This window comes from Sinocyclocheilus grahami, unplaced genomic scaffold, assembly GCF_001515645.1.
Source record: "Sinocyclocheilus grahami isolate Dianchi unplaced genomic scaffold, SAMN03320097.WGS_v1.1 scaffold478.1, whole genome shotgun sequence".
Lineage (NCBI taxonomy): Eukaryota > Metazoa > Chordata > Actinopteri > Cypriniformes > Cyprinidae > Sinocyclocheilus > Sinocyclocheilus grahami.
In genome coordinates, this window is record NW_015505657.1 from 655,595 (window position 1) to 721,329 (window position 65,735).

Here is a 65,735-nt window from a genome sequence, read left to right on the forward strand (position 1 = left end):
ATGTGTACAATGAAATATACTGCTGTATTTGTAATGTTGTGGGCCTATATTTCTGCTGGAGGTCCTGGACATCTTGTTTAGATACATGGCATCTTTGATTCTATCAAATGCCAACAGATAAAACATCACAAAGTGACTGACTCCGTTAGAAAACTTATAATGGGCCATGTTTGGATCTTCCAGGACAATAATCTAAAAACAAACCTTAAAAACAACACAAAAATGGTTCACTGAGCACAAAACCAAGCTTCTGCTATGGCCAGTCCAGTCCTCTGACCTGAACCCTATAGAAAGTGAGCGTGGTGAACTGAAGAGCAGAAGCACCAGCATGGAGCTGGGAATCTGAAGGGTCTGGAGAGATTCTGGAAGAAGGAATTGTCTCTGATCTCTTGTCAGGTGCTCTCTAACCTCATCAGGCATTATAGGAGAAAACTCAGAGCAGTTATTATGCCAAATGAAGGTTTCAAAAAGCATTGAATAAAAGGGTGCCGTTAATTGTGTCCAATGTGTATTAGAGTAAAACATTTATGTCATAATGATACATTTTAAATTCTTATTCTCCAATGAAAGGTTAGATATTTGTGAATTTTTTAAATAAAAGATCAAAATGATTAACAATGCAGATTTATTTTGACAGCCTTCTTTGATCATATTTACCAAGGGTGCCAATAATTCTGACCATATATATATGTACTTGAATAGAAAACAGGATGACTTTGAATAGCATCATTGTAAAATTGTGAGGAAGAACTGAGCAAGTCTTGCACATGTATTTCCTGGTCTGATAGTGACTTCCTGCTTAAACAGGAAGTAATGGATACCAAAAAAAAGGTAGAAATGTATGTATGTGAAAGGATAATGTATGTGTGTGACAGTAGAAATGCATGTATGTGAAAGGAGAATGTATGTGTGAGAGTACTAATGTATGTATGTGAAAGGAGAATGTATGTGTGTGAGAGAGAGTAGAAATGTATGTATGTGAAAGGAGAATGTAAGTGTGTGAAAGCAAAAATATATGTATGTGAAAGGAGAATGTATGTGTGTGAGAGAGTAGAAATGTTTGCATGTGTAAGGAGAATGTAATTGTGTGAATATATATATATATATATATATATACACATATACATACATATATATGTATATACATATATATATGTATATGTATATACATATACATATATATACATATATATATAATGTATGTATATGTATATATATATATATATATATATAGAAAGGATAATGTATGTGTGTGACAGTAGAAATGCATGTATGTGAAAGGAGAATGTATGTGTGAGAGTACTAATGTATGTATGTGAAAGGAGAATGTATGTGTGTGAGAGAGAGTAGAAATGTATGTATGTGAAAGGATAATGTATGTGTGAGTTCATCAAAGTTGTCCTAAGCCAAGAACACATTTTGGTTGTTGGTTTTAGGACAACTTTGATGAAAGGTTTTGATCCACTTCAAATGTTGACTAGTGTATAATATATAATATAATATAATATAATTAGAGCTGTGAATCTTTGGGTATACAGCGAATCGTTTCAATTCACGATTTATAGGTTTTCGATTCGATTCAAAAACGATTTTTGCAAATTCAGAACGATTCAATTCGATTCGATTCACAAATAAATTTGATTTGTTTCGATTAACAATTTGATTCTGCATTCTTTAAGTGCATTCACAGGATTATTTAAATGCTTCCCCACTGAGCAAGTCTTGCACATGTATTTCCTGGTCTGATAGTGACTTCCTGCTTAAACAGGAAGTAATGGATACCAAAAAAAAGGTAGAAATGTATGTATGTGAAAGGATAATGTATGTGTGTGACAGTAGAAATGCATGTATGTGAAAGGAGAATGTATGTGTGAGAGTACTAATGTATGTATGTGAAAGGAGAATGTATGTGTGTGAGAGAGAGTAGAAATGTATGTATGTGAAAGGATAATGTATCATAGGTTACCAAAAAAACAAACACTTTTGTGCATTGTTGGATGCTAGTTTAATGATGCTATAGCATGACATGGCATATGTAGAAATGTATGTAAGCCAAGAGCTTTAAAAGTATTATGTATAGGCTAACATTTTGTTACACCAGGGGCGTGTCCATCATTTCAGAAGTTACAGAAATGTCAAATACAATAATTTTATGTATATATGTATTATTATTATTACAAGGGATTCTTTTCTTATCTCTTACTTTGAATTTGCTATAAGAAATCAAATACACTGCTGGACAATAATCAATCATTTGTAATCTATATTTTTTTCCTAATGGCAATTTTATGATTGTTTTATATACTACAAACAATCAATTTTCTGCACAGAATAAGGTAGAAAATATATGTCATAGTTTCTGTACTGTAATAAATGATATGTCAATTAACACGGCATCATTCATAAATTTTATTAATTTATTGTGTTTATTGTCTTAACCTTTCATCAGTTCATTCTGCTTTTTATTCAGATTAGCTGCAGATATAGCCTGGCACGTCTCAAGTTCTATAAGCGCGAGATCACTTCTCTTTCAGTGCGAAAAACTTCTTTATCTCATTTTCTTAAAATATAATGATATAGTATTTAACTTTTCCTCTCCATCGGCGAATGATGATTCTGAAAGAAAACGTGCCGATGTCTGTTTGCTATAGCAACGAATGCTACTTTCATGCATCTGATTAACAGATAAACCTTGCGCTCTTATTTCAAGTTTGTTGTTAATGCTGTGGTTATTTTAACAGTTTCCTTCGTACATTCGGTTGAAGGACATTGTTAAAACACGTGTCATTCAGTGGAACTGTGCGTATGCTTTAGACACTTAAATTTTTGCTCCATCCATGCAATAAATGTGCAGCCTTCGACTACTCAGGTAATGACGTCGGCATGACCGAGAGCCATTGAAAAACTAAAACTACTTCACTTTAGCATTACAGGCCACGAGTATTAAGGAGAGATCACACATCAGCTGCTCAAAAAATGTGTCAGTGAGACGAACGGAGTGCGAGCGCAATCCTGTGACAGTCACAGGCGGTAAATAGTGTAGCGCGTGAAGGAGAGATGCGAGGGCACGAACACTGTTCAAGGTCTCCATTAATTTGTGCTTGTAGTAATTTAATGTGTATATATTTTGAAAGCATTGAATCGCTATAGAAATCGCGATTCATTCGATTCTTAGCGTTTTATATCGATTACTGTCCGAAATCGACGATTCACGATTCAAAAATCCATGTTTCAAGATCGATGCATATGCATCATCAGGGTTTGTAATCGATGCATCGAGAAAACTAGAAATCATTGCACCCTTAAATATAACATATAATAGCATACAAGTTTGGAATGACATGAAAAATTGTTAATTTTGGGGTAAACTATTGCTTTCATCACAGATCTCCTTGACTTCAGCAGACATTACCTGTAGATAAAGATAAAAGTGAGAGTAGTATGTAGGATCTGTCTCACAACAGACCCACCTACATGATGGAGACACACACATCAAACCAGCACATTCCATGGAAGGTTGTTGAGGTTCGTTTCTCCAGCCATCTGTAGTCGTAAAACTCATGCTATGCATGACTAGATGTCAAAAGGACAGCGCTCTCGGGGGAAAACATCTCAAAAGCTATTTGAAATGGCCCGGTTAAGCGATTGACTGGGCTGAACTAATGCTCGTCCAAGGAGAACGTACAGAAAGAGCGTGCAAGAGAGAAAGCGAGAGTGTGCGGTGGCTGGAGTGCATGGGGAAATTTCCATAATAGAATTAAATCCACAGGGAGAGGAATGAGTTCATCATATAAAGGCATGTACAGACTTCCCATTTTGTCTGGTACCTGTGCGGGCGATGAGCCTTTTCCTGAAGGAGGGCTGTAATCTGTCCTTGACCCACTTGGAAACAGACGAGATCTTGAAGCTCTTGATCTTTGGGATGCTACAAGACTCTTTCATGCATTAAATCTCCATCCATTCTTCCTCACTGTAGCTTCTGAAAATGTAAATGATTTCTATTAGATGTGAATAATTAAAAGGACTAAAGCATGAATTAATGACTGGGATGCTTCAGAACTCTGTTCTGGTGGACCAGTCAAGACGTCTCGAGAGAGTTCTGTAGTACATTGTAATACATAAAAAGGTTCTGTAAAATTATAATACTTTAAAATTAGGGCTGTCAATTTAACATGTTAATTTAGTGTGTTTAATTAGTGAGTTCTGTTCTATGAACACATTTTATGAAGAAATACATCTTTCTCAGCTGGTGAAACTGTATCTGTCTTCTGTTCAATTTTAGTTTTAGTTACTACTTTATTTCAAGTAACAAATCCTTTTTATGATTTGAGTTTTAGTTAACTATAATAACCCTGGAGGGGGCAATGTTATGAAAAGGTGGTACTTGGATGTTCTGATTTTGTTTTAAGGTGATACTTGGCCTGAAAAGTTTAAAAACTGTAGGATTAGACTCTAAGATAGTATGCTGGCTTCTTTTGATGCAGTACTTCCAAAGTTAGAAGAGCATATCTCGCCTGCCATAGATGGTGGAATAGAAAACAAACCGCTTTTATGTCTTAGTGATTCACACTGACAAAGAGCATAGGTGAAAAGCACTGTGGGTAAAGGATATCCCTCAGGGTTTTGTGAACAACTAAGTCCACGCATCCATAATGCATGAAGACTAAACTGCGTGGTGGATGGGAAACAGTCTTGCATGGGAAATATGTTGCTGAATGCAGCGATAAGCATTTTTGAGAACCCAATTAAAAGTTATTTCTGTTAAATTCACAGCAGACATGAATGTGTGCATTGTCTTCTGGAGGTTTTCTGATCTGTTTTATATGTGCATAAATTAACCACGCTATTGAGTCAATAGGACTAGCTATTTAATTGTTTAGTAAATATCTTTTGTTTTTGTTTTTCTTTTATAAGTCGCTTTGGATAAAAGTGTCTGCTAAATGCATAAATGTAAATGATTAATCTTGCGGTTTTAACTACAGTATACATTTTGCTATTCATTTTACTACACTTATGTTTTAATTATTACTTTGAATAATGTAAAGTAATAATTTTAATTAATTGTAAAATTATATACATTTTTAATTTATTAATAAAATATTTAATTATTGTTCAAAAGTTTGGGTTCAGTTACATTTTTAATGTTTTTTAAAGATTCTCTTTTATGCTCACCAAGGCTGCATTTATTTGATCAAAAATACAGGAAATATAGTAATATTTTTACAATTTAAAATAACCGTTTTCTATTTGAATATATTTTAAAATGTGATGTTTAATGCTTTATCTTAGGTAAAGCGTTTCACAACTCATTGTCATATTTCTAGTCCCGTGTCCGTTTCAGAAATCTTAAAAGAGATTACTATACAGCCTAAATATTGCATTAATATATATATATATATATATATATATATATATATATATATATATATATATATATATAGTTTATTTATTTTGTAGTAGATACTATAGTTTAGTCTAAGGTCTTTTGAGTGTTCAATGGCATACGTACCTAAAGATTCATGAATGCTATTAGCACAAACTAATATAGCCATTATTCATTTTGATAGGCATCAACCATGAAGTCTTTATTTTACCAGTCACCTTGACATTTTCCACATCCCGGGTCTTGATACTCAGTCATAGTGGTTTTAAAGTATATAGGAAGTTGTAATTGTGATTAATGATGATTAGTGATTCATTTTGTAATTGTCTTGTCTCTTAATTGTCCATCTCTTTTGTCAGGATTCATTGGGCAGGCACAGAGACGGCTACCCAATGGTGTGGATACATTGATGGGGCAATTCAGGCCGGTCAGCGGACGGCTATGGAGGTCCTGGCTCAGATGTTCCCTTCTTCTCTGTCCAGGGAGGAACTGGAAGCAGTGCGAGCTTCCCTGAAACACAGTGACCCAAGAAAGGGTTCAAAGTGCAAGTCGTCCAAGTGTTATTATCTCTTCGGTGTGGTAATGACAGCAGCTGCTCTGGTGACGGCCTACCTGTTGGCCAAACCAGAATTGGGATTTCAATGGATTTAGCCAGTGTACCTTAAAATACACAACTAAAATAACAGTAATTTACAGATTCAGGTCAACTTGACCTATTTTACTTACGTAACATGTATTTACTTACAACGCATTTCTCAATGAAACAGCATTTTCAAAGAAAAAACAGAGTGGGATTTGATTGGATAATGGAAAGTTGCATACCAGAATAGAGCCAGATGGTTGGTGGGAAGGTGTTAAGAAATAAGAGGGCTTGGAGATGTCAGCCAAAAAGGAAAGAAGCATTTCAGATGCACAGCAAGTTTGTGCAGAAAGTTTACCCAGACATTTTTTTAACTCGTGCATGCAAAGTAAATGTGAATTAATAAAGTAAAATCCGTCCGTCGTTGAGTTTAAGTATCAGTATTCTAAAATCAAGCATCATTACAGTATAATCACTTCTTGTGTCTTTTACTTAATAATGAAGCTGACTTGGGAAATTTCCATATTTGATTTTCTAATTTGCTTTTGGTGCCTCATATAATTGTAACTAAATGTTATGTGACGTGAATATGAAACATCAAAGCAGAGAAGTGAAGCAAACACACAATGAGCTACGTGAAGTTTTTTTGTCAAGCACAAGTGCCACTCTTCCTTTCAACTCCATGTGAATCTCTGTTGTTTTTAGGAAAATGTAACATGTTGGACGCTGAAGTTTGTCAAAGCCTCTTTGAACATGTCAAATTAGTTTAATGGCTCTCGTTATGCCACATCGTTTTAGTTAATAACAATAATATGGTCAGTAAAAATGTGTTAAAACTATAATAAGCCAAACTGCAACCAGACAGTTTAAAAAAAATTATAAACATTAAATGCTAACATATACAATATTCCAGAAACAACATCATTATACAATATCATCATTAACAAGTAACAAATATTCACTGTATACTTGCCTACTATATTACTTACATTATTACATTAGGTGGTACTGCATGTTATTTACAGACTGCTTATTGTTAATTGTTGTGTTTATGTTCACCTGTGTTTGTTAACTTTGTCGCAAATTATAAGCTGCAGCTAATATAACATTTATGCAGTCGCATTTTGTGACAATATGTTTAGAAAAGCACTACGTTAGCCAGTGAATATATTTCTAATCTGTTATTGATGCTAAATCATAGAGCACAATATTGATTTATATGTAATTGCACAATAAAGCACTTAATCCATATTGTGTTTTTGATTTTTACTTCTTTTTCTAAAAAAAACAACAACAACAACAGTGATAATAGCTTGCAGTGTAATTTTTTTCTTATACTTTCATCAGCGGTATGTTTAAAATAAAATCATGAATCATGCCTCATCTTCATTATCTTTAACAAAATCGAAAAACTGTTGACAAAGATTCTCGTAAGTAATCTTGTTGACTTACTGAACAATAATTAAGATCTATTAACAATGCCCATTTTACTTCTGTAATGTGACGTTTTTCTGAGTGAAACAAAACATTTGTTTAACCGCCCTGAATTGAGACCGTTTAATTCACAGTGCTTCATAGGAGAGGGCGGAGCTTTTATTACGATTCGCTGATTGGTGGAGATTTTTGGAGAATCATGGGTAATGCAGTTTTTCAGCAAGAATTCCACTGTTAAAGACAATTTAAAAAAAAGGTTGAGTGGGCTGACGGCTTCAACAAAAACATCGATTAACAACCTCGTAGCTTTCAATAGGTCTGTCTTTAACAATTTAGAAGATATCTTTAAAAAAAAAATAAAAAAAATGAATGGGATTTTCAATTCCAGAACCTGACTGTTGTGCTCTATAGAGCCAGATGGTTAAAATAAAAGAAGTGTTTAATATGAGCAGCAACTTAAACGGTTGACTTTAAGCACAAATCATTTAAAATCAACTTAAACCGGAACATCAGTCATATTATCTTATTATATTGTGAAATTTCCATATTTGATCTTCTAAGCTGCTTTCGGTGCCCCGCCATATAATTACGATGTTCTTATGTGAAGGGAATACGAAACATCAAAGCACAGAACTGAAGCAAACACACCGTGAGCTATAAAAGTTATTGTCATGCACAGTAAGTGCTCTCACTGTCAACCCCATGGGAATGTCAATTGGTTTCAGTGCTTTAGTAGAAGCACGCTAGACACGCAACAAGTTTGTCAAGGCCTCTTTTAACGTGTGTAATTGCTCTTGTTGCACGCAGACAGAAAAAGAAAGGAAAGCGAGGGGTTTAAATATAGACAAAGCCAGATCTGGAAGAAACTTCGAGCAAATCTTGCCACTGCGATTTTGAAATAAACTCATCCGTACAGCACAGCAGATCAAACACTCACGGACACACGTGTGGCCGCCCACACATGCACGGCAGACACGTCTCGAGGAGTGTGAGAGATGGATGAGCCATTCATACCGCACAAACGTCCCTGTGAAAGTGATTTAATCGCTAGTGCTTGATTACACGGATGATAGAAAAAGCTCAAGCTCAGATGCTCTCCAAGGAGCGATTTAACTCCTCCGGCGGCCCCTAACCGAGCATTATTTGTCTTCGTTATAGCCGCCTCGCGGGGGATCAACTCTTCATTTTCCCTGCTTGCACGCCCACCACGTCAAGATCAATCCCTAGCCTGACCGACATGTTTTTGTAAGCGTCCAATTTATGGGCTCCAGTGGTGGCGAGATGACACAGCCGGCACTTCCTCCACTCGCTCTGGCCAGAAGCCACGGGAAAGATGAGTCTCTTAATTGTGAATCTGATTTTCCATTCCATTTGCTAGATTACCTCCACGTCCGGCCACAAGTATTCATTTAGAGCCACTCCGCCGTGTGGATTGGCTATTATTTTGGACGTCCCTTAAGCAGCTGCGTGCGTCTCAAAGGATCCACCGCCTAAATATTGCATAATGTAACAACTTGTCCAGGGCTTTGGCAGATCGCCTGCATCGGTTTGCAGTTTGAAGATGTCTGATTCAAAGCAATGCACCAACTTCAGATTAGGTGTGCCCTTGCCAAGACGGAAGGCGGCCCCTGAGGAGAATCGCAGGGTCCTTTGGGCTCTTCTTTTGGGATATGACGTGTTGCACCACACGGCGGTTTGTAATATTCATGACAGACTTATGAATGTCTGGGGGGGGTAAACTCGAGTGTGCACGCAAGAGCCATCACAGACACTTTCTGACGTGCGAGAAAAAACGAGTCAATCACCTACAGTGATGTATGATGTTTTTGTTGCTTTCGTTGCATTTTAGATTTTAATGCAATGTAATGAAAAATGTATTAAAAATATTTATATTCAACCTGTAAATTGATGTTCCATCAATAAAGATTTGGTAGTTTGAATGTAAATATTTTAAATTATTGCATAAAGGCCTATTGTCACATTCCATACCATCCAATATTTTTAGAAAGTTCAAAGCACTCAGGACTCTTCAAATAACTTCATATTTCATTGTGATGCAAAAGACCCATAGAAAAGACAGCTCACAAAGCTGGTTTTCAAAAGAGAGCCTATATGCATATTCTTTTCTTGACTAGCCTTGCTAACCCTCTTCCACTGACAAGGAGCCGATGGCCGATCTGGAAACGCTCCATGCATTTTCACAGCTGAAAGAAGCAGCAGCGCCTAAAAAGTCTTGCAGCAGGAATCCATAAAGTGAGGACACAAAGTTGTCAAAGAACCCAACTTAGCAAGACTGATCCAAAAGAACAGTTGACTGGACAAAACTAGATAGACTGTGTATATACAGTATAAACGCCTGATGCAGCATGTTCAGTTGAAGGACGTCTGATTTCTAAACACTACTGTTTAGAATTTTGGGGTGGGAAAGATTAAATGTTTTAGAAATACATTTCTTATGCTCACCCAAGATTGCATTTGATTAAAAACACTGTAAATACAGTAATATGAAATATTATTACAATTTAAAACTAGATGAGTAAAGTTCGCAAACAAACTTTGAAGTTGGCTTGAAAAAGCCTTGACTGAAATTTTGAAGCAGTTTTAAAAACTTGAAGTTCAAAAGTGTAGATAGATTTGAAGAGTTTGGTTCCAAAACGCTATAAATCCATTTAGATTAATTTGAGTAAAAATGCATTTTCTTTACCAAGAAAGTGGCAAGATGAAAACCACTATTTTCTGTTTCAAACGTTCACATAGCATCATTAGGTTATAATAACATTAAAAAAATCTAATTCAAATTTTGATTTTGAAAGATTTATTATAAAATTGTATGTTTTTTCCCCCAAAATGCAATAAATCCATGACACTTTTTTTTTTTTTCAAAATGCAATAAATCCATTGAATCAATAGAAAAGTTTTTTTTTTTTCATATTGAAACTGTTGAAAATACACAACAAAGTAAGATGATCCACATATGACAGCCTCTGAACTTGGTCAATACTAATCTTATATGCAGGCACTTCACTAAAAATACATTCAATCAGTCATAGCTCCAAAAATGAATTAAACGGGTCATCTTGTTAATGCTATAAATTAATTACAACAATAAAAGAAAATTTCATCATGAACAAGAACATGAACAACAATATCACATTAGACCCAAAAAAATTTCAAAATTACATTTCCCTTACATTCAACTTCCAAAAGTGCATTCATCTTTGCAATGAATGCCATGCATTCATCTTTTACATTCATTTAGTTGACTAGTGCTATACGCTGTATTAACAAAAACATTAATGGCATAAATAAAAACATTTAGACTGACAAGCTACGCAATATTGCGTTCATAATCGAATGCGACTCATCTGCGATTATGAACGCAATATTGCAGTGATCTATGTCTCTGTGTATTAAATGCCGCTCCATCTGAAAGCACGTGATGGAGATTTACTATTAATCACAGAACCGGCTTTAATGACGAGATGCGCATGACAATCACATGCGATTTATTGTGCAGCCCTAAGTTTGTTTGTTGATATCAAAGTACAAAGTAGATGAGGAAAACTAGGATGCCGGGTCTATTCAAAGCGCCGCCATTACTGTCTACAGTGTGTGGAATGGTGTGCTGTGATTGGTTGAGCGGATATATCGCATTCTGCAGAGAAGGGAGACTGGCGTTTGTCGCGATTTGGAAAGGAAAGGAGAAAACATGACAGAATAACTCAGCGGATATCGCATTTTGCGTAAAATTCAAAATGGACTTTTCAATACCGACCAGATACAATACTGATCCCAAATCGCGTACTTATGCACTATTCTATGGCGTTTTGTAGTATAAATAGTGCAAGTAGTGCTTTCACACTGAAACTTCCAAAAAGAAAAAGTGCACTTTAAATACCCGGATGATGCACTTCAATACCCGAAAAAATTAAGTGTGGAATGTTGAACACTTCATGCTCTCAACTGTCGCAGCCAGTGGTGTATAAAGTAACTGAAAGCCATACTCAAGGAAAAGTACAGATATCTTACCAGAAAATTACTTTGGTAGAAGTTGAAGTCACCGTTTAGAACATTACTTGAGTGAAAGTCTTAAAGTTTGTTATATTTATTGTACTTAAGTACGAAAAGTATTTAAATCTTAAACATACTTAAGTATTGAAAGTAAAAGTACAAGTAAATGCAAAATGGAAAAGAAGCAAATAAATATATATATATATATAAAAATTTTCATACACAGCTTGAGTAGCAAGATTGTGTTCAGTTTTAACTCTTTCTTCGATTTTGTATTTTTGGATAAGAATCTTCATCTTCAGCACTTCATCCGGTACTTAGTGTCTTTCATTCCAACATAAGAAAACATTTCTGGAATCTGCATCTGAAATAGCATTTAGATGTATTTACACAGTTTATGTATCTCAGAGGGGACACGTATGCATTTGAACTGCAGATAGAGATGCATAAATAGGCCTAATGTTTTGTTTTTAACATAAAACGTTGAATACTGGTATTTGAAATAATTTAAAACATGAAAAAAATAGTCGGAATGTGAAATTAAATCCGCCAATAGGTGACAGCAAGTGACTGTTAATGAGTGAGTCATTGAGATTCAACCGATTCATTCAAACGACTGATTCATTCAGAAACAAAGCATTTGACTGTGTTAATGAGTGAATCATTTATTCAACCGATTTGTTCAAAAAGGTGATTCATTCAATAAGTAAACACCGTCCATTGCTCAGAGATGCAAAACAGTGCTGTGATCTTTGTTTGGAACTATTTTCATTAGCAAAATTGAGCAAAAACAAGCAATATTGTGTCTAAAATGTAAGCTACTTATTGCTTTACTGAACTTGTATAAAATGATGATTAAATGTGTTCATGCTGATATCTGCAGAAAAACTGTACTCTTTGTGTGATATAGATTAAGTTAACTATATTAAATTATATAAATATAAAAAGCATACAGAAGCATTTTTGCCGTCTACAATTTAGAATGCCTGGCATTTTGAGTTTTAATAGACTAATAAATCAACGTGCGTGCACTCTGTGTGTGATTTGGTGATATAGCCTACTTGATAATGTCAGATCGCACATCATTACAACAACACTTACCATATTATCGCAGACGATGCTGTATATCGCACACCTCAGACTCGACTTTAGTGGAAAATGAATCATCTCATCTGCATATCGCACACCCCAGACTCGACTTGAGTGGAAAATGAAATCATCCGCGGTTGTGTGCGCACTTGTTTGCAGGAGCAAAGGTGCTTTTAGGAGTCTAACTTGCAGACGCCAGACCACTGATTTGTCAAACCTGCTTTCCTGCAGTCCGTGTTCTTCTGACTTCTGACTATTTTGAAGTAAGTAACGAATATGCTTCGGAGAAATGTATCGGAGTAAAAGTATACATTTTAATTAGGAAATGTAGTGGAGTAAAAGTAAAAGTTGGCTGAAATATAAAAACTCAAGAAAAGTAAAGATACTCCCAAAAAATACTTAAGTACTGTAACGAAGTATTATTACTTCGTTACATTACACCACTGCTCGCAGCTTTAATTACATTGCAAAGGGGGAGGGGCTATCAGACATAGTGTATAAGTGCATAGTGTATAAGTGCATAGTGCATAGGGTTGTCATTTGGGATGCAGTTCATGTTTTTAGCATGATTAACATGTTGCTAGCATTTTGCTAGCATGATTATCATGTCAACATGTATACAACATGCTTTAGCATGATTAGCATGTAGTTAGCATGATTATCATGTTGTTAGCATTTTCTAGCATGTTTTTAGCATGATTAGCATGTGTATAGCATGACTAGCATGTTATTAACATGTTGCAATACTGTTTCTATCATAATTAGCATGTTGCTAGCATGTTTTCAACTTTATTAGCATGTTGATAGCATATTTTTTAAAGTGGTTAGCATGTTGTTAGAAATTTTGCTCCCTAGATGCTCACTAGAGCATCGCAAAGGGGGAGGGGCTATCAGACATAGTGCATAAGTACATAGTGTATAAGTGCATAGTGCATAGGGTTGTCATTTGGGATGCAGTTCATGTTTTTAGCATGATTAACATGTTGCTAGCATTTTGCTAGCATGATTATCATGTCAACATGTATACAACATGCTTTAGCATGATTAACATGTAGTTAGCATGATTATCATGTTGTTAGCATTTTCTAGCATGTTTTTAGCGTGATTAGCATGTGTATAGCATGACTAGCATGTTATGTTGCAATACTGTTTCTATCATAATTAGCATGTTGCTAGCATGTTTTCAACTTTATTAGCATGTTGATAGCATATTTTTTAAAGTGGTTAGCATGTTGTTAGAAATTTTGCTCCCTAGATGCTCACTAGAATGAGTGATGCATTGTGGGATTTTTCAGGGCACGAACGTTCCAGTGCACTGGAAGGATTTCGCGATTGAGACAACCCTTAAAATGGCTGACTGATTTAACATGTTATCTAGGATAGTCATTAAGCTTTGCTAGTGATAGACAGATTAAACACTCTAAAAGTCTTACTGTGCAAAAGTTTTGACCCCCTCAATGCAAGTCTATGCGATTTTTGGTGATTTTGATAGTCTGGATTTCGAAAAACATAAGCTGGATCAGTTAGAAAAAAAGCATAGCAACTAAATTCAGAACAGTCTCAAGGTTTGGTGGTTGTAGCTTTAAAGATGCTGGCTAAATTGTGGCTCAGAAGAAGAAGTAGCAGCAGCTTAGATCAGTAAGTTGGCTTTTCTATTTTAATACATTTTAAAATGCAATTTTTTTCCAATGTTCATCTAAAATAAAAAAAGTGATGAATGTGAAGTTATTGCTATGAATTTTGAGTTATAACTTGCTTCTGCACCTTAAGATACTGAAGCACGTAAAATTGGATGTTATGTTTTCAAAATTTGTAGGGGTGGTAAAGGGGCACCTGAGAAAATGTTTATTGCTCAAGGCTGCTCTTTCATTCATCTCAGTTGTGTGTCAATAATATTAAACCTAAAAATGAAACCTTAATTTTACACAAGTTTGTTTATTCATACACAATTAAAATTACATTCAGCTGAAGAGAGGCAAAAGGTTAAAAAAAAAATCCAAATTTGAAACCAAATTAAAAAATACCAATAGGTCTAAGGCCAAATGTATTAACAGTGCAATTTATTGTGCCAGTGCAAACCCACTTTGGTGGCATAAAACAACCTTCAGGATTTACTAAAGACAAATAGTGAACAATTAGCATTGAAAAGGTGTGGGCAGTTATTTTTGAAGCTGACCTTATTTCATTTGCATTTGCAGGAGTTTCCCTTTTAAACCAAAATTTATAGGAGGAGTATTTAAATCAAGCAACGTGATTTAGTAAGGTTTGTGGTAGATTACTAGTATCTGCACTATTATTCAATGCCCCAAAACCATTTTGCTCTTGACATGGTCATTATGGAAATGTGCAGGACTGTGTTCTTTAATTTATGCATCGTCAGTAGATCACTGCAGACCTTTCCACTCCCAACTGCTTCTATGGAATTGCGCTGTCACACTAATTTACCGTTTAGTAAATTTGGCCCTTAGTCTCTTTTTGATTGCATTAAAAACCTAATAAACTAGTTCTGTGTAATATACTGTTGAGTCAATCTGTTTTAGTTAAGCTCTTTTAAATAAAACCTTAATAAATCTATTAACACTAAGTACAAAGAACTTCACATTGTTACTTTGTGAGCATTGTAACTGGAGGGAATACCCATAAGCCCTTGCTCTTGAATAATTATTAAATTAATAATTAAATGTATCAATTAAATGCTCAATAAAAACACAGGGATTGGGATATGTAAATTGTTTAGAATGATTAAAGGCTTTGAGCTCGATTTAATATTGTGAAGTTTAGTTAGTAAATATCTGTAAACAGTATGTTCCACTGAAGGAAGCAAGTCATAGCAGGATGAAATATATCACAGAACCTTTATTTTTGGGGGTTTAAACATTTAATCTCCTTCTGATATTACAGAGATCTCATCTTTTTCCCATGTTAAAGGAATAGCTCATCCAAAATTGAAACTTTGCTTAAAATGTACTCACCACCAGGCCATCCAATATATAGATGATAGATCTTCTGATAGATCATCTTCATGTCTTGTCAAGTGAAAAGCTGAATGTTTTTATAAACAAATCCATCAAGGCATTTTTAACTTCAAATGGTTTCTTCAGGCTGTCTCCTCTATCCATAATGTTGTTTTCGCCAGTGAAAAAAGTTGTCTCATCTGAATCAGGAGAGAAATATGCACAGATCAAGAATCGTTTACAAGCAAGAACAGTCCAAAACAAATATAAACACACATTGTGATATTTTTATCAGCTGTTTGGACTCATTCTGATGGCACCCATTCACTGCAGAGGATCCATTGGTGAACAAGTGATGCAACGCTAAATTTCCCCAAATCTATTTCCATAAAGAAACAAATTCATCTACATATTGGATGACCTGAGGGTGAGTAAATTTACATCAAATTTTAATTTTTGGCTGAACTATTCCTTTAACCACCGCAACCTTATCTGCTGGCTTGTGATAAAACAGACTACTGGTTTTCATAATAATTAATAGGTTCTTGGTCTTTTTTAACTATATCTTGTACTGTGTGGGTGAACTGAGCAGTCTAGATCATCTCAGCTATTAATTAGCTATGATATATCTTCTGGAAAGGCGATTTCTGGCTGGATGTTGCATAAGTTTTTCCAACCTTTTGTTCCCTGGAGAGAGTGCAACCATGTGCTGCTAAAGATCAAGAATGGGGCAGTTTTCTTCCCCACTAGATATATTCCCTTGAGGCCTAATCTTTCCCAGCAATACTGTCAATTGACACCCACATCAATCTGAGATCATCTGTCAATCATCTGTGATGCAATCACACTTTTTAAATGATACTCTGAAATCTCATCTATCCATAACAAGGAGCATTTTTAAACCGTGACATGATCATGTCTGTCTATTCCTATTTTTATCGCACAGTGAATTTTGTTCTTTTGTAAGCATTAACTAAAATGTACTTGAAACCACAAATTAATGTAAATACCGTGGCTCCGTGTAAAATATGCCTATGCATTATATAAATAAATATCAAACCAAGTAGCTTTTATTTAAAAAAAGCTAAAATATTACACAAAAATATTACCTATACAAATAGCTTCCTATTGTATGGACAAAAATTACAATGGCTGTAAAAGGTAACTGAAACCTTCCCTTTGTGTGTGACAAAATTAATACATAATACTTTTTTTTTTTCTGATCACGTCAAAAACAACAACCACTGAATATTCTCATGCTGCGGTTATTTTGTTTCCATCCATATGCAGTAGCCGATATTCTGCAAGTCCAGTAAAATCTAAGCAACTTACATTTTACAGACTTGTTGCTAGTTGTCAGTTTTGCGTCACCAGCGAAAGATGCAGATGCAGTCAAAGCAGCCGAGCAACACAGAAGTGGCGTTCCTGAAAAAAATCAGTGCTTTTAATGAATCGGTTGAGTGAATGATTCAATGACTTGCATGTAAGGACAGAAACCTACTTCTTTGATTCATAACTGAATGAGCATTTTGAACAAATCGGTTCAATGAATGCTAAAATGACTTACTCATAAAAACAGCTACATGTCATCACCTACAGTGGCGCATCAGTGTAACCTGGAAAACAAGTCAAACACAAGTCCGGAACAAAACACAAACAAGTGGAGTGATACAAACAGTGCAATGTCCCAGTGCTACTGGACTGGACTGGAACCAACTGTTGTATAATTACTAATATTCAAGCAAAAAAATGTATTCAAAAAAGGTATTTGCAACTTCTGACAATTGTATTGCAATTTTCATAATTGTGAGTTTATAACTCAGAATTGTGAGTTAACATCTAACAATTCTGACTTTTTTTCAGAATTGTGAGTTTGTAATTGTGACTCTTTTTTGAGTCCTCCAGTTCGGAGTTTAAATCTTGGAATTCTGAGAAAATGGCAAGAAAAAAATGGCAAGATTCTGTGATATAAACTCAGAATTGCAAGAAATGTTTTTGGAATTGTGAGATAAAGGTTGCAATTACTGTGGCAGAAACAATCTTCCATAGTCTAGCATGTTTAGCCTACATAGAAAAGCAGTGGAATACAAAATGTAAAAGTAGTTTTACTCAGTCTTTATAAATCAGTCTCAACAAAAATTCTACAGCAGCACACATGCAATAGAAAGTGACGTCTGCATTTTGGTATGATTTGCATTTTAAAAACAGTATGACTGTGCTCTCCAAGAAAATACTCAAGAAATACAGTAGATAGATATAGAGCATATAAACCGAAACCAAATCAATGCACAAATTGAGTGTATTACTCCAAGTTTTAGTTTGACATTTAACACGCCTTTTACTTCAACTCACACAGACTATTTCACAAAACAGATTTTTTTGGTCTTTTGTGCCTGTGCACTCTTGGGGCATCATGATTGGGGTTAATAGAGCACACAACAGCCAATATCTGGACGCTGTCGGGTCCCCTGAACACAGCACTCTTCCAGTAGGAGGTCGTTGACTGGGCGAAATGTCAAGACTCCTTTCCGAACAAGAAGGGATGGGGGCGATGCATAATTCATGGGGGGAGTTCGGTCGAACACAGTGCTGTGTCTGTTTAGCTGTCGCTTCGGCAGGCAAGAGAGAGAAGGGGGAGATACAACACTGTAGTGAAACACCGGAGCTAATTTGCCATCTGGACCTCATATCAGACAGCTTGACGTGTTCCTGGAGGACTCGACGCGGGGCGAACTCTTCATGTTAACCCCCTCTTGAGAAATAGCAGATTTAGTGCTAATTATGACATGCCGGGATGAGGTTTGAGCATCCAGAGCTTTGTTGGTTTGGAGAGGGCAGGGTTGGCACAAATCGGAGAGGCTCTTCTTCAGGGTTATGAGGCCAATATTGATCTGACAGCATCTCAAAGAGGAGATATATGGAAAGACATTTCCTTGAGCGTGCGGATGCAGCCAAGTAGCTTGAACTTTCTTTTACTAACTTGTTTACAATGACAGATTTTCATCGCTGAAGGTTGCAGTACCGCCGGTCGCTGGTAGACGATGCTGCTGGGAGTGTGGAATTGGCTGTAGATTTTGAAAACTAATCACAAATGAAAAAAAATGCCTACATCGTCACCCATGCTGGCAAAAACAGCTGAAAGTGAATGACTTACGGTGATTTTGTCGCTGCAAATCATGGTTAGTATGAACAGCCCCTTTAGTCCAACAAAGTTTTGAGACTCAGACTCAGCCAAATAAGCTCTAAAACAGAAACACATTTACTTTCTGATTAAACACGAAAATTCAGCTTTGCAATCACAGGAACAAATTACATTTTAAAACATATTCAAATAGAAAACTGTTCTATTACATTGTAATAATATTTCAGAATATTTACTTTTTCATTAAATAAATGCAGCATTGGAAAACATAAACAACTACTTACCTTACTTATGTGGTTATAAATATAACTTCAGAAATAATCTTAATTATTCCAAACTTTTTTCAAATGAAAGCTTAATTTTACTGAATTACAGTTGTTTATTTTAATTTTCATGTACAAATGAGCTACATCAAATGTTCAACAAGTGAAAAATAAACTCAGTTTTTGCTTTTGCAGGAAAATCCATATTGTTAAATAAAGTAATAATAAATGCATAAAAAATGAATAAGTTGATCAATACCAATTTCCATTTGACAAATGTATATTTCTCACCATTGATTTGGACAACGTTCTCATTATAAAACAGAACTTGGTGGCGTTCAATTCATACAGTTTGGTTACAAAATGTAATTATTAAATTAAAATGCGGGAGCATATAAATAAATTACACTTTCAAGTTGAAATATTTGAAGATTGAGGGGCTGGTCGAACCTGAACAAATCTCAAAATGTTGCCTTTAAACTAGGAGTTAAAACACATTCTCTATATTCAGATCTTGACATTTCCTTACACAATCTCCTATAAAATGAGACTACATATGTACACTCAAACATTTCAAACAGTGTTGGCATAGTCAATGAGATCACAGGTCGTGTTTAAATTACTCAGTATAACAGTATGAAGTTTATTACTGTTATGAAGGGCAGGTAAACTTGAGAATCTCTTCAAATAAAACTGTACAGAGATGTTTGCAGAAACGCAAAACATAACAAATCCAGTATTAGGCAGCAAAGATAAAGGTTTTAACTCATAGTCATGAGTATAACTTTAAGTCATTTTATTTAGTTATTCCGATACACAAATTTTCCAAGGATGTACATTAAATAACAGAGGAAAGGGCAAGTCCTGTTTTAAATTCGAGGGTATATTAACAAAGTTTGTAGTTTATGTATAGGTCCACACAAATGTCAAATGACGCTGGGCGATTCGTCAAAGGCTGGATAACTTTCATTGGTATGTTCCACCAAAGGATTCCCAAATAAACCTGATACATGTATCCAGGCGCATTAAAGAACAAAGTGAGGCATCCAAATGTGTTTTAGTAAAATATGCATCTGTTCCCACTGTCTCTCAGATGTCCGTTTGCAGTGTCTGACTGAAGAATATCCAGCAAAATCCATTAAAGAAGCACTGAAAGCATGAGTGGTATCATGAGAACAAAGCTTGATGCGACTGATGAAATGCAGGTAGGCACAAATCCTCTGCCGGTGGATTATTTTGAGGAACAAAACAGTCCCTTCAGTGTATGGTGGGTATGTCTCCAATCCAAGCTCCAGGTAACGGTCTGGGACATGTGTATTCATTCTGCGGGGAACAAACAAGACGTAAAGTGATTACTACTGTACAAAAACATGAGGTTCAGCTTAGTACTGATACAGGGGTCAATGACACTAGGCTCTTTTTTTGGTGGGGATATTTCATCATTTCTGGATAAAAAAATAATTTTAATATTTTCTGCGAGCAGAAAGTCAACATTGTCAGGGTTTTCTGAGAATAAAGAACAAAAACAGAATACAATTTTTGAAAAAGCCCATACAGAATGTAATATTTGTCATATGCTGCCCTATATAAATAATGATATTGCCATATACGTTACCTATAAGGCGATATATATTTTTCACATATGCACATAAAGGTTTCTAACAGTTTATAAAATCTCCATAGTAAAATTTGTATATGTACATATGTTAATAATATCTAGATGATTATTATTTTATATGGTATTATATGAAGCATATAACCATACAAGCCAACTATATATATATATATATATAGTCAACATAATCTTTATTTAATTATTATTATTTTTTATATATTTTATATAACAAAATTGGTTCACTACTTAATATTTGACATGGTGTGACAAGCATAGCACACTCACATGTATTCAAATGCAAGAAAAAAAAACTTTTTCCCTGATGGTTACACAACAATTTTTTTCACTTTTCTATGTAGTTAATAAATGTAAACGTAAGTTTCTCAGTACAACATGAATCCAATGAGTACAAAGAGCACATTTCTAAAATCTCAGCTCTAAACTAGATTTTTCCCCCATTTTCTGTATCTTATTTGTCATTGACCCACAGAGCAAAATGTTAATTAAAGATAAATCTGATTATATTAAAGTGTCAGAATAATAATACAGACACACCAATTCAGCCGCATGCAATTTTAGCGTAAAATGAAATGTTCATGCATGGCCAAAAAAAAAAAAAAAGGTTTTTGAAGCAGCACTGGATGATTTGTCAGCTATCAGTTAAGGAAGTCAGAAATCGAAATATGGCAGCACATTGTGTGCCATCTTTGTTAAGATGTTAATTAGAGTTGAGACGACTGAATTTACTCAGCTCAAGTGACCTTGCTGTCATGAGCACTTTGTCTTAAATGGATTAAACAAACTGCTGCGAATACTAATTAGCAATATGTATTGAGCACAATCATCATTATCTCAATTATTCCCAAGTTCAACTAAGGTTCTTTCAGAAGCCATGGGAATAACGGCTATACTGTCCAATGAGTCAACTTGAAGACATCTTTTCATACAAAGATTTAAGTAATTACTTGCTAAAATGAGGGCAAAAAGGGATGCTGCGTTTTCTGAGAATAAAAATCTTCATGGATGATAACTTTCTCGCTATATATATATATATATATATATATATATATATATATATAAACACATAGTGAATGGCATGTTTGTCATCTTTCTAAGGGAAAGTTGATGCAGCTTATTCCAGTGGACACTTTTATTGCATGGCAAAGTGCAGCTTGAACATTCTGCTAAATATCTCATTTTGTGAGCCACGGGAAAACAGTCATACACACAAAAAAAATTATCCCTTAAATGTTTTCTGAACAGAGAAATGGGACATACGTTTCATAGTTTCTGCAAACAATGCGCAAGTAGCAGATTTTTCCGGAGGAAGCTCTCGGAGAGAGAGAAATTTGCAAAAGTAAGGGAATCTGTGTTTTAGTTATAAAGACATGTTTTGTGTTTAACACCTCAGAAAACTAAAAATGGCAGCTTTTTACCACCATTGCGAGACTACGTTTGAGCTGCCTGAGGATGAGCTTTGATTTTCTTGTAGTCAAACTGGCTGACACAAGCTGTACCCCAGACTTACAATTGAAATTAACTTCTAGTGAGGCTGCAAGTGTTTTCAGCGAGTTCTTTCACTGAGATACAACAGCCTATGCAGGCCTCTATATACAGCCATTGAAAATGTCTTGGGTGTGTATGTGGAAAATTATTGAGCCGCACAGGTAATATTCATGGATTGATATGTCATCAAAACTCCAAAATTCATCTGACCTTAAATGCAAATGATGTTTCAACTGTGCATTCTGCTCCATTAAAAACGGCATCCAGTATGTACGCCCCAATGCAAAATTAAAGTATACTGCGTGCATATTAATTGGGTCATGCAGATGTTGCTGGGTAACCTTCCGAGAGTGTCCAGTAACTCATTAAATATTCATGAGGATACATATTTATTAGTTAGTGAGTGGATTTGCAAACACCTGGAAATGTCAAATCTACCACTGACAGATTGCAAAATGCATTATTGTGGACTGCAGGCCAATGATAAGAACAACAAATGCTCTTATGCAAAAAATTTGACTAAAGGGCCCTGTAATGTATGGAATGAAGAATCCTTACAAAATAGCAAGCCCTTCAAGACACTCAAGACAAAAGCTGGGAGCAGATGCACACACTAGAATGCTAAAAACAAACTTAGCATAATAGATTACGTTTATTTACTTGCACTGTGCTGCTGAAATTCAAAATTCCAATTGGCAACCTTTGAGCTTGATCTTTAACTTCAGAAGGATTGTAATGCAACATAGATGACATATTTGTTATTGGCTGTGTTCGGATAAGATTATATAAGCAATATCTGACTACAGACTGTTGAATTACATGTTATATTTTCTAATGCATGCACAAATTGCATGTATTCTGACAGCGCTGCACGAACTCGCGGCGCCAGGGTTCAAAGTTCAAAGCGTGAGGAAAATCTGCGCTGAACTTGTTAGCCTACTCGTCAGTTGCTCAGTAACATTTTTGTGAATATTTTTAAAGCCATGTGACATTGTGATACGTGCGACAAACATCTTCCCAAATTCGTAATGAGAATCATTTATAAATCTGCATGCTGTTGTCAACAAACAGAAGCACTGAGATCTTCCTGCGGGTTTCTGCCAAAATAAAGGCCAAGAAAAAGCAACAACTCCATCGACATTCATAAATGACAGTATTGTAATTTTACTGTCGTTATGTAAAATAAAATAAAAAAGACAATAATAATGATAATAATAATTACCCTACAACAGCTCTATTAATAAATTTATTATAACATTCACACATAGTGTTCAAATTGGGATTTGTAATATATTCTAATGTTTTAAAAGAAGTCTCTTCTGCTCAGCAAGGCTGCCTTTATTTGTACAGTAAAAAATACATGCCTGATTCAAGTCTCAAAAATGGCCAAAAAATATTATTTTCCTTACTTATTAATTTTAAGCTAAATTGTGCTTTGTTGGTATAATGTCTGCTAGAATGTTAAAAAATGTTCAGTGTTAAGTAAATATTTTTAAATTGTGAAATTGTGCAGCCCTAATAAGCATTTTAAACTGTAATATGCTACCTTTTGCATGTTTAATTCAGCAAGGACTGTCCATTTATTATCTTGAAAAAAAAATTGCACCTTATTCCAATTTTGTGTTAAAACTTTTTAACGTTAGTCCAATTAAAAAAAAATGGCACCCATCACTGGAAATGAAGAAAAAGTGAAGCACAATGCATTGTGGGATAAAGTATGGCAACTCATTTTTTAAATCGGCATAATCCATAATAATAATCAACAAGTTTTATTAGCAATTATTAAGGTCTTTGCACTACGAATATTTCTATGACAAAAACACAACTTTTACAGTTGCAAATGAATGAAGTGACTGAATGTTGCTGTCGCCATTAAACTGCAAATCCATCTTAACTTACACTTCCTATCCATTATATTTATTTTTATATTACTTTTTATTATTTTGGTACACAACACAGCATAAATGACACAGACTTCAATAAGGAATATTTAATTGTTCAGTTTATCAAAGACACAATCAACAGATGAATCAGAAAATAGTTGTTGCTTACAGCTCTAATGCATATTATACATGCTTCACACTGGAGAAATAATAATAGCAGTATGGGAGCATGCGATTGGAAACATATGTACTGTTATGACAGCAGTGACACAATGACAGGGTAAACAGCACAGTCCTGTCATTACTGACAACAGACCAGCCACCAATCAAAAAAATGACGCGGCAAAGATGCGATAAATCAGACAAGGTGGTTAAAGAAGATGAGCATGGCTGGAAATTCCAACAAATAGACACACAGAAACCCCCGGTGGTAATGCTGACTTTACTAATTAGTGTGCTAATACGTTTTGCCTGGCTGAACCCTCGGCACCTCCAATTATCACAACACACGCGGTTTAAAGCCAAGTTAAATAATGGATGATCACTTAGACTTCTACTTTGTAGGCCAAGGTGATTACCAAGACTGCGTTTAGTCTTTATTTAGGAAAGTAAAATTAACCTCACTTCCTCGTGGGCAGAGCGGTAATTAGATCATATTAGTGAGGTTTAATTAGGAGCAGAAATATGTAGTAATTAGCTTGTATTGTGTCGGGAGTATGAAGCGCTAAGTGAGACATATGTCAGACTAAACCTGTCAGTAAAACCACGCTGTTTCTCTACTGGTTTCCAGCCCAAGACTCCAATTATCCCATTGTGTCTGCCAAACCACGGGAGGTCAGCTGCTGTGCACAGGGTCTCCTGCTTTTCTTTTTGCAAATCGCAAACATGAAAGAGTGAGCAAATGAGAGAAGTTTCAGACCTAGGAGAAAAGGTTGCCTTTGAAAAGTGCTCCAACCTTACAGTGAGTTTTTCTCTTGTTGAGCTGACGCCTTTGAACCGAGGCATTTTCGAGATGCCTGGATGTGTGATCATTTGTTGACTTTTCAAATAGATGTGAAGGTTTTTATGTATATGACTTGTCAGAATAACTTAAAAATCTTGAGTTGAATCTTGAATAAGTATTATTTGAATCAAAGAGTCAAGTTGAGCCAGTTAGTCAAATGTAGTTAATAAACATAACTGAGACACTGTTTTACTAAATGTTTAAATTTATATGGTCCAATAAAAGGATAAAATGCATTGTAATACACAGCAATAATTATCTACATATATTAGAAGTAAAACATTTCAATACAAGACAATTGCCCAAATATAACGGGTCATTGTTATTTTAGTATTATTTAATACTATTATAATATTTACTGCTATTTTGAATTAGCTTTTTTATTATTTTAGTTTTACATTTAATAATTTTATTTGCTTTTTGTCATTTTTTATTTTTTACATGTAATAATTTGATGTGCTTTTGTCATGTTTGTTATTTATTTATTTTTATTTTATTTCCTTTTATTTAATTTACTGTATTTCAGTTACTGGAAATGACTTCAGTTTAGTTATAATAGTTTTAGTTTAGTTAACAATAAGAAAACAAATGGGGACTTGCATTAACATTTCTGAATTATCAAATAAATTATTAGAGAGCTGGATTACTGAAATTTTAAATTGATTCGTTGAAATGATTGACTGAAATGGACCAAAATCACCAACTCTAAACAACATTTTGGCTACTGAAGTTTAAATCAGGTAAAAAAAAAAAGTCAAAATGTAATAATATAGTGAAACTTTCTTTAGGAATTTGAGAGCAGAATTACAGAATCAAAGTTTTGAATCAATTCGTTTGAAATGATTCATAGAAATGAATCAAACTTACCAACTCTGACGCTAATTGGATTTTTTATTATTAAGTTTAAGGATCATAAAGCTAATCTAATTAAACTCTCTTTAGTATTTAAGAGCTTAAATATTGAATCAAAGTTTTAAAATGATTCATTCAAAATGATTCTCAGAAATGAATCAAACTTACCAACTCTAACAGCATTTTGGACACTGAAGTTTAAATCAGGAAGAATCATGCAACTAATCTAATCAATCTCTCCTTAAGAAACTTAATGGCCAAATCAAAACTGAATTAACATCATCACAAGAGTGTTGCTTAATGTACGACCAACAAAATGACTATGAATATATCCTGAATTTTCAGTTGATCACTCACAGCCCTAGTGTCTTATAAGAGGAAGAAGAAGTTCAGTCTTCGTTCTGCTCTGGTGCCCTTGGACTCATTCACTATCTATGACTAATCACATTAAACAGGGCATTTCCACCCTCCGATCTCTCTGATCCAAGGACAGCGGTGGTCGGTTTGAACCCCTGGGGCTGTGTTTATTTATTTTTGCATTATTGAGCTCATTACAGCTGAGCCACATCTGAGCGCCCAGACACATTATTCACCACAAGACGGATATCGCTAATCTTTCTTTCCTAATCTTGAGAAATGCAATATTGAAATCCAGTAGAGAGGGTTATTATGATAACAACTGGACACATTTTCTTCCACTAACAATAGTGATGCTACTAGGTCGCAGTATGTGTCATGGTTTCCATCAAATGCTATTTTCTTGGTCAGTTGCACTATGGAAAGATCTTATTTTACAGTGGTAGGGGATTTTCAAAAGTGTAATTACCCTGCTTTCAAGATAACATAGACTAGTGTGCTTTTCTACACATTTTGCCATAACGGGGACAGTATTTGTGTCTCTGAGCAATCCAACATTTTTAAATACATGAAAAAAGCCTTTCTTCAGCTCCTTTCTTGAACTTATTCTAAAGCACTTATATGAAAATATTTTCTGACTAAATAACCTTGACTAGATTGACTGGAGACCTAATCAAAAGTAATACTTGCTGCATGTACTGTCAAAGAGAATAAAAGGCATAAAATCAGACTTCGAGAACATTATGTGGCTTTTCCAAAGTAGACCCTTCAGATAAACATTAAAGTACAATACAGTTGAACGACTCTCACAAATACACATATACAGTATATAGTACTGAAAAGACCAATATCATACAGCTACGGAAAGAGTGTGGATCATTTCCCATTTCCCAAGAGCCGAAAAAAAAACCTATTTCATAAAAGTACTTTGTCCCTTGTGGCACAGTATGAAAAAGAGGTAGAGAGAGAGAGAATGTGGATTGTTTCATTTCGCTGGACTGCAGCCTCCATATGTGAAACATGCAAACGTGCACCCACAGGCAATAAAAAAAGCATCTCTTCAACCATCTTTTCACTGCTCATCAGCCTTCAATAATTCAAAGATTTGTGAAAAAGGTTGATAGAAGGTAGCTCTATGAAATATGACTAATAATCCATTTTTTTCAACTAAAGAACAAACTATACATTTATTCTTTCTGTTAAGCTGTATGAAATGAGTAAATAAAAGATGAAGCTATAAAGCTATAAATTAATTTTCCCAGACTCAACTTCAAAAGATTACTGAAATTTTAAATTGATTCGTTGAAATGATTGACTGAAATGGACCAAAATCACCAACTCTAAACAACATTTTGGCTACTGAAGTTTAAATCAGGTAAAAAAAAAAAGTCAAAATGTAATAATATAGTGAAACTTTCTTTAGGAATTTGAGAGCAGAATTACAGAATCAAAGTTTTGAATCAATTCGTTTGAAATGATTCATAGAAATGAATCAAACTTACCAACTCTGACGCTAATTGGATTTTTTATTATTAAGTTTAAGGATCATAAAGCTAATCTAATTAAACTCTCTTTAGTATTTAAGAGCTTAAATATTGAATCAAAGTTTTAAAATGATTCATTCAAAATGATTTTCAGAAATGAATCAAACTTACCAACTCTAACAGCATTTTGGACACTGAAGTTTAATCAGGAAGAATCATGCAACTAATCTAATCAATCTCTCCTTAAGAAACTTAATGGCCAAATCAAAACTGAATTAACATCATCACAAGAGTGTTGCTTAATGTACGACCAACAAAATGACTATGAATATATCCTGAATTTTCAGTTGATCACTCACAGCCCTAGTGTCTTATAAGAGGAAGAAGAAGTTCAGTCTTCGTTCTGCTCTGGTGCCCTTGGACTCATTCACTATCTATGACTAATCACATTAAACAGGGCATTTCCACCCTCCGATCTCTCTGATCCAAGGACAGCGGTGGTCGGTTTGAACCCCTGGGGCTGTGTTTATTTATTTTTGCATTATTGAGCTCATTACAGCTGAGCCACATCTGAGCGCCCAGACACATTATTCACCACAAGACGGATATCGCTAATCTTTCTTTCCTAATCTTGAGAAATGCAATATTGAAATCCAGTAGAGAGGGTTATTATGATAACAACTGGACACATTTTCTTCCACTAACAATAGTGATGCTACTAGGTCGCAGTATGTGTCATGGTTTCCATCAAGTGCTATTTTCTTGGTCAGTTGCACTATGGAAAGATCTTATTTTACAGTGGTAGGGGATTTTCAAAAGTGTAATTACCCTGCTTTCAAGATAACATAGACTAGTGTGCTTTTCTACACATTTTGCCATAACGGGGACAGTATTTGTGTCTCTGAGCAATCCAACATTTTTAAATACATGAAAAAAGCCTTTCTTCAGCTCCTTTCTTGAACTTATTCTAAAGCACTTATATGAAAATATTTTCTGACTAAATAACCTTGACTAGATTGACTGGAGACCTAATCAAAAGTAATACTTGCTGCATGTACTGTCAAAGAGAATAAAAGGCATAAAATCAGACTTCGAGAACATTATGTGGCTTTTCCAAAGTAGACCCTTCAGATAAACATTAAAGTACAATACAGTTGAACGACTCTCACAAATACACATATACAGTATATAGTACTGAAAAGACCAATATCATACAGCTACGGAAAGAGTGTGGATCATTTCCCATTTCCCAAGAGCCGAAAAAAAAACCTATTTCATAAAAGTACTTTGTCCCTTGTGGCACAGTATGAAAAAGAGGTAGAGAGAGAGAGAATGTGGATTGTTTCATTTCGCTGGACTGCAGCCTCCATATGTGAAACATGCAAACGTGCACCCACAGGCAATAAAAAAAGCATCTCTTCAACCATCTTTTCACTGCTCATCAGCCTTCAATAATTCAAAGATTTGTGAAAAAGGTTGATAGAAGGTAGCTCTATGAAATATGACTAATAATCCATTTTTTTCAACTAAAGAACAAACTATACATTTATTCTTTCTGTTAAGCTGTATGAAATGAGTAAATAAAAGATGAAGCTATAAAGCTATAAATTAATTTTCCCAGACTCAACTTCAAAAAAATAAAACATAACACAAATAATAAATTAAAATACAAATAAAAAGACTTGTGGAAGAAGTTGATGAAAGGTACTGTATCTCTAAGAAATGTGACTAATAATCAATATTTTTACAATTAAAGAATTAACTATAGATTCTATAAAAAGTCTCTTATTAAAAAAATATTAAAATAAAATAAAATAAAAATTGCAAGTTGTATATTGACTGAATCGAGGAATATGGACTATGGAATATGTACAGTTCAAAGGTTCTTGTTTGAGTTGTCATACAATGGGACATGTGTTTGTTTGTAAAAACTGAATCTTTGCCATGAGAATGATGTACAGATCAGCTGATTTGTACTCTGTACTCAAGACAAAAGCTGAGGAATAACAGTCTTTGACCTTTGAAGCCCTACTGAGACTTTTACATGGTAGAGCAACCACTCCACACAATTTCAATTGCATTAAAGTAAACCCAAGTCCACAGAGATTAGAGATCTTTTTTTTCTTCTCTATATTCCATCCTCGCACATTCACTGAAGCTCTTTGCTAAAGATTAAAGCCCTGTTCACACCAAGAACGATAACTAAAAAGATAACTATAAAGATGACAATGTTAGCGTCCAGCTCGTTACAGCAGGATGGATTCGGATTGGCTGTCAATGTTTTTGTCATTCATCAGCTGGGAAAAAATCGTTCTGGAAGTGATTCCAAGGATATCGTTTCTCTGTTCCTTTATCGTTATAGCTGTGGTGTGAACTCTGCTATTCTTTAATATTGAGAACGATTTTTAGAACTATATCTTTATCGTTATATTTATAGTTATCGTTCTTGGTGTGAATGGGCCTTTAGTCTGTTAACTCATGGTTGGAAGCTGTATAACTTGAAAACCAGAAACCAAGATATCAAAAATCCAACTGTGTAGCCATCAGATTTCACTGAGCTGTTCAAATGAAAGTTTCCTAGGAAATGCACAAACGGAAGATAAAAATAATTCAATGATTAAAAATGCTTCCTGTATTTAATAAGAAATATGTATGGGCCAGAGGCTCCACTATATCAACAAAGCTGCAATGGACCATTAGATTGGCATGATGATGGGGCTAAAGTGTGCATCCTCCATCTGTGTACTCATCAAATGAAAACTTGAATGGCGTTTTGAAAGAGTTTAAATATTTCAACATGCCCAGAGTGAAAGCAGCATGTCAATTGAATTTACTCATTTGGTTGTTTATTCTGCCACTGCAGTAGATCACGAGTATCTCTTTCTCTCTCTCTTTTAAAATTGCTGCGGTCTCACATTTATTTTAAAGCTCTACCAAGAAGAAGAAGAAAATCAGGCTTCCCTGTTGTCTTCGCCTGAGGACTGTATATGGTTCCAGCTGGGGCTTTTAATAAAACACAAGACCTTTTGTACAATAAAATGTCCATTTGGGGCAAGCCTAGAGACATTTACAATGTACAAACAAGATGATTTAAGACTTTCACGCTTGGTTCACAAGAAGTGGAAAAGTATTTATGTTTGGCCTAATTTGTTAAATTCATATTATAATTTCCTACACCTGATTTACCACGTGTCCTAGTTTTGTATTTATTTTTGAAGAGACGTCAGTTTAAGGGTAGAAGGAGACAAAAGTTTGAAAGACATGTTATACTTCTCTAATTACCTTTGAACTTTGAACTATTTTTACTTTTTCTTCACTGGCTTTTACTGTCTCAAGCGTTTTAAAAGTCCAGTCTACTATTAATCTCCACAGATGATCAATTAACACATTAATGGGTAATTTGGGGAGGTGTGAAAGGAAACTGGTCTTAAATAAAAGCTTTTAAAAATATAACAATCATAGTGAATCATAAATTTCGTAACATTCATAATGATGCCCCAGTTTGACCTCTAGAGGCATTAAGTATTTAGTGGACATTTTAGTCTGATGAGGCAATGAGAATCAATGGGCATGTGCTGTTTCTGGTTCATATGATGTAAAAAAATAAAAATAAAAAAAAAAATAAAAAAACTGGCTTGCAGTAGAGAGATGAATGAGATGAGACCAGAGGTGGAAAGTAACGAATTACATTTACTCGTGTTACTGTAATTGAATAGCTTTTTGTGTACTTTTACTTTTTTAAGTAATTTTAAAAATATGTAATTTTACTTTTACTTAAGTATATATTGTTTGAAGTATTGTAAACATATTAATTACTGAGTGAAACAAAAATCGCTCCCTGGAAACTACTGCAGTAAATAATGGGCAAGGAGAACAAACTTGCGATAAAATCACAAGAAAGATGCAGACGGACAAGACAGGCATTATGGTGCAGACCCAGCTGAAAACGAAACCCCGTCATATTCTGATGAAATTTAACTTGAAGGAAATGAAGTGATCCCCTGGCCATTTTTAAGCTCTATTATGCAGTGTAAGCTGTGTTTGCCTAGGGAGACCAAACTAGCAGCTTATAAAATCTCGACATCAACCCTTCGCAGTATAGGTAAGGTAAATACTTGCATCGTTGCATTGGTGGTTAAAATGAGGCTTTGACAGTTTAGCAAAAGGTTTCGCACAAATTTGCCAAAAAGACAGTGGTGCAGGTTGTGCGATATATATCGTCTGCGATAATATCGTAATTGTTGTTTTAACGATTTGACATTATCAGTATTTTGCCAAAAACAAAACAAAACACTCCTACAGAGTGCCGTGAAGTCTTGTAGATTAGACTAGAGCGTGCACATTTACCCGAGTATTATCAACTAGTATTATAGACAAGTGTATCTATGCAATTTTCGTCTTAAATATTGATGGAAAAGGTTGGGCATGTAATTGTTAAATCAGAAAATAAACTGGTTGTATGAAACAAGGCATTGTATACTATAGGTATTGTTGGCTTTGTTATAAATTGTGTATATTCCTCTATTGTACGTCATTTTGATTAAAAGTGTTTGGTAAATGCATAAATGTAATGCAAATGCAGCACTGAAAAATGTTGCCAAGTCACTCACTATAAAAAAAAGGTTCACTCACTCACTAAATAAATAAATAAACGAGTTGTAATAATAATTTTCATAGTTGTAAAAAATATTACTGGAGTACATTTTTATAATAAAATACTATTTCGAAACAAGGCTCATTGGAAATATGTGCCTCTAAATACATTTCTGCAACACCATAATTACGTACCTTACACTCTTAAAAATAAAGGTGCTTCACGATGCCATAGAATAACTTTTTTGTCTAAATGGTTCCATAAATAACCTTTCACCACAAAGAACCTTTTGTGAAACAGAAAGGTTCTTCAGATGTTAAAGAAGGTTCTTCAGATTATACAAATGTAAAAAAGATGGTTCTTTAAAGAACCATCGACTGAATGGTTCTTTGTGGAACCAAAAATTGTTCTTCTATGGCATCGCTCAGCACTGAAAAATTTTGCCAAGTCACTCACTACAAAAAAAAAGGTTCCCTCACTCACTAAATAAATAAATAAACGAGTTGTAATAATAATTTTCATAGTTGTAAAAAATATTACTGGAGTACATTTTTATAATAAAATACTATTTCGAAACAAGGCTCATTGGAAATATGTGCCTTTAAATACATTTCTGCAACACCATAATCACGTACCTTACACTCTTAAAAATAAAGGTGCTTCACGATGCCATAGAATAACCTTTTTGTCTAAATGGTTCCATAAATAACCTTTCACCACAAAGAACCTTTTGTGAAACAGAAAGGTTCTTCAGATGTTAAAGAAGGTTCTTCAGATTATACAAATGTAAAAAAGATGGTTCTTTAAAGAACCTTTGACTGAATGGTTCTTTGTGGAACCAAAAATGGTTCTTCTATGGCATCGCTTGAAGAACCTTTTGAAGCACCTTTATTTTTAAGAGTGTACTGCATGTTTCGCGGCAGTTTCAAAGTGAAACGTCCTGTGAGTGGCGCTAAAACGTGGATTCAATACGTGACCCTGGCACGTTTTTGTTACGTTGATATAGGCACATATTGCTGTGTTTTTATTAACGTTGCTTCAGTTACGTATTGCGATGGTTCATAATTCAAATATCCGAGGAGAGTCGCTAAAAGTTAAAGGGTTAGTTCACCCAAAAATGAAAATTAGCCTGTGTTTTACTCACCCTCGAGGCATCCTAGGTGTATATGACTTTCTTCTTTCAGACGAATCCAATCAGAGTTATATTAAAAATTGTCCTGGCTATTCCAAGCTTTATCATTGCAGTCAGCGGGTGTTTCTGTTGAACAGTGACGAATGCGGAGAGAGAACAAAACAAAATGCCGGTCACGAATTAGAAGTACAAACCGAGGATTTGTAAAGAAAAATGCCGGAGGATATCGATATAAGCCAAGAGCAGACTAGTTTTCCTTTGCTAAAGCAAGGAAACTTTGCTTCCTTTGCTCCTGTAAACAAATTCATGAGACTAGCATATCTCAGAGGAGAGCATGACACATACGTCCTACGTCATCTGCCCGGAACGGCTTCCGCGTATGACAGATACCGGAAGTGAGAGAAAAGTGTTTATTACGTTTGAAATATGGATATTTTTCTTATGAAAACGCATGGATTCGCTACAGGAGGCCTTTATTCACCCCCCGGAGCTGTGTGCGGGACGTTTTATTATGGATGCACGCACTTTATTTGACATCTTGTGGACTGTTCAACAGAAACACCCACCCACTGCACTGATAAAGCTTGGAATAGCCAGCACAATTTTTTTATATAACTCCGATATGATTCGTCTGAAAGAAGAAAGTCATATACACCTAGGATGCCTCGAGGGTGAGTAAAACACTCATTTTCATTTTTGGGTGAACTAACCCTTTAATGCTCTATCGTGTTGGAAATATCCCCTACACCAAACCCAACCCTAAACTGTTAACAAATGCAAAACTAGTACAAAAACGGATTTGTTGATACAACCGTGCCATTTGAAGTGACTTACAGTATATGCAGGTTTGAACTGTTTTATGGAACTGTATTTTCACGGGATTCGTACCCGAGCTCTTCATCTCTCAAGTCAAACTCCATACTGCGTGAGCTACTGAACAAACCTACTGAATATAAAAACCCACACATATGAAGCTGGATATGTGAGGCTAACGTTCAAAAGTAGCAGTTTTCAGATGTTGCAGCATATTCAAATTGTTTTGAATTCATAACATGATATTCCTCAAGTAATTGTGCGAAAAATTAGGCTTTATTAATCAAAACTGTGAACCTGCGAGTTTTACTGCCTCTAGTGTTTATTTCAACTGGAAACTGCAGCGATTCGTATGTATAGGTAAGTTTTTTTTTCTTCAGTTTTGCAGAAATGTATTTAGAGGCATGTATTTCCAATGAGCCTATGTTGAATATTTCAGTCTTTGTGCTTCAAAATGTAACATTTAATTTAATGTTTCACCCCAAAAAAAATCCTAAATCCTTCACATTTTATTAAATCATGTAGGAGCCTAAAGAGCAGCTGACTGTATCCCAAAGATATCTGAAGCATGTTCCCCATCCACACTGTGATTTTATTTTCACATATTGAAAATTCAGAACCAACATATCTGAAACTTACTAATGCATTCTGTGCAAAAGGAAGAGATGAATAAGCTCATTCAAGTCCAAAGAGCTGCCTGGGCTTTCATTCCTTCTCCCCTTCCTGCTCGCCACTGCAGATTCTATTGCAGACTAAAAGCTTCAGCACACTGTGATACATGGGTACTGCTCATGATCAGCGCGTCTTACCAGCATCCACAGGGACGGCCTCCACTGTGCATGGCCTGAAACGAAAAGCTCTGAACCCGGCACAGCAACACTGTGCTCACATAAGCAGAATGGACGCCTGCTCTTGTATTATTAAACATCGCGAGGAACCGGTACAATAACAAAAACAACAGTTCTACTGAGACTAAGGACCTGAACGGTCTAGTAAGTGATGCTGTTATATCTAAAGTATGTTTTCTGTCACACAGCTTGCTTTAATCTTTATATGTAATTTTTTTTCTCAGTTCTTTTGACAATATTCAAAGGAGCTTTAATCATAGGAATAAATATATTTTATATTGAGCAGGCTCATTCCTTAAACGTTTTACTGCTCTCATTGAGGTTACAGTGTGTTTATTATTGAGTCATAATGAGATGTTGTAAGAATGAAGACATTCAACTCTAGAAGATGACTAAGATGATACCTGGACTTAAGACTTACAGACTAAACATAAGGCAAAGTAAGCAGCAAAACATTGGTAAAAACAAAAAAAAAAGTCAAAGTAATTAAGAGTAATTTAATTAATAAAGTTAATGGTGTATAAATATTGTAAAAAAAAAAAAATCAAAATAAATCAGACTTAAAATTTAGAGTTTGTATTTCTCAGGGTTGCAAACTCTAGGTAAAAATAAATAAATAAATAGAAATAAACAATTATGTGAACTCACAAAACGATATCGATGGACTCACTCCTATGTTGCTCAGCAATAATCTTCATAATTGAATTAAATTAAACTTTTATGAATTTTAATGCCTCAATACAATCAGCAGAAGTAAAAAGCTAAAGTTAGGCAATAAAGAACTACACCATGGCTACGTTGCCATATCCAGTTATTACAAGAGTCTTTAGACTTGTTTTTTACCACGTAATGTGATGCTTCAGGAAGTTCATAAAGTGGGAAGTTACAGTTTAGGGTTAGTTATATCTTTATCTTGAACTTATTTTGGTTTATGCTTTTTTTTTTTGTGGGGGGGTGGTTGTTTTTATTTGCTGCTGTAGCAATACCTGGCAAACATTACTCCACGGTAACATAACTTCAACGTTACCACTTTTTGAGTTGGAATAGTTTAGAAGAGTTTAAGTATAGTAAGTAAGTAACTTGTGACGGCACTCATTTTTATTTAATAAAACACAGTTTTTTTCCTGCATAGAAAATTATGAGGTGGCCACCAGAAGCTGTTGACAAAACATAGGTGTGCAAGCTGCACTGGACAGTGTCCATTAGGGCTTTTATTCCAAAAGTTTTCCCATTTGAATAAATACTGGTATCTTTACACGTTTACTTCATATTTCTTTAAACAATCATAATTTCTGTTAATTTTCCACTTAATGTTGCAATCTGATGAGCATTAGCAGCTTCTAGTGCTGTCTGCCTGTTTTCTCTTCCACGATCGCTGTTGCTGCTCACGTCACTCATATGTCACTCATATTATGTGTTTGTATCCCCCTTTCTCTTCCATGTTGAACTTCCACGTTGTTTCGTACATAACAAACCCAGAGAAAGGTATGTGAAACATTAAGCTAATAAACACACGAATATAATAGTATATGATTTGTATACGATTTTCATGCGATTCGGGGTATTTTCTACTACCAACCTTATTTTATTTGTAACATATTCTGTTGTATTTATCTATGCTTGCAATTTGTGTTTTTGTTCTTATTTTTACTGGCTGTTCTCTTGTCTCTTTAATCATGTTTGAACTTTCTTAGTTAATCTAGTAGTATTTGCTGTGGTATCAAAGAAGTAGTTCGCTTTAAGTAATAAATGGAAAGCAAGTTAAATTGAAATATTTTTCTTTTCTTGCTGATCCGAAAAAATGATCCGATCCGTGGGTCAAAAACCGTAATGTGATCCGAACCGTGAGATTTGTGATCCATTAAACCACTAGTATTTTCATAACAATAAAGGATGTTTATGAGAGAAATACTAAGTGTAGTCATTAGCTGATTATAAAAGGCTATTAATAACATTTCAACAACATTATATAACCAAAAGTTGCATTAGATCGCAACCGGAAGATATTACAAACACTCAATGGTGTGTTTAAAGTGAGTTTTGAGTAAAAGCATAGTATTAATCTTATAAATTGTCTTCTGTATTATGATGCTAATAGTAGCTGTAATGCACCGGTTACCCTGCAGCGATTATATTATTTATTTTGGCAAAATAATTCAGGTTGGGTCATGTTTTCTTTTATTCTGTAGACTCTTTATTAATAAATGGATAAATGTATATTGGGATCAAAGCGATGTGGGCCAAGAGGCACTGGACTATGAGGAGTGGAAGAAGAGGTTTTATAAAATGAAAATAAATTGGAGGCTGAAATGTTCTGGCTCTGGTTGTACACTGTGAAAATTGTGCACTATTTTCAACTACTCTGCAAATGAGCCTCTTTTAGCTGTTATTTTGTATTTAGTGTTCAGCAGGTTTTAACTGTCATTCATTCATTCATTTTCTTCAATTATCTAATTATTAGAACATGTCAGTCACAAATTATGCTCTGATATGTGTATCCACAGTGGCTCTGGACATCCTAATGGCCGATGCATTTCAATGCTGGACAAGTAAAAAAATAAATAAACACCACCACCAAAGAAAAAAAACAACAACTTCAGTTTGTCAGCGGGCGATAGTTCGTATTCGGTGTGAATAGCTCCATGGGAATCCATTGCCTCTATTCAAAATCTTCTTCTAAGACTTAGACTAAGGAATGGTAAGGAGACTTTTGGAGGAGAATAATTCCATTCATCCCTTTCACCATAAATGGCGGCGACACTGGGGTGGAATAGGCCTACATGGGGTCCCCCTGGTCAATAAACAAGAGTGGGTAGCAAAAACAAACTCCTTGTATAAGAAGGGGTTGCGGTACATAGGCAAGAGGTGCCACAAGGCTCTAACTTAATCAAGAAAGGTACCTCAGTCCAAGACCAAACCTCATTCTCCTACAGGTGGTAGTTCAAGGCAATGCTGTCCAGGCTTTCAGAAATCATGAAAAGCATCCATATCATGGGGCTCCACTGAGTCCCTTCTTCCTTGCTACCATTAAAGGTGTGCAACTCTCTCAGATGAATATGCCTAGAAAGAAGTATAGCTGCTGAAATAACTGAATTTCCTTTTTGGGATCAATAAAGTGTTCTCTTGCTTCCTCACAATTCAAAACAAGACGTATCTTTTTGGGGTAACACCAAGTGCACTGACAAGGTGCAAATGAATCTGCCATGCAACCACCCACCTTGTTATGGAGGTGGTGTTTTACACAGAATCTCTAAAATAACACTGAAAACTTGTACAGAAATTCTGAAGCATCAGTTAAAAGAAAACTTGTATTGTATTAGCACCAGGGATGCACCGATACTACTTTTTCCCAGTACTCACCCGATACCGATACCAATATTTTTATTGCATTTGTAAATTTTTTAAATATTGGGTACAGAAACCAAAAGAGTATGTATAATGTTAGTTGGTTAACTTAATTTATCAAATAGATACAGTCAAACCAAAATTTATTCAGACACCTTCAACATTTCTCACATTATCACAGTTTATTCGCTATAGTTTAGAAAATGGTAATAAATATGACAAGAACTCCGAGTTAAACTGTGTCAAAACAAATTCAGCTTGATAATGTTAGATAACTTTGATAGAAAGGTATGTAATGGATTACAATAAACCAAAAATTATTCAGACAGCTGTTAGTATGACAGTATTTACACAACTATCAATACTTAGTCGGGCAACCCTTAGCCTTAATGACAGCCTGTAGTCTCCTGGGCATGCTGTCACCCAGCTTCATGCAAACCTCAACTTCAATGTTTTTTTCCCAGACTCTGTCTGAATAATTTTTGGTCCCAATTTTTTTATCAGTTTTACTGGTAGTCCACTGTATGAAGAATTGTTGGGTATAATTTATCACAGTTTACTTTACTTACATAAATGAACTCTAGTATCCTGCACCCACTAGTAAAAAAAAAATCTAAAATGATATCTGGTCTCTGAATCATTTTTGGTTTGACTGTATATCCTTCGGTTATTTTCACACTTAATTATGCCCATTAAAATGTATTTTACAAGTTTTTGTTACTTTCACTGTTAATTTTTTTGCTTTGTGGTACATCATCTTTAATTTAATAGCATTAGAGCTGCTCCATTGCAGCTGCTTAGTACTGTAATCACGCGCTTTGCTGTAATAATGCAGGGAACCACTCGTTATAAATCTCCTAACTGATATTTTCAGAAATAGAGGTCGCGTTTTTTTACTTGTTTTTGACGTATCCAACCGAACTACAAACGTTCCAGTGATGTCTGTGAGAAAGATATATTCACTCGACAAGCTCGCGCATCTGTGCCGCCGCGTGCTCAATCCACTCAGCGTGCTTTGTTTATCAGCTCACGCACATCAGCTATACAGGCGTTAATACTGAATGTTTAACATTATATTCATTGCATACATATACTTCGTATACATCCTTAATCTCTAATAACTCCATTCTGCTGTCTGTTGTTGGTGTTTACACATGCTGTGTGGTATCAGCGTTTGGTATCGGGGCATTTTAACGAGTACGAGTACAGGAGCTCAGTATCGGTGCATCCCTAATTAGCACTTTTTATTGTTTGTTTTATTATGGATGTTCATTGTCTCAATAATTCAACTCAGTGATTTCATTGCTCGAACTAAACATTTACAGAGTTTAATAGCTTTTCTTATTCACCGATGTTTGGTTACTTCCATTAGCTAATTTGAATAAGTAGATTACTTCCAGTTGAGCATTTTGGTTTCCTTGCCATATACAGATTCTCTTTTAAGTGCAAATAAACCTTTTTGTTCAAACATGCCCTATGCACGTCCATTGATAAGATTTATCTCTTTGCGGTGAGACACTCTTTACAACATCAAAGAGGGGAAGACGGAAATCATGATTTTACAGATTTTTACAGACTATTTCTGGCTGAACTGAAGCAGATCCGCATCATGGGATTTTGCATGACTGTTAAAAACAGCATCTTCACTTCATGCTATGAACGCTGGTGACAAACTTGACTATTTCTCTGCCTTTCATCACCTATGTCATCCCAGTATGATTAAAAGATAACAGTCATTGCTTTGCACATGAAATACATCCCAAATTAAAATGCAGCCTTTAAAATCTTTCAAAAGAGCTGAATAAAAACCAGTTATGGACTTAGACAGATAGAGAGAATGATGCTTTTAAACATGACATTAGAGACTAAAGTAGGATCCATTTTGCATGCTCTAATGGGTTGTGACAATCAATATATCACTAGCCTGCACTGCAATTTTAATTATCGACAGATGTCTTTTTTTAAGTTCTTTCTGCTGTACTCTCAGAAGCTAAATGATGCAAACCCATTCCCAATGCAACAGGCTGGGTTTTGACTGTCTGCAAGTAAATAATAATAATAATAATAATCAAATCAGAGGTTTTCAGAAACCCTTTTACATCTCAAGTGAATATCAGTGTCCCAAACACAAAGCATACTAATCATAATCATTAGGACAAACAAAATGAATAAGCCTTTCACAAGTGAAATAATGAGGCCAAAACCAAGATGCAGATGTGTGAGGCAGGGCAGTGCTTTTTGGTAAAGAGACCATTGACTCCTGGTTTAGGGTTTACATTGTATGACAACATTAGGGATGCACAATGTTTCTGTGGTCATATTGGTATCACTCAATAAATGTGACTGTTTATCAGTCTGATAAGTAAAAATGCAGATATATTTAATATAATGTTTGGTATCGATATAAGCATGTAGATGTCTGGATCTTTAAAGTTATCAAAGTTATGATATTTAATGTCAGCCAATGTACCAGTTATCAGCTTCAAAAATAAATAATTATTAGTATCAGCCAGAAATGCCCATATAAATGCATACCAAGACAGTGTGTCTATTAATTTAAAAAGTGGAGTCAAGGAAAGTAGAGTAAATGAGACATTTCAAGAACCTAAGGAGTCAAGTGTGCTTACCCTTGCTCTGATGAATATTTGTACCATGCACAATGAAGAATTACCTCTATTTCCTGAGTCGTTCATTTGTTTTGATCTGATTTGATTTTAGGCTGCTTTCACATGTCATACCTCACATTCCCGGGAGCTGGATATGGTGCAGGTGCAGGTACCTGTCCCATTGCCCAGCACTTCCAAGGCTTCTGGCGTGGCTGCAGGGTTGTAGCTCATGTAATATTCCTGGAGCTGGGAGCTCAGGTTCTGTTCAGGCTCCTGACTCTTTTTCCTACGCTTACGGCCCACTGTACTCTGCTGCAAAAGCCGGGTGGCACCAGGGTAACGTTTCCAGGAGACATAAATTACTGACAAGACAAGGGACACTGAGAGGAACAGTGCCACCCCACCCATCACCACTTTGTGAAATGACACGTTGTCTTGCTCAGGAGCTGGCGTGACTAATAAACTGTCGGATGATGAGGGTGTCCATTGATGGGCGTCTCTGGGATCTGGATTTGCACGGCTGGGGAAGGTGGGGCGTTGAGGCGGTCGAGGATGGGGAGGTGGAAATGGCACCTCAGAGGCAGGTGAAGGCAAGGGTGGAGGCGGTGTTGTAGGAGCCATTGTCGGGTCAGTCGGTTCAAGAGTAAGGTCAAAATTTGGATCAAAGGTCAGCAGATACAAAGGTGATTGAGCAGTAATTTCGTAGTCATCACAGTCAATGTAGGTCTTTGAAGCCTCCATAACCTTCTCCCCTTGAAGGTGCTTAGGACTGCTGCAGATTATACTAGTGTCCTTGGTGCCTCTGAAATTCTTGAGCCAGACAACAAGAGGACAAATGCCTGGTCCACAATCCCACATGTTGCCTGCAAGGCTAATGGTTGTTAGGGAGATCCAGGCAGCCACAACCTCCTGAGACATATTGGCCAGTTTGTTAGACTCTAAGTTGAGGACCTGAAGATTGGGGAGGCATTGAAATACTACAGGATCTAGTACCTGTATCTCATTGCCAGAGATATCAAGCTTTTGCAAGGTGTACCAGCTCCACGGAAGGCCTTGGTTGACAGCTCGAATACGGTTCCATTGTAGATACAGGGCACGAAGGTTAGCAAGGCGAGGAAAAAGAAAGAAGTTGATTCGTGAAAACTGATTATGCTCCAGGTGGAGCTCCATAAGTCGAGACAAACCCAGGAATGCCGTACGAGTAAGAACCCGAAGCCGATTATAGCCCAAGTCTAGAAACTCCAAGCTTCTGCACTCAAGAAACGCCCGGACAGGGATCGTCGTCAGCCCGTTGGACCGCAAGTGCAGATTCTGCAGTTTTCGAAGACCAAAAAACTGGCCCGGCTGCAGCTCCTGCAACATGTTGTAGGAGAGGTCGAGACTGCGTAGGTTAGGTACTCCGTGAAAAGTGACATTATGAAGCTGTGAAATTCTATTGGAGCTCAAGATCAACTCCTTCAATCGCCGCACCCCTTGAAAAGCACGACTATCCACAAACATGATTTGATTGTGGTCCAGGTACAGCCACAGTAGCTGGTTAAGATGGGCAAACTGGTAAGGGAGCATTGTATGCAGGTCATTGTAGCGCAGGGATAGACCTTGACAACCAACTGAAATATTTTCTGGGATGTCTTGGAAGCCAGCCGACTCACAATGGACAATCTTTCCCTCGCAACGGCAGCTATAGGGGCACATCCTTTCCCCAGAACTGAACAGCAGGAGGGAGGAGGCTTGAAGGAGGAGGAGGCCCGCTAATCTCTTGTCACAAATAACAGAACCTGCAGAGGGAGAGAGCACAACATCAGCTTATCATGTTTAACAAGAAGACCAATTTAACTTGGCAAAATATTCAGCTGTCGAGGCTCATATTAAATTGCTGCTACCATCCACACCTATACTATTTTTCTTAGGTCAAGAGGTCATTATCTAATTTGACATAACTGTTTGATACTCTTCTGTATGACTCATCTGCAATCTTGGTGAAATGTAATTAGCATTCAAGTGAAACAACTAGTTCAATTCAAATATCACCCAGGACTGAAATGCTGTCATTCACAGAAATGTTAAAGGGATAGTTCACCCAAAAAAGAAAATTCTGTCATTAATTAATCACCCTTATCTTGTTCCAAACCCATACGACCTTCGTTCATCTTAGTCACAAATTAAGATATTTTTAATGAAATCCTAGAGCCTTCTGACCCTGCATAGACAAGAATGCAACTAGCATGCTGTGGTGGAATGCACACGCATGTGTCGTGGTAACTGTTGAATAAAGTCATTATTTTTGTTTTCTTTGCTCACAAAAAGTATTCTCATAGCTACATAACATTACGGTTGATTGATATTTAAACGATGCTCTTACAACCTTTCTGGGCCTTGAACATGTCAGTTGCATTGCGGTCTATGCAGGGTCAAAAGAGCAAAAATATCTTAATTTGTGACGAAGATGAACGAAGGTCTTTTGAAACAGTTTGAGGGTGAGAAATAATGACAGAATTTTCATTTTTGGGCGAACTATCCCTTTAATGGTAATAGGAGTTAATAAAAATGGTCATTTATAGGACAATTTTCTGTTTTAGTGTATTGCAGATTTATGAGAAGCTGATTGTACATGATGGCTACTCACCAAATAAATAAATATTAAATCAAATGAAAAAAAGAGAATAAAATTAAAACATGAAAAATTGCACCTGGTTCTTTTGAATTAGGTATTCAGTTAAATCTTACTCAAAATGTTCCCTTTCAGTCGGTCACTCTCGATGTCACGTCGGTGACTGACGAATTGGGATCTCGCTTCAAGAGACCAATCTACTTCGAGAGTAACTAAACGAACCAATGCACATTGGCATGCGATGATTGCATCCAGCTGCCACTGATCACAGCGTGAGCATAAAAAGGTAGCAAGTGCAATGCATACCAGCTTTTCGAAGAGCGTACCAGCAGTATCCTGCGGTACTCCTCCCGATGACCGGATGTCGATCACTGCATCGGAGGGAGAGCTCTCTGGAGAGGAAGATTCGGCTGCGCTGCCGCCCTCCAGGATGGTGGCAATGCCTGAATCGGATCCAGAGATGTCGGCTACACTTTCCCGGGCAACCGAGAGGGTAGGGCTCGAGTGGAAACCTGAGCCCTCCCGAGCCCTCGAGGTTGGATGATTGGTTTCTCGGGGTGGCTCGCGCTGGTCCTCAGCACCCCGCCCCGGTGCCTTTCTTCCCGGAGGTGCATGAGGAGATCACCAGGTCATGGACGGCACCTTTTACTGGGTTACGACCAATCTTGGACCTGCGTGTCTTGAACCGGGCCCTTCACCGGTTACCGCTCAAGATGTTGACGCAGAAACGCATCTTCGGGTGCATCTGTTCCCGAGATTGGTTTGCAGAGATCGACCTGAAGGATGCGTACTTTCATGTGTTGATCCTTCCGCGCCACAGACCATATCTGTGGTTCGCGTTCGAGGGACGTGCATACCAGTACAAGGTCCTGCCCTTCGGGCTGCCCCTGTCTCCTCGTGTCTTCACGAAAGTCGCGGAGGGGGCTCTTGTTCCCCTCAGAGAGCAGGGTGTTCGCATCCTCAACCATCTCGACAATTGGCTTATACTAGCACAGTCTCGGGATCAGTTGTACGAGCACAGGGACCTGGTGCTCCGGTACCTCAGCCAGTTGGGTCTTCGGGGTCAACTGGGAAAAGAGCAAACTCTGCCCGACGCAGAGGATCTCTTTTCTCGGTATGGAGTTGGATTCGGTCGAACGGACAGCACGCCTCACAGAGGAACGTGCGCGGTCGGTGCTGAACTGCTTGAATTCGTTGAAGGGCAAGACATTGGTCCCATTGAAACTATTTCAGAGGCTCCTGGGGCATATGGCAGCAGCATATGAGACCGCTTCAGCACTGGCTTCATGGCCGAGTCCCGATGTGGGCGTGGCAGCACAGCACTCACCGGGTCCAAGTTACACTGGCCTGTCGCCAAACCTTCACCCCGTGGTCAGACCTTACGTTTCTCTGGGCAGGAGTGCCCCTAGAACAAGTCTCCAGGCATGCTGGGGTTTACACGGATGCCTCCACCACCAGCTGGGGGGCCACATACAACGGGCATGCAGTGTCGGGGGTGTGGACGGGCCCCCAAATGCACTGGCATATCAATTGCCTGGAGTTGTTAGTGGTGCGCTTTGCCTTGAACCGTCTCAAAGGACGCTTACAAGGCAAGCACATGCTGGTCCGAACTGACAACACGGCGACTGTTGCGTACATCAATTGACAAGGTGGTCTACACTCCTGTCACATGTCGCAACTTGCCCGCCACCTCCTCCTTTGGAGTCGGAAGGTTCTGAGGTCACTTCGTGCCATTCACATTCTGGGTCTGCTCAACCGTACAGCCGATGAGCTGTCACGAGCTACGCTCCCAGGAGAATGGAGACTCCATCCCCAGACGGTCCAGCTGATTTGGAGACGTGCTGATTATGCGTTTCCCCCAGTGAGCCATCTCGCACAGACGCTGTGCAAGGTCAGGGAGGACGAGGAGCAGGTCCTGCTTGTGGCGTCGTATTGGCCCCGTATAGGTTCCCCGAACGAATGCTCCTCGAGACAGCCCCTATGCAGTGTCGGGGGTGTGGACGGGCCCCCAAATGCACTAGCATATCAATTGCCTGGAGTTGTTAGTGGTGTGCTTTGCCTTGAACCGTCTCAAAGGACGCTTACGAGGCAAGCACATGCTGGTCCGAACTGACAACACGGCGACTGTTGCGTACATCAATTGACAAGGTGGTCTACACTCCCGTCACATGTCGCAACTTGCCCGCCACCTCCTCCTTTGGAGTCGGAAGGTTCTGAGGTCACTTCGTGCCATTCACATTCTGGGTCTGCTCAACCGTACAGCCGATGAGCTGTCACGAGCTACGCTCCCAGGAGAATGGAGACTCCATCCCCAGACGGTCCAGCTGATTTGGAGACGTGCTGATTATGCGTTTCCCCCAGTGAGCCATCTCGCACAGATGCTGTGCAAGGTCAGGGAGGACGAGGAGCAGGTCCTGCTTGTGGCGTCGTATTGGCCCCGTATAGGTTCCCCGAACGAATGCTCCTCGAGACAGCCCCTCCCTGGCAGATTGGAAGGATCTACTGACTCAGAGATGGGGCACCCTGTGGCACCCGCGTCCAGAACTCTGGAAACTTCATGTCTGGTCCCTGGATGGGATGCGGAGGTTCTTGGTGACCTACCCCAAGAGGTAGTACACCATCACTTCGGCGAGAGCACCATCTACGAGACACGCTTACACCTTGAAGTGGAACCTGTTCATCGAGTGGTGTTCTTCTCAATGAGAAGACCCCTGAAGATTCCCGATCAGGGTTGTGCTTTCCTTTTGCAGCAAGGATTGGAGCGAAGCCTGTCTCCCTCCACCCTTAAAGTCTATGTCGCTGTGATTGCAGCTAACCATGACCCTGTGGAAGGGAAGTCGGTAGGGAAGCATGACCTGGTCATCAGGTTCCTTAGGGGGGTGAGAAGGTTAAATCCTCCCGACGCAGAGGATCTCTTTTCTCGGTATGGAGTTGGATTCGGTCGAACGGACAGCACGCCTCACAGAGGAACGTGCGCGGTCGGTGCTGAACTGCTTGAATTCGTTGAAGGGCAAGACATTGGTCCCATTGAAACTATTTCAGAGGCTCCTGGGGCATATGGCAGCAGCATATGAGACCGCTTCAGCACTGGCTTCATGGCCGAGTCCCGATGTGGGCGTGGCAGCACAGCACTCACCGGGTCCAAGTTACACTGGCCTGTCGCCAAACCTTCACCCCGTGGTCAGACCTTACGTTTCTCTGGGCAGGAGTGCCCCTAGAACAAGTCTCCAGGCATGCTGGGGTTTACACGGATGCCTCCACCACCAGCTGGGGGGCCACATACAACGGGCATGCAGTGTCGGGGGTGTGGACGGGCCCCCAAATGCACTGGCATATCAATTGCCTGGAGTTGTTAGTGGTGCGCTTTGCCTTGAACCGTCTCAAAGGACGCTTACAAGGCAAGCACATGCTGGTCCGAACTGACAACACGGCGACTGTTGCGTACATCAATTGACAAGGTGGTCTACACTCCTGTCACATGTCGCAACTTGCCCGCCACCTCCTCCTTTGGAGTCGGAAGGTTCTGAGGTCACTTCGTGCCATTCACATTCTGGGTCTGCTCAACCGTACAGCCGATGAGCTGTCACGAGCTACGCTCCCAGGAGAATGGAGACTCCATCCCCAGACGGTCCAGCTGATTTGGAGACGTGCTGATTATGCGTTTCCCCCAGTGAGCCATCTCGCACAGACGCTGTGCAAGGTCAGGGAGGACGAGGAGCAGGTCCTGCTTGTGGCGTCGTATTGGCCCCGTATAGGTTCCCCGAACGAATGCTCCTCGAGACAGCCCCTCCCTGGCAGATTGGAAGGATCTACTGACTCAGAGATGGGGCACCCTGTGGCACCCGCGTCCAGAACTCTGGAAACTTCATGTCTGGTCCCTGGATGGGATGCGGAGGTTCTTGGTGACCTACCCCAAGAGGTAGTACACCATCACTTCGGCGAGAGCACCATCTACGAGACACGCTTACACCTTGAAGTGGAACCTGTTCATCGAGTGGTGTTCTTCTCAATGAGAAGACCCCTGAAGATTCCCGATCAGGGTTGTGCTTTCCTTTTGCAGCAAGGATTGGAGCGAAGCCTGTCTCCCTCCACCCTTAAAGTCTATGTCGCTGTGATTGCAGCTAACCATGACCCTGTGGAAGGGAAGTCGGTAGGGAAGCATGACCTGGTCATCAGGTTCCTTAGGGGGGTGAGAAGGTTAAATCCTCTCTGGCCCCCCTCTATACACCCAAAAAGGGGCACAGTCGGCTCGCACAGGACACTGGAAGGGGCAGCATCCATGGCGCTTTGGCAGGGATCCCAATTCCTGAAAAGGAACGTCTTGGTTACGTATGTAACATACGTGTAACGGGTCACCGGCTCGGGTCCTTAGCGACAACCTGGTATGCGTTGCACTTTCTGCCTTTTTATGCTCACGCTGTGATCAGCAGCAGCTGGATGCAATCATCGCATGCCAATGTGCATTGGCTCGTTTGGTTACACTCGAAGTAGATTGGTCTCTTGAAGCGAGATCCCAATTCTTCAGTCACCGACGGAGTTCTGTCACTTTTGACAGATTCTGTCACTTTTGCAATTGTGCATTTCATTCATTATTACACAGCAAGAAGTATATATATTATAGCATATATATTATATACAACAGCATATATATATTATATACTTATATATTATATCTTAATTCTCTTTATAAATACAAAAAGCACATTTTTCTTTCAGACTCTTTGTTTGCTATTTATTTCAGAATTGGTTGACAGCATAATTTGGATTTGCGGTTTGTCTGTCTCTTCAAACTGAGAGGTAATAGATTAATTCATTATCATGAATAAAACCTTCCCACTCCCCGTCAAGATTATCACACAAAGCTCTTATACATCTGAATTGCTTGCATCTGACATCTGTCTCAAAATATGAGATCTCATATTTATATTCTATGAATATAGGATCATATAGATCTCATAATGATCTCATATTCTAGGAAAACCTCAAAACGACCAATGTTGTACACATCCAGCTGTCATGACATCTGCACATATATTATTCAGTAACATAACACCCAGGATTTAAGTTCTACAGCTCACAGCTCTATAATCACTATAAATTTGTTATTTAGCCTGTGGCACTCTCTTTTGAATTACACTAGAATTCCATAAGGAGTCTCAAGAGAGTCATTTGGATTAATTTACTAGAAACCATTTTTAAAGCTTTTTTTAAAGTGATCATCACCTATGCACTAATCAACTGTAAGATGTGACTAATGTCTGGCAATATCTTTAATGCCCTATTTTATACTGTTCTATGGAAATTGATTAGTCAATTTAGAGCTGAATCATTACATCAAAAATAATTACTCTGAAGCTATTACCTCTGCTTTCTGAAATGTGTTTCATATTGTGTTATCCATGCCAGAAAAGATGTAGGAAAAGACAGAAAAGACAATTTCATTACCATCTTTTGCATCTCATACGTTTTAAGTGCAACAGGAGTTTTCTTTGCCAGGAAAAAAGAATACAGCAATATGCAGAACAAAGAAGAAAAAAATTGATCAAAGTTTTAATGTATAAGCATTCAGTTGAAGATCTGCACTGTGTGTACAATGAACTCATTGTCTACTGTAAAAAAAGAGGCGGCCATCCAAGCATACACAGCAAATGACAGAGTCATCAGTTTTAGCAAACTATAATCCCACTGATGTTATTAAGAAAATTTCAGAGGAAGACTGGAGAAAAAAACCTAGAGATCACTGTCATTATATCTTCAAACAGTGCCGTTTTTTTACGGTCTCTTTTTCTCCACAGCGGTGAAAAAAAAAACAATTCAGAGTCCGAGCAATCAATCTCATAATTGCATATCATTGTGGTTATCATGCAGTGATTCAGTATAGATTTCCAAGTAAACATATGGATGGCAATGAAAGCCATCACACCAGCTATATTAACTGTCCTCTGAGGCTTTTTGAGGAGATAAAAAAGGACCCAGGGCCATTTCTCTGTGTTTCCAAATGACTTGTTGACTATTATCAATTCTCATGCTTCACTGGTAGTACATTACACATATTATATCCCTCTCTACAAGGACACACATTTGTGAAGTGACACTATGTTTGGGTCATGTTTCCTTAGGTGTCCATGTAAGCCAAACAAGAGCAGATTAACCTTCACAATGATTCCCTAAAAACACACTGAGCTGTCCACATACTGCAGCCAGAACAATACTAATGTAGTCCTAAAATACCCAACTTCAAATTCCAGGAAAAACTCTTAAGTATAAATGAAAAAGTGTAAGAATGACCTGTTTGTGTGCTTCCTGCAGTAATGGACATAATTAACCCAAGGGGTCAGGGTTTGGCTCAAAAGCATGGCCCTGTTATCTTTGGCTCGTATATGCCCTAACTAGACCATCTGGCTACAAAGAACATATTTCTTCTGATTCTCTTGTTCCACAGCAAAAGAAATCATAAATTACATAAGCTGTGAAATGTGAGTTGCCAGGCTGAATTAAATGCAATAAGATAAAAAAAAGACATCGTACTGCCAAATACAGTAAAAGAAGGACTTTGTCTTTTTAAATCATAAATTACATAAGCTGTGAAATGTGAGTTGCCAGGCTGAATTAAATGCAATAAGATAAAAAAAAAGACATCGTACTGCCAAATACAGTAAAAGAAGGACTTTGTCTTTTTACGGAGATATCCTTGCAAGCAGCATTGTAGTTTAATTCGTGACAGATGACTGTTATTGGCCATTCTTTTAATGAATAATAACAAAAACAAGAACTGCACACTCAGAAGTCTGATTCAATGAAAATAGTTAACCAATTAACATGAGCTATATGGACTAATCTTGCATTTATAGTAATTATCTAGCCATAAAAAGGTTTTCCGTTAGTCAAAGGCTAACCAAAATATGAAACTGGGTAAACTGTGCAGTGTGCACTAAAGCTTAGTGCACACTTGCTTCAAAAGCAATGTTTCAAAAACAATGAAGACACTGATCAACTATAGATAAATAAAAAGAAAATGAGAAGTCTCACTGATTTAATCAAAAGAAAATATGCTAAGATATATAATATATGCTAATACTGATAAAGATTTTATTGCAAAAAATATACAAATTAAATAAGTAATTTTTTCTCAAAGAGGCTGCATTTATTTGATCAAAAATAAAGTAAAAACTGTAACAATGTGAAATATTATTACCATTTATTATTGTACCTTCAGAAATCATTCAAATATGCTAATTTGGTGCTTAACTATTAGAATAATTTCTGGAGGATCATTTGACACTGAAGACTGGAGAAAGGATGCTGAAAATTCAGCTTTGCATCACAGGAATAAATTACATTTTCAAATATATTAAAACAGAAAACAGTTATTTTACATTTTAATATTTCACAATATTACTGTTTTACAATTATTATCATTAATAAATCAAATAAATGCAGCCTTGGTGAGCATAAGAAAGCATTAAAAATTGTTAACTATTCCAAACTTCTGGCAGTATATACAGTGGGTACGGAAAGTATTCAGACCCCCTTAAATTTTTCACTCTGTTATATTGCAGCCATTTGCTAAAATCATTTAAGTTATTTTTTTTTCCTCATTAATGTACACACAGCACCCCATATTGACAGAAAAACACAGAATTGTTGACATTTTTGCAGATTTATTAAAAAAGAAAAACTGAAATATCACATGGTCCTAAGTATTCAGACCCTTTGCTGTGACACTCATATATTTAACTCAGGGGCTGTCCATTTCTTCTGATCAGCCTTGAGATGGTTCTACACCTTAAGTTGAGTCCAGCTGTGTTTGATTATACTGATTGGACTTGATTAGCAAAGCCACACACCTGTCTATATAAGACCTTACAGCTCACAGTGCAAGTCTGAGCAAATGAGAATCATGAGGTCAAAAGAACTGCCTGAAGAGCTCAGAGACAGAATTGTGGCAAGGCACAGATGTGATACTACATTTTTACCAATCTTGATGGTTTTTCAGCAGGCTTACATTAGCCTGAGTTTAATGTTGCAATGCAAAAATCATCTTGGGACTCCATTTCACATTTTGCAGCAATTTGGTATTAATATTGTGATACTACATTTTTACCAATCTTGATGGTTTTTCAGCAGGCTTACAGTAGCCTGAGTTTAATGTTGCAATGCAAAAATCATCTTGGGACTCCATTTCACATTTTGCAGCAATTTGGTATCAAGGATTTTCATATTTCAGTTGCGACATTTGAAATTCGAACCAACACACTGCCAGCTGATTGCAGTGACTCTCTAATGTGGGATCCTCCTTATCTACCAAGGCAGTGCCAATCAATGGCACTCAAGTTTAAATATTTACAATACCCCTCCTAAACCAAACCTCAGACTCTGTCTATGATACAACTCAAATCAAGAGAACAACGAACGAGCCACTTACAAATGCAGCGGCACAGTAGTGTTTGACTGCAAATGGCATTCGGTGTTGAACGAATCAGAGATCTATGGCAGACAGTGGTGGTCTGCCACCTGTGAGTAATACTGCAGATAAAAATCGATCCAGACACCACTTTTTTACTCCGCAAACTAAAATACTTTGAAGGTCCATGCGCCATAGCTCATCCAAGGTTAGTTCATTTAAAAGCCACTCATTTAAAACATTGTACAACTGTGGCAGGCCCCTATTCAAATGGCTAGGAAGATGCTGGTACATACAGCAGAGTCAGCTGTCGTATTCCTTGGCACTGTGACAAGCCTGATATTTCATATAAATGCTACGGTGAAGCTAAGGCTATTAACCAAAGTGTCAAGATAATGGCAAAACCTGGATGAAACATGAACTTTTGTAAATTAATGGAATCAAATGGTTTTGACGCATAAGTTTCCCTATTTATATCAGTTTCAGTACACTAATACTTAAAAAAAAATCTATAACCGACTTCCTGCTGCTTGCATCAAACTCTGCTGTCAAATCAACACTAATTTTAAATGGCACCACGTCAGCTGTATGATAGACTGGGTAAATGTTTAATGGAGGAACTGCACTTGTATCTCTCTACACTGAACTTTGAGTGGAAAATTGAGTGCAAATACAATATTAATGACTTACTTGAGACCAAATTGGCCACAGGAAATGCAAATGTCTATTCTTGGAATGTAAAATAATGGTAATTTTCTTTACAAAGGTTCCCCTCGTATTACAAGTATGATGAAACATTACTCAGAGCTGCTGCATAATGTGTTTAAGCCCTTCTCAAGTTGTTTGCCTCTCTATAGGATCCCCCTCTTGAGCATGATTGGGTTCTAATTATAGACAATATACAAACATACAAAGACTAAACAGTCAAAGTCCAGTAATGATCCTTTCATTACACTGATTCTTGAGTACTGGGACAAGACGGGCTGTGAAACTGAATGAATGAATGTTTAATCTATACGAGGTATTCATTTTTTGGTCCTACAAGTAGTTTTAGGGGTGAGTGACAATATAATGTTAATTGTAACTAAATAAAGAAAATCCAATAAAATGGTACATTTTTGTAATGGCGGGGGAAGTACAGCAGGATATGCTTTAAGACAAAAATGCATGTGTTCTGCAACCAAATCATTTCTGAACAGATTCCAAAACAACATCTTGAGAGAGACTCCAATTTTATTTGGACGGAGCACACAGTGGCTCTTCTATAACAATGTTAAGCACCTGCTTAATGTGTTTCAAGATCATAAAAAGTTTTAGGATAATGAAATTTTAGGGTGGTTAAATAAGAGATCACTCAGCAGGATGGGATACATCCAGTATTTAACAAAAGATAGCAACTCTCACCTAACTCCAGAGCTGGGATGCTGGATTCTATCCATACGAGACTACAGCTCAAGCACATAATTCACCCGGTCAAACCAATATTGAAATGATGGACCTCCTGCATACTTAAGGCACATTACTCAACACACATTAATTGTGAGATTGAAGAGTGCTGTAACTGTGCCTCAGTCAGGATGTGGAGCGCCGAACAAAAGTGTGATTTATGCTAAAAGCACTATTTACGGCACAACTGTGGTTGTAAAATCAGCTTAATCCACTGCTATGAGATATAAGACAGATATACTGTACATTTGAATTGTACACAGTAAAGCTGCAATATTGAAATGATGGACCTCCTGCATACTTAAGGCACATTACTCAACACACATTAATTGTGAGATTGAAGAGTGCTGTAACTGTGCCTCAGTCAGGATGTGGAGCGCCGAACAAAAGTGTGATTTATGCTAAAAGCACTATTTACGGCACAACTGTGGTTGTAAAATCAGCTTAATCCACTGCTATGAGATATAAGACAGATATACTGTACATTTGAATTGTACACAGTAAGTAACAGGCTTCACGATGGTGCTCAGGATTAAAAATGCTAAAAGCTTGATGGCGACTACTCACAAATAAATTAAACATGCTCCAATAAGATTAAAAAGAAGCTCATAACTGTAAAGACAAGCCTGCAGAGACCAGTCATCTTTCTTCATTCAATATTAAGAAGAGAAACTTCACTGTGCAGCTGTATACTTTGCTGTGAGGGATGGTTCAACCAAAGTGAAAATTCTGTCATCGTTCCAAACTTGCATGACATCTTTTCTTCTTGTTTTCACTATTGTTGTCAATATAGTGAAATTCAGTGGGGATAAAAACAACAAGACCCCATTGACTTTGATTGTATGGACAACATTTTTTAATGAGGCATCTTTTTTGTGTTCCACTGAAGAAAGTAATTTATACATCTTTGGAACTTCATGAGGGTGAGTAAACAATGACAGGGTTTTCATTATTAGGTGAACCGTCCCTTTAAGATTCGCAAGGCTTGCAGCAGTTTTAACACCCATTCTCAGTTATATTTCCTTAAGGTATTGCATTAAAAGGGTAAATGAGTATGATGATATAATCAAGTGAAATCAAAATATTTGTGCCTTCATTGAAAACCAAATCAAGCTAGAAATACTAGCTATGTAAGGAACAAGATCTGTGTAATGAAAGCAAAGTGCGAATGCGAGTCAGTTTACATACCTAAACATTTTTCTTATGTTAGAAAAGAAATCTTTTGTCTACAGTTGGATTTAAATCCTTGGATCTTCTCGGAATGCATGGGCTGACATATTAAAGAGTCATTTTCAGTATGGTAAAGTGATAAAGCACTGTAGTTTTAATATAAGCCTTCCTTGTATGCTTTTGAAGTATGTATGTAGAGCTAGTGATCAACATAATGGCCTCAAGAAGGGATCTGATTCATGTAGAAGAGTATTTTCATGGAAACTGGCGATTTCTAAGTGCAATCCATCATCCCGACCCCGCCATGGCCCATCTCTACTCTTCACTCAGCAGGAATAAATGTGAAATCATGTTAGCTTGGTTAGTATGTTTGGGACTCTGGAATCCAATATTGAATTAGATAGAGAATTAGAATGTTTAAAACATGAAGAACCATGTGAGAGTCACTACCCTCACTGTAAAAGCATTACAAGCCATAATACAATTACATTTATATAATATGCATACAGTCATACAGTACAAGGAAGATCTTAAAAGGACCATATCTCATTAAAAAAAAAAATTATGTATAAATAAAACCACGCTGACATTGATTCAGACAATGGTCAACTATAATAAACAAAGGACTCAACTATAAAAGGCTGAACTGGGAAGTCAGAACAAGTTATTTTTCATGAATGTCAAGTCAGGGCAAGATGTGTTTTATGTTATAAATGTATACTATTGGGCAAAGGTCATTGAGTCTTTACAGTGTGTCTGGTTTTTTTTCTGGGCAATAACAGTGGAAATGTTCACTGGCTTTTTTTGTAGCTCAGGTTTTAAAGCAATTATTCAGATCTTGTCTTTTTAAAGAATAAACTTACCCTGAGAAATAATCACTTGTGTATAAAGTGTGACAACTAGCCCCAGCTCTCCCCTGTAGGCTACATATGAAATTATGCTGCACTGTGAAAACAGTGTTTTGCCAGGTAATCTATATCTAAATCTACATTAAAATATGCATCAATGAAATATTAATGTTTTTAAGATATCACATAGTTTTCATTGTTTTGAGGGCAAAAAAAAGGTCGAGAAAATGAAGAGCGAATGGAAAAGACTAAAATCTTCCTCAGCAACTGGATGCTCCACTGAACTATTAAACACATTTAGGACATTTCTTCTTCTATTTAAAAAGGAAAGGTGGTGGTGAGCTTAGGCATAGGCTATTATATATATTTATTTATTTTTGATCAGTAAGATCATTAGTCACATCGGATCTTTCAGACTATCCGACTCCCAGTGATCCAGTTAACAGCTCACCAAGAAAAAAATAATAATAACAACAAACAATAATAATAACAATCTTTTTTTTTTTTTTAAAGAGCTGAGCAAGTGAATTGAGAGGGAACCGAGTGGGTAACCGAGTGAACTGATTCTCAAGAGCCGTTTTATAAAATCATGCTACATTTTTCATAGGAGACAAATTTTAGTACAGTTTAATGCTAATTTTATTTAGGGTCTTTTTTGCTGAAAGCTAAACTGGGACAAGAAATAAAAAATAAATACACATATTAACAAAAACACAATCGGAAGAACAGTAATAAAAAGCAATATGTGCATAAAAAGAGATGTATCTTTACCACACTGTCAGAGACCACGTGCTTGCGTAAAACGCAGTTTTTCGAACCGCTTCTTTGAAATGATTTGTTCAAAAGAACCGATTCGATCAAATCGAACTTCCCATCAATGTGTACGTTGAAATGACAATAAAGGCCAATCATTTTGACAGACAAGCCAACATTTATTTGAAATGCGATGCTATAGCCTAGCTGTGCCTGAGGTGATTTTCATATTTCCATGAATAATACCTGTCTAACAAATACAGAAGAACATTTGTATTTCTAATTTTGGATGTTAAGATTTAAGAGTGCATTTTATAGCGCTCTTTCATTTTACACAAATGGACCGATTAATGTTTTTAATCTGCAAATGATATTACATTGATTTGAAATATAAAATGAATGAATCCTCATCAATACTATAAACTTTATCCCAGGATGCCAAGTACTCACCCATATCAGCCGCGCGCTTTTGATTCCACTCGCGTTTAATCCCTGCGGTTACTGCACAGATACTCAGTCTCTCAGGATCCACTCCGACGAAGACTTTACCTTTAGTACGAGCAGTATTAGCCTACAGCCCAACTAAAATCATTACCAATCCGACCTCATCTCGCAAAACACTTTAGAACGTGCTGCGTCCCCCGTTTAATCCAACAACACGACAAACCAGCGTACATCCAACAGCAATGAACATGATCGCCATCCGTCGTTCAAACGGAATATGAATGAATTCTCGCTACGCAGCAAGCAACTGACTGAAGATGAGGGCAAAAGTTGTTCTGGGTCGCATAACTGGAACAATAATGTTTAAATCATGCGGAGCTTATCGACCAGAGGTACTAGAGGTAAGCAACGCCAAAAAGAAAAGACTGAGTCTTGAGGGCTTTGCGTGAGAGGAAAGCTGTGCTCGCCGCCGCAGTAGAGTCTCGAGCTGCTCCGTCCCTGAGAAATATCACAGACAGTGATGATTGTGCGCTGCCGCCCTCAGGTCCTCTACAGTCATAATAAAGGTGACCCGGAGGCAAACCTGCTGCGGTAAACACCCCCCTACCAACCAAAACTGTTGAGGAATATAAATGACACCCTGCTAATCACTATACAATAGCCAGAGAGATCCAGTGTACATTAAAGGTATGGTCACCAACAACGACTGATTGGCTGACTAGTTTCTTAATATAAAGATACCTTTTTTAATATAGGCCTATATATTCCATTAATAAGATACTAGTTTTGACCAAATTGTTCAATTACTTTACATTCTAATGTCTGGAATTATAGTCTGACTGAAAGATTTAGGATTTAAGAAGGTTCAGCCAGACCCACAGAATGAATTCAAATAGATGGCCGTTGCTGTTGAAAATACATTTTAACCACATTTAACATATTTTTTAAAAATGATATTTCAATATTTTATGATATTTTTAAATAGATATTTTAAATACATTTTATAGATATAATTCAATGGACCCAAGGCTTCACAGAGCTATTTCTACCTGAACCTCATATGAAAAAAATATGTCTTGCTTGAATAAGACAGCTCCTGAATATTTGATTCTGACTCAATCGTGGGATTCAGCATCAATATTTGTATTTATTTATTTGTTTGTATAACTATAAATGACCATGGCAACCTTGATCTGGAAACCTTTTGGTCACACATCTTCAAATAATTTAATCTCAAATCAATATTTAATGCCTTTTCATTTACTAAAACTCCATAATATGCAGGATAATGGCCGTATGGTCAGGCCATCAATGTGAAGTAGAAATGCTTTTATGTTCAGATCCTTTTTTTCCCCTTGATGTTCTTTGACACAAGCATTTCTCCAGGTCTTGATTAGTATGAGCACTTAATGTAAAAAATAGAGAGACCAACAGCTGAACTAAGAAAACACTCAAGTAATCTGTATAAACCAATTATTCTGATTCATCTTCTGGTTGAAAAACAGGTTTGTTCCAAGCTATTGTGCTCTGACTGACCTGACTTTTATATACACTCTTAAAAATAAAGGTGCTTCACGATGCCATAAAATAACCTTTTTGTCTAAATGGTTCCATAAAGAACCTTTAACATCTGAAGAACCTTTCTGTTTCATGCAAGGTTCTTTGTGGAGAAAGAAGGTTCTTCAGATTATAAAAAGGTAAGAAAGAGATGGTTCTTTAAAAAGCCTTTGACTGAATGGTTCTTTGTGGAACCAAAAATGGTTCTTCTATGGCATTGCTGTGAAGAACCTTTTAAAGCACCTTTATTTTTAAGTGTATGTTTCAAAGCAAAGCAAATAGTTAAAAGCCACAAAGAAATACCAACTTCATTTACTTTTAATAGGAATGTCATGGTTGGAACATTGTTTTTTTTTTTTCTAGCCATCCTTGTGGATAAATGTAAATGACTTGGAGCCGGTTTGGGAACATGAAATGAGTGCATGTTAATGAGTTTTCTTCCAGTCTTTACCTGTGAATCCATCTAATTTTACGCTCCATAAGTCAATTATTTTGTCACAAGCTCTGTTAACAAGGTGCGTTCAAACTGTTTTTGGCAGATTATCCACAAGTGAAAAACACAATATGATGTGCTTCTTTCGCTAGAGAACATCTATTTTTCTCTTCTATTATTTTTTTCTCTAACTCAGTTCTATCTTGGCTGTCTTATACAAGATTTTCAGAATGAAAAAACAAATTCTTGGAACTTGCACATTGGCAGTCGTGATATGAGTGGATTAAGAATGCTATGGCTATATTTGATCTCTTGCCACATTGAAGACATGCAGATAATTTAAAGCAATGGAATATATTTTAGCAGTGGATTATCCAGTTTAAGCAGTGCAAGTAGTTAGGCACAAACTGGCAGTAGCCGATGGCAATGTAAGGATGGACGACGGCAAAACAAGATCACTGCTAGCAGCATATCTTAATTCATCATTGTTTTGGATGCTGTGTAGAAAGATGTTTATTTATTAACTAAACCACTGACAAATGTAGGAAATTAGCAAAACTTTAAATTACGGTAACAGAAAGACTTGTAGTGAGAGTTTCTTAAATATTTGAGTCATTTACTGTATAACTGGTGAATGGTTAAACTAACAGATCACTCCAAAATGAAAAATCCTTCTCATTTATAGTAGTTGCAGATTTATAAAAAGCATATTGCCTTTTGAGTAAGTAGAGAGAGTGAATGAGGGATGTGATAATCAGTGGTAAAAAACAACTGAGCCCAGACAGGAAACCAATTGTCACCCATTTGTCTTAAATCAACACCAAGAGCTTCTGCTATGCTGATGTAAGCCAATTTCATGGCTCTCAATATCTCTCCCAGGGCGTCATACATATTTCATGATTATGAGATGTCATAACAGGCATTCTGGATTGAAGTTCACAAATTAAATAGCATGCTGAGCTTCACAAAAAGTTCTAGCCTTGTGTGATTTTCTTTGTTTTGAAAAAAATAAAAATAAAAATGAAATGAATTCCCTTGGGAATATCTTCAATAAGCATGTGACATTTTAAGATTAATAAAGGAAATCACTCATAACTGGTCATTTCTGCCTGCTCCATTTGAGTGATTTAGAACTTTAACATGGGTCGGGCTGAGTTGTCTTTCTATTGATTGCCTTTAATAGTCTTCTATCTGGAGGGAATATGTTGTTTTACCAGGCTCAACAACTCATCACAAGTGAAAGTCAAGTTTTCATATATTAAACTCTCTCAGAAAAAAAGAAAAAAGGCACAAAAGTTATCACTGAGGCAGTACTTTCGAAAGGTATACCTCTGTACCTCATTTAGCCCTAAAGGGTGCATATTGGTACCTTAAAGGTGCATATTTGTTTATATTTACTTATAAACATAAGTTCCGTTCAAACAGATGAGCTTCTTGAATAAGTATCAACACCAACTGTATAATTACACCATTAGCAGTTACAACAAAAATTGGTTCATATGTAAGCAAAATGGACATTATAGCCAAAATAAATCGTAATCGTAATCTGAACCAAGACATATTGTGACCTGGAATCAAACAGAATTGAGATATCTGTATCAATATTCCCATTGCCCATGGGCAGTGTTGGGAAAAGTTACTTTTAATTGTAATACATTATTACAATATTACGTTACTCCATAAAAAGTAACTAATTGAGTTACTCAGTTACTTTTCATGGAATGTAATGCATTACTTTTTTTTGGTCACCTGATCTGGGCTTGTTTATTTATTTTTATTAACAGAAAACCCAAAAGTTGTATTTTTGACAACTGTAAAGGCCCTTTTACACAAAAAAGAATAAATGAATAAGCCTCAGGCTGAAGGAAGTGCGTCTGCCTCTGCACCTCACTCCCAATTTCTCTAAACATGGGAACAGGATAGGTGCAGTGAATAAATGGGAAAACAAAGTAACTTGCATTTCTTATTTGAAAGAGTAACTCAGATATTTCCTTGTAAAATGAAAAGTAATGTGATACTTTACTAGTTACTTGAAAAAGTAATCTGATTACATAACTTGTGTTTAGGGCTGCCCTCGACTAAGGACTAGTCGTTCATTTGAAGCATTTTGAAGCATCAAACGTTTAACCCATTAAAATCATTATAATGAGCCTTTAATTGCCTACATAGCCTAATAAGCGCTCAATCACACGCATAAAGCTTCCCACAGTGCAACGGCAGAAGCTAAGACTTCTTAGAATTTGAATTTGTCAGGGAAAAACAGTAAGGAGACTGCTTTAACATTTTAATAATTTGATAAACTAGTGCTTTCTTTGTTTTCAGATTAAGAGATGAAGTCGGCGACACAGACTCGTCATCTCTGCAGTAGTGGATGCACCTGTATGCATGTTTCATATGGATTACATAATCTGAGAATAGGCCTATTTGTTTTCCATTTGAATTGGTTCATTTGAAAGTAGACATTTCGCTCTCTCTAGATGTTTTCATATCTGTAAGGAAAGTAGGCTATAGGGCTACACAGAGTTTCGGAGTTTTGCGCTCAAGTTCACAGAGACCGAGACGGCAGAAAGCGCATCATGTTTGCTTTCATTATTTTACAAAAGCGCTGTACTGTGAGTGCACATAAATAAACTTAGAGTTTTTACAGATTTGAAAGATGTATTAATCTTATCTGAATGACCAAAAATGATGGAGTATTTAATAGCAAATGACTGCACCGGCTGTCATGCAGTGAGCACAACTTTTCAGCTTACAAACACACACTTGAACAGCACACTTTTCTCTAGGATAACATTAGATTGAGCGGCCATGTAAACTTGCTGCTACTTACGTATTTCAGATGATAAGCCATATTTGAGGTCGTTGAATGATAGGCGAGCATTTGGATGTCCTGCCCGATGTATTGTATTACCACATAGACCAGCCGTAAGAGATAACTTTTCAGGAAATATCTGTTTTAGGCTTACGATCAGGGTTAGGTGCTTCTACACCCTTGTTAATCAGCTATCATTTCCCACTGATTTTAGGAATAAATTATGGGTAGGGTTAGGTTTAGTAGGGATTGGGTTAAGTCTATATTTTTGGACAGTAATGTTGATCCAGGATCAACAAAAGATGTTGATCCAGGAACATGTCTTACTTGGAAAAATCACGGCGACCCACTCCCAACACTGCTAATGGGCCCTACAAGAACACCCAACAGGTGTTGTTAACATGTGGCAAACAAAAACAGTTATGACACTGATAAATGAATCAGTCTGATTGAGTGAATAATTCAATGACTCACTCAACAGTCATAAATGCCACCGCTAATGCACAGACTGTGGAAATCGCAAACAAAGAACAGAGTGATGCAATCTTATATCAGTACTCTTGGAATGCCACTCAGCCAATCAAATTTGAAATAACTGTTATAGAAAATATAATTCAACATATGTACTGCATAACAGTATATACTCTGCATTATGCATTTTCTAAGAACATAGGTTCAAGCACAGACATCTAGACTTACAAACATGCACATGCTACAGGCTCATGCACAAATTATCACGGGCGGTGAAGGGTAACTAAACTTGGCAATGGAAAAAGCAGGATATTTACAGCTCTCAACAGCTTGCTGAAAGAGCAGGGAAGACATTAATTGCATTGCTCTGTCGCTGTCTTGTATGTATTGATCAACCAAACATAACACCCACTACACCACACTGTGAGCACAATAACTCGGATGCTAATCAAATAATAGTAGAAGAGATATAAGGATGGAAAACAAATCTAAAGAGACAACACACAGCCTAATAGTCACCTGTCAGAGGCTTAATCACTAATGCCGTCTTCCAGCAGGCTCTTCTCTGGAGTGAGCTGTACTTATGGGTCTGTTCGATTAAAGGTGAATGCATTACTATGGAAAGCAGGAGAGGCCAGCATGTGACCTTCCAAAGGACTCAAGTCAGAGCTATTTATATCAAAAGAAAACCTGACTTCTAACAAACATGGAAACCCATTTAACAGTTGTTTTGTGGTGGTATCAAGCACATGATTTTTTTTATTAACTTGTGCTTTTGAACAAGGAAAGAGCTTGGGATTCCTAATAGCTGTTGTTTTGGACGTTTTAAAGTTGGTCGATTTCTGTTCTCTGAAAGCGAGAACAGTTTAAATGTATTTTTTTTTTTTACAATTTGGAACTGGTCTGGCCAATTAAAGCAAACGTAGCTGTCAAACACAAACATTGTACACCATGCTGTAAGCAAGCCAAAGACAAAAAAGTAAATAATTTAGAACAACCAAGACAAAAAAGTTAATCATTTAGATCAACATTCATTATTAAAGAGTCACTATTAAACATCAAGACATTCAATGGGCATCACAGAATTTGTTTAGCTTCTTGCTTTTGATTAATATTGTATGTAAAACAGCCTATGCAACATTTTTTTCTGACAAACTACAGGGGAATATACAGTATAATGCATAAAGTGTTTTTATGGAGATTTGTTTTGTTTTTGCTTTTTTGTTTCTTTTAAAGGTACTTAGATAATACCATTGGTCCATTTCAGCATGTTTACATTTATGTAGCCAATTAGGTGTCTATTTATTGATTTATATTGTATTTTATATGTTGTCATGTATTATGATTCCATGGAGCCTGAAGGTGTCAGGGAATTTCAAAAGTGTGATTTCCAGACTTGGAAACGTAATGAGAATTCATAAATTATCAAAACATGCTTTGGAAAAATATTCAGCTAGTTATCAACAGGCAACTATAAAATCATGAGTTTAGAACCCTACATGCTGTAAATTAGTCATGAATCACATTACTTCAACATACATTTTCTACCACTTATCTCACATTACACAAAGTCATATTGGTTAGACGTTAAGTCAGGCACATTACAGACCCCTATCCTCCCAGATACAGATCAAAAATCTTTCTACTCTATTCCTACCATTGAGATCAAATATTTTTTACATTTTCTAAAGGGATGGGTTATGGCCTCAGACTGGTGTACATTCTGCAAGGTCTGAGCTGAACCCATTTGGCATTTGGATCTATCATCTATAAATGTTTAAAAGAGCAAATTAGTCTTAGCAATGATTTTATTAAGTTTGGTTCAGCCACTTTGTGCTTTACAATAACTTGTTAAGAAGCTGAAAGAAATAGTGACGAAGTAGAATAGTAGAAGATTTTTAAAGAGGACATCTATATTAATCCTAATGTATCTGTCCACTTTTAATGAGCTCACTCACACTACTGTTCAAAAGCTTGAGTTCAGCAAGTTCATAATGTTTTTAAAAGAAGTCTTCTATGCTCACCAAGGCTGCATTTATTTGATTTAAAAATACAGTAAAAATAGTAATTGTCAAATATTATCACAATTTAAAAGAACTGCTTTCTATTTTAATATATTGTAATGCGTAATTTATTCCTGCGATACAAAGCTGAATTTTCAGCATCATTACTCCAGTCTTCAGTGTCACATGATCCTTAAGAAATCTAACTTTATTGAAGTAAACAAACCACTCTATATTAAAAACATAAAGAGTAATTGAAGAGTTTAGATGCAAAAGCCTCTAAGTGCCATCTGACATTTCCTTCTAAAATTTATATTTTTATCAGGCTCTTATGTTTAGATTCAGTCATTTTACTTAATGGCAATATATAGGTCCTTTTATATGCCATTATAGTGAAATAACTGAACACAAATATAGGAGCCTGATAAAAAAAAACTAATTTTAGATTAAAATTTCAGAAGGCACTCTTCAGTTGTCAAATACATTATTGCTATTATATTATCCTTGTACATTTCTCATTATTCAGAAGAGGTTGAGACAAACTCAGGGTCATCCACATACAGTATATGTAGCTTCACATACAACACACATATAACCCAACTATAGGAAAAGGTAAGCATGTTTTTTTTTAAAGCCTCTCAGTTCTTGCTCTGACAATATTTGCAAACCACAAATTTATCACAATCAAAAACTGGAATGTTATATGATAAAATCAGTGTAATTTTTTGTTTTTGTTTGGTGCCAACAATATAAAGTTATATAGAGCTTGTCCTTGAGTTTGAGTTTATTAAAAGGCAACAGCAAAGCTATGAAGCTGGAGGAGGAATTTAAAAAGCACATCACGCTGAGATTGTGTGCTTACAAAGACTAAGAAACACACGCTGTCTGCACTCTCAGCTATTACATTAATACCGCAGGGACCTGCCGCAGTGATCTACTGTACACACGTGACTTCAGAGCCGTGTATCATCTCTAAAGTCACGGCAGGTGCACAAAGAGTAACAGCACTGGGGCTCGACCCTTCATCTGGCAAAAGGACTTAATTATAGATATGGATCTTAGCAGACATCATGTGTAATAAAGACATTAACTCTAAAGAGCTGCTCTTCACGTGTCTCTGAACACTACCTGCACGTGTCTCGTGAGATTCAAGCAGCCTTTCTGATTGTCAACATGACATCAAAATGACTCTGTTAACCTCCTTAATGCATGTTTGTGGTCTTATTGTGCATAATTCATCAGACAGAGTATGTTGTTTCAAATAAAAAAGAAAAGTTTTGTCTTAGTAACCTTTTATCGAAATGTCAGTCCTCCCACTCAACCATATTCATGTATGTATACAGTAACATCCACTATTTATGATTCAGTTTATTCCAGTGGATAAAATGAAGTCCCACCCTACATTTTTTTCTTGATGGATATTCTGTTGCAAATATAATACGGCATATTATGGAAATAAAATAGTTTGCTGGGCAATTTACTTTACAAGCTATAGTTAAACTAGTCAAGCTGTAGTGTTGTACTTTAAGCTACTAACAATAAGTAGCTAGTTAATGAGGCAGTGTGGTTTTAGATGCATATATGTTATGCACACTATTTTTTTCCAAAGTTGTAAATAAAAGAATAATTACTTGAGTGTGTTTTACAAGAAAATACTATTGCAGTCTTTCTACTTGCAAAATTTGTTTAAAATGTTCAATTCAATGTGTTACTTGGATTGTCTATATATTAGAAGTACACTAGTTTAAAAGTTTGGGCTCAGTAAGGTTATTTATTTATTTATTTTTTCCTGAAAGAAATGTCCTTTGCTCTCTTATGCCAAGGCTGCATTTATTTGGTCAAATGTAAAAAAAAATAAAAATTAAATTAAATTAAATTGTATATACAGA

At 36.7% G+C, this 65,735-nt stretch overlaps 2 protein-coding genes across 3 annotated transcripts in view; one reads left to right on the top strand and one right to left on the bottom strand.

Annotated features, from left to right (window-relative positions):
* Positions 1-7,232, top strand: part of LOC107553718 (probable flavin-containing monoamine oxidase A) — a 48,322-nt gene extending 41,090 nt beyond the window's left edge. The window contains exon 12 of the mRNA XM_016236033.1: positions 5,743-7,232. Coding sequence (XP_016091519.1) covers positions 5,743-6,034 — 292 coding nt within the window. The 3' untranslated portion in view covers positions 6,035-7,232. The remainder of the gene's footprint in view (positions 1-5,742) is intronic.
* A 12,455-nt stretch (positions 7,233-19,687) lies between these two features.
* LOC107553720 (leucine-rich repeat transmembrane neuronal protein 4-like) lies at positions 19,688-57,076 on the bottom strand. 2 transcript variants are annotated; one of them, XM_016236035.1, is made up of 3 exons: positions 56,577-57,076; positions 41,027-42,672; positions 19,688-20,179 (listed from the first exon to the last, which is right to left on the bottom strand). In XM_016236035.1, exons 1-3 carry the CDS (start codon positions 56,578-56,580, stop codon positions 20,114-20,116), a joined length of 1,716 nt encoding a protein of 571 aa, XP_016091521.1. In that variant the 5' UTR covers positions 56,581-57,076; the 3' UTR covers positions 19,688-20,113. The 2 variants fall into 2 exon arrangements, with proteins under 2 accessions (XP_016091521.1, XP_016091522.1); XM_016236036.1 differs by lacking the exon at positions 19,688-20,179 and having other exon boundaries at positions 41,021-42,672.
* Positions 57,077-65,735: the final 8,659 nt, after the last annotated feature.

Excerpts from the sequence above, each read along its gene's own strand:
- LOC107553720 (XM_016236035.1), bottom strand. Across the intron at positions 20,180-41,026 it reads CCAGCTCCCGGGAATGTGAG|AATGAATACACATGTCCCAG; the intron begins GTATGACATGTG and ends TGTTCCCCGCAG.